General features: G+C 51.9%; 3 protein-coding genes and 2 long non-coding RNA genes across 13 annotated transcripts in view; 3 read left to right on the forward strand and 2 right to left on the reverse strand.

Moving 5' to 3' along the window:
* The first annotated feature begins 6,277 nt into the window (after positions 1-6,277).
* On the forward strand, positions 6,278-11,653 carry LOC132244092 (uncharacterized). The gene is made up of 2 exons (XR_009455691.1): positions 6,278-6,601; positions 11,411-11,653. It is a non-coding gene; the product is annotated as an uncharacterized LOC132244092 (long non-coding RNA).
* On the reverse strand, positions 8,707-13,497 carry LOC132244093 (uncharacterized). The gene is made up of 2 exons (XR_009455692.1): positions 13,307-13,497; positions 8,707-11,989 (listed from the first exon to the last, which is right to left on the reverse strand). It is a non-coding gene; the product is annotated as an uncharacterized LOC132244093 (long non-coding RNA).
* Positions 13,498-25,313: 11,816 nt separating this feature from the next.
* On the reverse strand, positions 25,314-44,270 carry ABCF1 (ATP binding cassette subfamily F member 1). Of its 2 annotated transcripts, none has more exons than XM_019478778.2 (29): positions 44,169-44,270; positions 44,044-44,090; positions 43,800-43,883; positions 43,278-43,404; positions 40,266-40,303; positions 39,640-39,750; positions 38,696-38,758; positions 38,367-38,453; positions 38,037-38,099; positions 37,545-37,628; positions 36,963-37,034; positions 36,449-36,553; positions 35,966-36,067; positions 35,224-35,346; positions 34,520-34,620; positions 34,302-34,387; positions 33,979-34,118; positions 33,560-33,708; positions 32,831-32,914; positions 32,271-32,395; positions 31,244-31,356; positions 30,657-30,828; positions 29,095-29,169; positions 28,761-28,831; positions 28,433-28,465; positions 27,082-27,250; positions 26,654-26,718; positions 26,299-26,371; positions 25,314-25,871 (listed from the first exon to the last, which is right to left on the reverse strand). In XM_019478778.2, exons 1-29 carry the CDS (start codon positions 44,257-44,259, stop codon positions 25,705-25,707), a joined length of 2,820 nt encoding a protein of 939 aa, XP_019334323.1. In that variant the 5' UTR covers positions 44,260-44,270; the 3' UTR covers positions 25,314-25,704. The 2 variants fall into 2 exon arrangements, with proteins under 2 accessions (XP_019334323.1, XP_014457243.1); XM_014601757.3 differs by having other exon boundaries at positions 43,278-43,407.
* Positions 44,271-44,569: 299 nt separating this feature from the next.
* On the forward strand, positions 44,570-55,159 carry GNL1 (G protein nucleolar 1 (putative)). The gene is made up of 12 exons (XM_006275252.4): positions 44,570-44,870; positions 46,083-46,251; positions 47,141-47,277; positions 47,792-47,943; positions 48,166-48,237; positions 48,947-49,145; positions 49,533-49,628; positions 50,240-50,437; positions 51,326-51,504; positions 51,940-52,102; positions 52,302-52,442; positions 54,736-55,159. The coding sequence occupies exons 1-12, from the start codon at positions 44,798-44,800 to the stop codon at positions 55,032-55,034; spliced, it is 1,878 nt and encodes a 625-aa protein (XP_006275314.1). The 5' UTR covers positions 44,570-44,797; the 3' UTR covers positions 55,035-55,159.
* A 10,654-nt stretch (positions 55,160-65,813) lies between these two features.
* The window catches only part of LOC102575249 (butyrophilin subfamily 3 member A3), an 11,939-nt gene continuing 8,536 nt past the window's right edge, over positions 65,814-69,216 (forward strand). For 3 of the 8 annotated variants that reach the window (XR_009455695.1, XR_009455696.1, XR_009455698.1), the window contains exon 1: positions 65,815-66,300. The gene's annotated coding sequence lies outside the window, so the exon portion shown is untranslated. Of the gene's footprint in view, positions 66,301-67,054; positions 67,209-69,216 lie in introns of all 8 variants that reach the window. The other 5 variants (XR_009455697.1, XR_009455694.1, XR_009455693.1 and 2 more) reach the window with 5 other exon arrangements.

The raw sequence follows: 69,216 nt of genomic DNA on the forward strand, positions 1-69,216 counted from the left end.
ACCATTGCTAATCATTGTACAGCCTGCCAAAAAAAGAAAAAAAAATCTGCAGAAACTAGGCCAATGTCTTTACAAATACAAACTTTTAGCACACGTAGAAGCCGAGGTTTCTGTCGAGGACAATTCAGAGGCAGGGGACGTGGTCGTGGGATGGGACGAGGAAAATTTCAGTCCCAAAATAATGACAGTTGTTATTATTGTGCCCAACCAGGACACTGGAAGGCTCAATGTCCTCACCGGTCTGGCCAGCCGGGGATGACATTTAATCAGCCACCACCTCCTCTCACTCAGTTTTCTGTCCTGAACCAAGAAGCCTCCTGTTAGGACAGCCTGAGGAATGATAACATCATCACAGCCCCGCTTGTCTCACTTAATCAAGAGGATCCCTTTGTTTCCTGTTTAATAAGCTGTACTCCTACAAAATGTTTAGTAGATACCGGCGCAAGTCGCTCTACTCTCCGAGCTGAAGAATTTTCTACAACTCCCCTCTCTTCTGCTGTTGTAAACGCTGTAGGAATTTCAAATCAGACAGTTCCTCATCCTGTTTCCCAACCCTTACATGTTTCTCTCGGCTCTGTTTCTGATCAACATGCTTTTTTCCTCAGTCCTTGTTCTCCTGTTAATTTGTTAGGCAGAGATTTGCTTTGTAAACTCGGCTGTACTATTTATTGTTCTCCTAATGGTGTTTATTTGGATGTTCCCTGTGTTAATGAAATGGCTGTACTTGCAACCCTAGCTAGCTCACCTCCTGAGCCTGAGTCCCCTAATCTTTCTGTGTTACAAGAGGAAATCATAAAGGCTGTCCCTCCGTTTCTCTGGTTCCAACATGCTAATGAAGTAAGGCGAATTCATACTGCCCAGCTTGTAAAAATTAGATTAAACCCAGCTAAGCCATTACCTAAAGTTGCTCAATACTCTTTACGCCCAGAAGCTAAAGAAGGGATACGTCCTGTTATAACAGCTCTTTTGAAGCAAGGTATCATTGTCCCTGTGCGGGTCGGGAGCGGTCCAAGGTTCTCGGGGATGCGTGACAGGCTGTGGCCAGCAGCCCTGGCACGTGGGTCGGGGAATGCAGGCCGGCGGGCTAGAATTAGGCACGGACACTTAGCAGTTGATTAAAGATTATTTTACTTACACTGAAGATGGTCGCGGTGCAGGCAGGAAAACTTGCTTGAGTTGCGGTTACAGACAGGAAACAAAACAAAACTCGAACCTGCAGGGCATGAGAGTACGTCGCAAGGGGTTTTCGGCAACGGGAAGATAAACCTGCAGGACTCAAACCCGGACAGAGCTCTGGATACACTCACATGAAGTTTGCTAGGCTCCGTGGAACTTGCGCGCAGGGAAGGGTACATCGAGGGATCAGGCAGCGACGGGGAGAGGCCAGAAGTTGATCAGACCCCTATAGCCTTCTCAAGGTACACGCAGGGTCCGATAGGCTCCTCAGTGCTTAGAGATTTTCATGAGACGTGAAGTTCTCCTCCTCCTGATGGTTGTGGAGTCCTCCAATTTGGGCGGAAACCGTTCAAGCCTCTTATACAGCTAGCAAGCCAATCGCTAGCTGCCACGTGGGAATAATTTAGAACTGGCCAATAGTGGGGAACAAATTTGCATGCGAATGGCGGGAACTCCTTTGCACCGTGCATTTCTCTTTGCAACTAAGAAATGCACCCTGCAAAGAAAGCTCCGAGTGGCGGGAAATAATTTAGCAGTGCCAAAGCACACACAGACAAAATCACACCCTTGGGTTGTGACAGTCCCAACTAAAAGCCCTTGTAATACACCTATTTTTCCTGTAAAGAAACCAGGAAAGAATACCTATCATTTTGTACAAGACCTCTGTGCAGTAAATTCTGCAGTTTTACCTACTTTTCCTGTTGTACCAAATCCAGCCACTATCTTGTCCTGTATTCCTCCTAACGCTTGTTATTTTACTGTTGTTGACTTGTGTTCTGCATTTTTTTTCTATCCCTATACACCCTGATAGCCAATTTCTCTTTGCATTCACCTATCAGGGACTTCAGTATACCTGGACTCAATTGCCTCAATGCTATACTGAATCCCCTTCTCTTTTTCCTCAAATTCTGAAGAAGGATTTAGATGACATCATATTTAAAGAAAATTCTGTGCTTGTGCAGTACGTTGATGATCTGCTCTTAGCATCTACCTCCCTTAAAGCCTGAAAAGCTGATTCTTTAATTCTTCTCACCTCTCTTGCCCTAAAAGGCCATAAGGCTTCTAAAGAAAAGCTACAACTTTGTCTCCCTCGTGTCCATTACTTGAGTCATGATATTTCCGCTGGAGAACAACTGCTTTTTTCTTCCAGGATAGAAGCTATTCTTAAAATCCCTAGACCAACTACTGTGTCCCAAATGCGTACTTTCCTAGGCATGGCTGGCTACTGCTGCCAGTGGATACTTGGCTATGCCTCTATAGTCAAGCCACTGCAAAACCTGACTCTTGTTAATACCCCTGAGCCTTTGGCCTGGACTTCAGAAGCCAAAGCCGCTTTTGCCTCTATTAAACAAGCTCTGTCGCAAGCTCCTGCCCTAGGCCTTCCTGATCATACTAAACCCTTTATTCTTTTTTTTGTCATGAAAAAGACGGATTTGCACTTGCTGTGCACATGGAGACAAGCACCGTCCCATTGTTTGTTATAGCTTTGCTTTTGACTCGGTTGCAGCCAGACTTCCTCCATGTCTTGGTGCTGTAGCTGCAGCTGCTATTACTGTTGAACTGTCCTGTACACGTGTATTAAGTTCTCCCCTTATTGTTGCTGTCCCACACGCTGTAGCAGCCCTTTTACTAAAAGCTAAAACTCAACACCTTTCAAATGCTAGCTTGATGAAGTATGAAATTTTGTTTCTTTCTGCTGGAAATATTACTTTAACTAGATGCCCTGTTTTAAACCCTGCCTCCCTGTTGCCTACTCCTTCAGATGGTGAACACCACGATTGTATTGCTGTTACTGCCCACCTAACAATGCCCTGCACTGATCTATAGGACACCCCCTTGAAAAACCCAAATCTAGTATTTTATGTTGATGGGTCATGTCAAAGAAAATCAAAAGGTTCTCTTGTTGCAGGATATGCAGTATGTCCCCAATATGATGTTATAGAAAGCCATCACTTGCCCAATGTGTATTCAGCTCAAGTTGCTGAGCTTGTGGCCCTTACCAGGGCTTGCACCCTAGCCTCTGGTACCTCTGTTAATATTTGCACTGATTCTCACTATGCCTTTGGTATGGTACACAATTATAGTCAACTTTAAAAGCAAAGAGGCTTCCTCACATCAGGAGGTGCCAAAATTAGCAATAGTCCATATGTGAATGCCTTGTTAAATGCTTTACAGTTACCTTCTGCTGTTGGTATTATTAAACGCCAAACTCACCAGAAACCTTATAATAATGTTACATGTAAAAATGCTCTAGCAGACTCCGCTGCCAAAGCTGTGGCTATTTCCACTCCTCAGGCTACACCTGTGTTTTTGTCTTTCTCAACTAACCAGTCTCCACTGGCAAGTCTTCATGACATTGCCCTACTCCAAGATCAGGCTCCAGAACCAGAAAAATATACGTGGAGACTGGCTGGGTGTTTGTTATACCCTGACCATTTGTGGTGCTCCCCGGATGGCCGCCTGGTTGCCCCAACGGTCCTTCTTCCCTATCTTGCTCGCATACACCACAGCATAGCACGTGAGCAAAGGGGGATGATAGAAGCTGTTAAGCTTGATTGGTTTGCTCCAACTTTTTCATCTGTGGCTCAACAGTACTGTTATACCTGCCCTATTTGTCAAGCCCATAATGTGGGAAAACCTGTAAAAACAAAAAAGGCAGCACATGCCCCACCTTGGGGGCTGTTTGTAAATTTACAAATAGATTTTATTCAAATGCAGAAATGTTGTTCTTATGAATATGTTCTTGTTATTGTATGTATGTTCTGTGGATGGGTAGAAGCCTACCCATGTGTAAAAGCTGATACCACCACTGTGAGCAAAAAGTTGCTCAGAGACTTTATTCCAAGGTTTGGTATTCCTTTATCCATAAACTCCGATAGAGGAACTCATTTTACTGGGCAGGTAATGAAAGAAGTCTGCAAAGTCCTGCAAATCCAGCAGAACTTTCATTGCCCATACCATCCACAGGCCTCAGGCCAAGTAAAATGCCAAAATGGCATTTAAAAAAAATAAACTGGCCAAAATTTGTTCTGAAACTCACTTAAAATGGCCAGATGCACTTCCCATAGCCATTATGAGTATGAGAACTACTATCAATCGAAAGACCAGACTTAGCCCACATGAAATCCTGATGGGAAGACCCATGAGGCTCCCTGCCTCACCACCTGTTGACTCCCACTTTTGTGATATACATTTACTTGATGATACTATTCTAGACTACTGTACGGCACTAATGAAGTGTGTCAAGGCTTTTCATTCACAGGTACAAGCAACTCTCCCCAAGGAACAAGATGAGCCATGCCAATCCATCCTGCCTGGTGACTGGGTTCATATAAAAGTCCATCAATGGAAGTCATCGCTGGAACCCCATTGGAAAGGCCCATTCCAGGTACTCCTGACAACCAACACTGCAATTAAGTGTCAAGGATTCCAACCGTGGATCCATGCTTCACACACTAAGAAAACATCAGCCCCGTTAGACTTAGAGTCTCCTCCAAGGAGTCAACCTTGTAATCAGCCTCCACAGACTGGTAGTGAACCTAGCACCTGCCAACAGGAGAGCTCAAGACCAGTAGTGAGCCAAGCGCCTACTTGCGAAGAGGATTTGCCACAACTGAGCAAAGAGGATTTGCCACTACAGAACAAAGAAAATGTACCCCAATGACACCACTATGCCCTTCAGGAAAGGAAAAAGGCCTTTACCTAGTTCCTGGTTCCTGAGGTGGGGTTGGTTAGTTGTGACTTGAGTACTTCTCAGTCTTTCCTTTTGTATCATCTTATATGAACTTAAAGACTCACCAGCTAAAAGAAACTTTGTAAGTCAGACAGTTGGAATTTCAGTTCTTGGTTCAGCTCCATTTTTAGTTCCTTGGGCTCTACAGTTATTCATGGTCTGTTAATATTGTTGTTATTTTTTTTGGAGTATACCTAGTACTTATGCTAATACGATGCTGCTTAAGTTGTGCCGCTAAGCAAATGCAAAATACTTGTTAACCTCTGTGCAAAGAAACAAAGTGTATAATATGTATGTTAAACTAATGGATGGTGAAGAGACAGAAGAACTAGAAGTTAAAAGGCTCATGGCTATAAATATGTAATATGTTGGGCCAAAAAAGGCCCAAAAGGGGGGAATGTAGAAGTAAATTTAACCAGGCCTCTTACTTGACTAGGAGGAGAGAGAGAGAGAGAGAAAGAGAAGAGAAAAAGATGCTGATGCCGATGCTATGTGTTTCAGAATGTTCTAAGATAAGGAAAAACCTTCATGCCTTGTTTTGTCTGTGTGCAGATGTTAACCTTTTCCTTTCTGCCAAACTAGAAGCTCATAACTGTTCCCAAAACATAGTGTCTTTTTTAATACGTAAACTGCTTGTGTGTGACAAACAAATGATCACATCTTTCTGTTTCTCTCAAGGTTGCTTTGTCTGAACCCTGCATCTTTTCTCACTGTCTAAAGTATAAATATACTTGTAAACTTGTAGAGGTCAGAGTTCCTTTGAGAACTCTCCTTGTGATCACTTGTATAGCTTTAAATAAACCTAGATGGCTCTGCCAATTCTAATACAACCACAACGCGAAGTTTGATTTCTTCCACTCTTGGAAGTGTGGCAGGGGCCGGGATCCTGTCCCTGCCACAATCCCGAGTGAGTAAAAAGGGAAGGAAATGAGTCAGTCTGGAAGGGTTGCAATTAGTATGCACAGCTTTAACTAAAGAGGTACAACAAAAGGAATAAGAGTTAAAGACTGCAAAAGGTGAGAACGAGAAACTATGGCAAGAAGCAGCTGTCTCAAGGCACAAATGAATGCAGTGCCTATGGGACATACTTAAATGACACAAATGGCCACCTTTCCTCAGCTGGCCCGCTGTATATAAAGTGCTTGTACCAATTTTTATTTTTTTTTGCCTCTGTGGAGCTGCCACACTGGAGGACGTAGGAGGCGGCGTGGGCAGAGGGTGTGGCAGGAAGCCGCCTTTGTTTCTCTCCCAAAAACTCTGCTCTGTGACAATTTGATAAGGTTTGGCCCAGCAGAGAGACACATCCTTACCCTATCTCATTGGGTAACCTGAGCTGGATACATTCCTGAGGGAGGGGGAAAACCTGCTCCATTCTGCCTACGTGACTAGTATCACATACCTGGGTGAGGGGCTTCCTCCCTGGTGGGCTAGAGTCTGCCCGGCAACTAGTGATATATTTCAAATTGGTTGGCTGACTACCAACAGGTGCTGGCCTCCATTGGACCAGGTACATGAGGTCACAAGGGCTATATAAGTTAAGGACTGCCCAGGCAGAGAAAGGCAGCAGCCATGAGGGATACTCAGGAAAAAAGAAGAGCTGTACCATCTGAAACTTGCTCTATCTCTCAAAACTCATGATCAAGGAACTGCTTTCCTCCAGAGGGATTCTCCTACAGCCTCTGGATGATACTTGTGAGTAAGCTAACTGAGATCCAACTAGACATATAGCTTGCAGTAACTCAGATGTGTGATCAAAGGCTACCCCAGCCACAGGAGTTTGCTCTATGGGATTTCTCTGATATTACTTTGACCTGTACCCTATTCTAACCCTATCCTCTGTAACCAATGAAGTTCTCCTTTGTGACTGGTGTAGGAGACTTATTGAGGGGTGGGTTTAATTATGCCTAGGAGGCCCCTTGGGTCTGCGGACTAGGGGAGACTATCCTTTTTGGCCCCCAACTTGGGGAAGTGCCCCAAGTTCTTGTATCGGGTCGAGTACCCATAGGACTATTAGGCCTGTGTTTCCCCAAAGACACGGGCCCCAGACAGTCCCTTCTTGGGGTGGTGGCAGCACATATTACCCCCGAACTCAGCAGTGGGGCTCAAAAGGGGAGACCCCCACTTAGGCGCCCCTGGAGAAACATGTGGAGTCCGTAAGGTGGATAGTCATAGTGAGGTGGGAGGCTTAATGCAGGAGCTCCCCCTACTGGCCTGCCACAGAGGGGCTCCCATTTTAACTCAGCTGGCCCTGCCCGCCGCAGCCAATCGGCGCATGTGCAGTTGTGCAAAAGCATTACGAACGGATGGACAGACAAATTAAATGCTTTATTATATTAGAATTCTGATGTACTTGAGAAACCCCCACCTCCTGCTTTTAACATCCCTTGCCAGCTGTAACTCATGTTTTATGCCTTCGCCTTGCTGATCTTATCCCAGTCCACTTGTGTTGGGGATTTGGATCCTTGGTGAAAGACAGCTTGTAACTCCAGTTCATCTCTCTCAATGTTAGTTGGGTAAAAAACTCCTGGGGAAGCCTTATCAGTCCCTCACTCGCTGACCCATCTTTCCAGTGTACTGGAATGGGCTGCAGTTGTACTTCTGGCATTGTGTATGTCTTCCAGGAACAGCCAGGCTTCCTGCATTCCTTTTTCCTCCAGTTCATCTCTCCAGGCAACCTTGCCAACTGCTTCTCATTGCTAGTTAAAATCTGCTTCTCTGATGTTCACTGTCCTCCCTTAGCTCTTCACCTGCCTTAGTTTTCTTTCATATATTTCATAGACTTCTAGAGTTGAAAGGGACCTGGTAGATCATCAGGTCCGACCCCCTGCTCCAAGCAGGAAAGAGCGCTGGGGTTAAGTAATCCCAGCCAGATGCCTGTCTAATCTCCTCTTGAACACCTCCAGGGAAGGGGAAAGCACCACCTCCCTTGGAAGCCCATTCCATATTTTGGCAACCCTTATGATCCTGAACTTGAAGACGGGCATTCTGCACTGGCAGATAAAACTGTGACCACCACGTCATCCTTTTCCCACAGGAACCACAACCACAGACAGCTACAGCCCAGTTGGGACTGGAAGCTGCCGTCTCTAACTCCCAAAACTGTGTTTTGATCACTACATGACTGGGGAGCTGTAAAGAAAACATGGCTACACACAACAGGTCTTGCATCTACAATCTCTTCCTTGGAAGGCAAATGCACTACTACTACTTAAACAGCTATTAAGGTTTTTGCTGTGATTGAGTGATCAGTAGGGTTAGCCAAGACAATTAAATGAAGGCATTTTCAAAGGTTCTGGAAGAGAAAGAGTTAAAATGTGGCCAGATACAAGCCTGTGTCTTGAATGAGGAATCAAACCCTCCCCTGACAAAGACAGTGTAAATATTCACTAAAAGCTAAAATAAGATTATAACTCACATTTGAAAAAAATTGTAAAAGCCCTAATTCCAATTGCCTAAATGGTGCAATGGGCCATTGAAAACAATAAAAAAAAGAAAATGTTCCTTGTCATTCAATATGCAGATAAATACATATACATATTAAAAAACACCTCAAGAACTGCAATGATGTGTGCATTGCCACTGAACATGTTGTGCGGGCCGAGCCCTGATCCCACCTTTGTCGCCATGTGCAGCGGTGATTCCGATCCCATTCTCGCAGCCATGTGCGAGCTGGGGGCGAGCTGGGCCCGTCTTCGTTGCACGCGGGCTGTGGCCGGCAGCCCGGGCACGCGGGGTTGGAGAGAACTGCGGAGCGGTTTGGCACGTGCGAGTTAGAATTAGTTACGGAGGCGTAATGGTTGATTTAAAAGATTGTTTACTTACACCCAAAGATGGTATTGGTGTAGGCTGGACAGGTTTCCAGGCACAGCTCCCGCTTAGATCCTCGCTAGAGGAACACGACAAATCGATTGCTCCCACAGAGTTGTTCAGGCTCCGCGGGTCCGGTTTGGTTGGGTTTGAAAAGTTTCGCCGGAGTTACTTAGGCTCCGCGGGTCCGAAGTTACAGGAAAGGGATACGTCTGGGATTGCGATCGGCGATGGGGAGAGGCGAGAAGTGAAAGCTCCGTAGGTTCGGTTCTATTGCCTCTATTGCCTGCTTAGGGGAGGCACGCTGGGTCCGCGAGGGTCCGCAGTGCTTGGAGATCTTCACACAGAATCTCTCTCGTCCTCCCTCCTCCGGCTTGGGCGGAAAATACCCAAGCCTTATGTACGGCTAGCAAGCCAATCGCTAGCCGCCACGTGTGCCTATATTAGGAATTGGCCAATAATATGGCGCGAATCCGAATACAAATGGCGGGAACTCCTTTGCAGCGTGTATCACTATGATGCAAAAGAAATGCACCCTGCAAAGAAGCTGTAATCTGGTGGGAAATCCCCCGTTGCACCAGAGTTCTCTCTTACAGCAGAGAACTCTACCGTGCAAAGAAAGCGACAAATAGCGGGAAATAATTTAGCGGTGCCAAAGCACACACACAAACAAAAATCACAACTTTGGGTTGTGACACGTGTCAGCATTGTAAACTTGTATATATACGTAATCTTTCACTGGGAACAAAGCAGAGAGTGATCACTTAATATAACATCCACTGTCCATTGCATCGGCCACAAGGATCTAAAATTTTCTTCCCCTCTGTGACCATGAGTCACTTCTGATGGTGAACTTCTTGGCAGGTTTGTGGGTTTTTTTCTTTTGCAGAAACCATAGTGTAATCCAGTGGTCTCCAACCTTTTTATGCAAAAGATCACTTTTTGAATGAACTTTCAACCCAAGATTTACCATGCGTGCCCTCCCCCGCACCTTGCAGGTCAGTCTGTGGAGGAAGGAAGAAGTTGGGGGTCAGGGACCAGGGCTGGGGTGATTGGGGCCCAGGCCAGGTGGTGGGACAGGGGTGTGTGTGTGGGGGGGGGGTGCTCCCACTGCTGTGCACACCTGGGGGGAGGCCTGGGGGGAATGTGCCCTCCTCAATCTGTGCACAGGGTGGAGGAAGCTGCCATTGCGCACTGGGCTATGAACGCCAAGCCTCACTGCAGCTGCCCTGCTAGCAGTGCGACACCACATGCATCCTGCCACTGGGCTGAGCCGTGCCTCCTGCCAGCCCGGCGGTGGACGTGGCGTCGCGTGGCTCCCAGGGCAGCTGCAGCCAGGCTTGGCGCTTAGAGCCTAGCATGCAATGGCAGCTGCCTCCACTTCCACCTCTGACAGTTCATCTCAGTCTGTGGGGGGTAATTGGCACGATTGACTGGTTGGTGACCACTGGTGTAATCAATCCAGTAGCAAAGGTGACTGATAGACTATGAGGCCTCCTTACCATCAATAGAATTAACAGTGTCTTCCTCACTTAAGCCATGGCTTTACCACTATAGCAAAAATTGTCTTGTGTATGTTGTGTTGTTTGTCTTGTTGTGTGGTTCTTTGTTTGGTTGGTTGGTTTGTTTTAAGTTGTCAAATGTTTAAATGCATAGAAAGATCATCAAAGTGTGATAAAAAATCATTGTCAGGACCCCTTTTAAAAATTGAATTTGTTTGTGGATCCCAGACCAGGACACTCCCATCCAGTTTGGACTGGAAAGTTGTTCTAATATTTGAAACCCAGGGCAGCAATTGATATGAAAGTTTCAAGTTATAAATGTCACTTGTTTAGCAAAATGGCATGTATTAAAAGGTAATATGCATGTGTATAGCAAACAACCTAATGAAATGTTTTCAAGGCTATAAAGACAATCTCTTTTGTACTGAAATGCTATTTATAACATTAACATAGCAAAATGTGTGTAAAAAAATTACCCTGACCCATTGTTTTAAAGGAAACAAGTGCCTGCAAAGGTAATACTTTCCTAAACCTGGAATCTCTGTGTTTAAAAGATGGTTAAAAACAAAGCTAAATTTGACCCAACAATGGTGTAATGTTGCTGCATAGCCGCTGTAGATTGAAAGGATGTGAACCACCACTGAAGCATCAAGTACTTAGGTTGGGACAAAGAACAATCAAGCTTAGTTGCGTTATCCCTGTCCAAAGCATCCCACAGAAGTGCTTGTCTAATCTAGTCCTAAAACTACCCTACAGCCCTGTTACCAGACTACAAGGCATATTGCATCCAAACACCAAAAATGCCCTCACCTGCCACAGGGAAAGCAGGGGGATGAGGGTAGTGACAATATCCAGCTGATGTAAGGGTGGTTCAAAGACACTCAAGAGATCCAAAGAAGAGAGCTATGCCCACCCCTCCTGAGGAAAGCCCTCATTGTCCATACCAGTCTGAGCATGGAGTAAAAGCTCTTCCTGAGCCCAAATGTGTGATCAGTCTGACCCTGAATGGAGGGGCAAACCCTCTACCCAGGAACCCACAGGCTTTAATCCCAGCAGGAGCACTGGCACACCTCAGTCAAAAAACGTAGTCTTAGGGGCAGTCCACACCCAATGCTTCTGAGTCCCCATTCGGCACTCTTATTTTGGCCCTTTTAACCTACACTCCCATCCTGGTTTTTTTCCTTTGTTGCAGCACTGTTCATTGTTTGCTGTGTGAACTGCCTGCATGAATTTCTAAGGGAAGATCAAGTCTTGGGATGGGGGCAGCGCAACCCAGGAAGCTTTCCCAGAACGGCCAGCTGAGGGAAGTAACTCCTGCGTAACAGCTCTAGACAGACTGTGAAGCGGTGAAGTCACGTTAACGTGCTCAGCCTTTGGTAACTGTCTGCTTATATTTTGGTAGTCCCAGTAAAGTTGACAGTTTGTATTCTGGCAACCGTAGTTGATGAATTGCTTTGTGCTTAGTAGATGTCTTGTAGTCAATAATTAAGCTTTGGACTGTTCGTTGGACGAGTCGCGGTGGTTAATCAGAGTTCTCCTTGCCCAACACACATAATTCCCCGGCTCTTTGCCCGTAACCAGCTGTGGGAGAGCATGGGCCACAAGAAGGATCCCTCTGGGTGGGGAGCGGCAGCAGTGGGAATGTCAGTGGGAATGTCTGGAAATAATTAGCTGTCATGGCTGCTTTCCCAGCTGCCACTGACTCAATTCGATTGGATGCTTTTTGCTTAGCTGTCCTTTGAAACCAAGGGGCCTCTGCACCTGGGGTGGCCTACGTGCAGGATAATAAAATAAATAAAAGAAAAAAAAGAAAAGAAAAATAGCTATAATAAAATAAAGTAAATTCTAATATAATAAAGGGCTTAATCTGTCTGTCTGTCTGTAATGCTTTTGCCCAACTGCACATGCGCCGATTGGCTGCACAGGCCAGGGGGGCATGGGCGAGGCGGCGGAGTTAAAACAGGATCCCCTCCGCTGCTGCTACCGCCTCCTGCAGCCTCTGGTGCGGTGGCTCCCTCCGCCCCACCTCCACTCATGGCAAAAAAAATTAATTGAGTAGACCACTTTACAAGCAGTGGAACCGGCTGAGAAAAAGTGGGAGCCCCTCCATCATAGTGGGGTCGGACCCAAATGAGGAGTAGAAGAGGGGAGAGGGAGCGGGGTCCGACCCGAACCTGGGCGGGAGGGTGGGGAGGAGTTGGATCCGAAGTGGGGGAGGGGGCAGTGGGGTCAGACCCAAATTGGCAGAGGGAGGGGAGGAGTGGGGTCAGACCCAAAACAGGGGGCAAGGGGGGGAGGGGGTGCAGGGTCAGACCCAAAGTGGGGGGAAGCAGGGTCAGACTTGAAGCAGTGGGGGTGGGAGTTGGGGAACAGGGTTGGATCTGAAGCAAGGAGGGAGTGTGGGAGGGGGCGAATTCAAAGCACTGGGGGGAAGGATGGATCAGGATTGGACCCGAAGCGGTGGGGGTGAAGGAGGTTGGAGCGTGGTTGCACTCAAAGTGGCGGGGGGGAGGGGAGTGTGGAGCAGGGCCAGAACAGGAGCAGGGGGAAGGAGCTGGGGGGGGGGCACAAGGGGCTTCAGCCCCACTAACCCCCCTGTCATTCTTGACAGGCAGTTTTGCTAGTAAAAATATTAAACAGTAAGATAAAAAATATCAAAAACAAAATGAAATAAAATAAAGAATAAAATAAAATAAAATATAATAAAGAATATAAAAGTATAATAATAACAAAATAAACAAGAGAAAGAAAAGACTGGCATGGCACAAGTCAATGTCTACACATGAGCATTAAGAGACTTGTGTGGAGGAGAAAAGACTCCCCGAGACATCATTCCCTACCAAGCCCTAGCAGAGGCTGGTTCTGCATCCCCTGGTCCTTAGCACAATCCTGAGCCTCCAAGGAGGGTCCCGCCTGCACTCACCGGGGATCTCGCTGTTCCTCACTCCCACAACCTGCTTGCAGCCCCCAGCCCTGCAGCCCCCTGTGCTGCCTCCATCCCTGGGACCACGCCCTGCTTCTGCTGCCAGGCTCAGCCTGGACAGCTGCCGAGTGCCCTTAGCCCCAGCCCAGCCAGAGTTGCCCATACCTGCTGGGAGAGCTGGAGCTGCTGGTGCAGAGGAGGCAGGTGCAGCTGGTTCCATGCATGATCCGAGCCGCATCTGGGCACCAGCGACAAGTGGAAGGAGACAGGAGCCCGCTAAGACCCTTCTAGCCTTGCTCTGCTGGATACACACCACTTTCTTCCTGGGGTCTGAAAAACTATGTTGAGTTATACAGAACCCTCCCCCCCCCAAAAAAACAAACAAACAAAAAAACAAAAACCCAACCCCCCCCAAAAAACTAAGTATATCATCACCTATCTTTGCCAAAAAAAACCCCTTCCTGTTTATGATATGTAAAAAGGTTCTGGAAATAGTTCACTAAACTGCAGTTCCCTGACAGAGGAAACGATTTTGGGTCACATCCAAAAGATTTTGCATCCATGTGGGTGGATCGCATTACATTCCCTTTTTCAGTCTGGAATCTTTCTGAAAACCAATTCTGGTGCTTGCTGTTAAGTATAAAGCTCTGCTGCAGTGAGAGAAATACCACTGACAGATTGTGAACTTCTCTCTCCAGGTAATTCAGAGAAACATGGTTCAGAACAAGAAACTTCAGAAAAATGTGAAGCACCATATGCAGTTAAGTCGTCATTCACTCCTTACAACTGCAGTGCCAGATGCTGCATGGTAGAAAGCCTCAGGGCTGCAGTAGGAAGAGTTTAGAGGCCCCAAAGCACTCCTTAGTCATAGGCCTCCTGAAATCTCTTCTACGAGGAGTGAAGTGTGGGAAATGTGTGACTTTTTCTCATTAAGGAAAACAACTAATCCTTGTTGGGGGGGAGAACGTGATTACCTGGGTTCCCTTGCCTTCGGCATGATTAACTCTCCCAGATAGTTTAAGATTTAAAAATGATAAAAAAAATTTCAATTTTAAAAATCTATCCCATAAAATGGGATAATTTTTTTGGAAGAATTCCTGAAAAACTTTTCCATGTTTTCATAGAAAATTTGGGTTGGAAGGGACCTCAGGAGGTCACATCTAGCCCACCCCCCTGCTCAGAACAGGACCAGCCCCAACTAAGTCATCCCAACCAAGGCTTTGTGCATCTGGATCATATAAACCTCCAAGAATGGAAATGCCACCACCTCTCTGGGTAACCTGTTCCAATGCTTCACCACCCTCCTTATGAGGAAGTTTTTCTCAATATCTAACCTAAACCCTTGCTGCAACTTGAGGCCATTTCTCCTTGTTCTGTCACAGTCCAGCTCCGTCCTCTTCGGTACCACCCTGCAGGGAGTTGAAGGCTGCTATTAAATCACTTCTCAGTCTTCCCTTCTGCAGACTAATGCAGTGTCACTTCATCTGAGATAGGAAGGACCCAGGGCTCCTGTCAGAACCAGACTCAGTCCAACAAGTGGCTCCAAGATCAAGTCTGTCCTAGCCCCCAAATATGAATTCATTAGGACCTTTGGTACTAGAGAAGCCAGGGTGACTGGCCTCCTGGGCCCACTGCACCAGGTCAGGTTGGGTTGGGTACTGTGAAGTACCACCTGCTGACATAAGACAGGTCCTGGTGGAAGCAGACAAGGGCAGGTTTACTGCTGAGAATGGGAACTGCCCTAGCTGGGATAGACATGAATCTCAGGGAGCTCCATGCAGGCAGGTTAGGATGAGCAGATCCTCTCCCAACCCAGGGATTTCTGGGAATTGGCATGAGAAAGCACAAACATTCCCACCACGCAGGGAATGAGTATTTCTAACACCTCTAGTGAGTACAGGTAGTGCCACATGTTTGGAAGTTGCCCAGCATTGTACTTACGTGTCCTCCTAAGAAACAAGGGAGCTCAGAAACTACAGACTCACGGTATGCAAAGCTTTAGCAAGAACATTGGAAAGAAAAGTAAGCGAGGACATAGAGGGAAGTAGGACATAGGAGAAGGAAGTTATAGCCTGGCTTGTGAAAAAGCAGACATGCCACACAACAAGCTGACAATTCTTACTTTTGCAGGCAAGAAGGGATTTTTATCTTCCATAAAGCATATGATACGGTGCCATAGAGAAGAGAGTTACTTAACTGGGAGTTACTAGACCTGCAAAGGGAGTAGGAAGCTGTCTAAAAGGGAAATGTTGAAGGGCAGCAACAGAAGGGGAGATACCAGCCTACAGGGAGGTCTTCAGTGGTGTTCCTCAGGGATCGCTCCTGGGGCTGATCTTGTTTCACATGTTTCCTATTGACCATTGCTCAACTGTAGATGAGTGGGGATAAAAATCTGCCAATTAGAAAAGTGAGGAGGCATTTTCCATGAAGGGCAGCATCAACATATCAGACAGAGGGGGCTCCTGGCCTTGGGGATCAAGGTAGTAGTGATGGCATGGGACTCTACAGTGAAAAGTCAAGGTCATCCACCTAGACCCCAAGAACAAGGATTTCTGCAGGAAACTAAGACTTTCCCACCCAAGAAGGACCCATGCTTGTTGATCACACAATAAGTGGTGCTGCTGGAACCATGAAAAGGGCAGTGCCGTGCATTTGGTCACCATTGGAGCTGCCAGGTTGCTGCCTCTTCTGTGGGGGTTTCCAGCTGCAAGGTGCACAGCATTGCCAGCAGCGGTGTTTAAGGCCCTCCAGCCTCATCTGCAATGGAGGTATGTTGGATCTCCCCTGCAGGAACCCGATGGCGGCAGAGGGCAGTGGGGAGCAGTGGCCCCCCTTCACTGCTACACAGCAGAGTTTCCTCTACATCAGCACGGAGGAGACCCAAGTCAGGGACGTGTGGCCTGCCTGGCACTGCAGCTTCCTGTCATCGCTCCTACATAAGAGTCAAGCCCCTCAGGTGAATACAGTTGTACAGCAGGCCTCAAGCAACAGGGTCCCATGCCTCCCCACCCTCAGCCAGGCAGTCATACAGTCCACCGGCTGGATGGGAGCCAGCATCCCAAAAGGGGAGGGACCCAGGTCTCCCCACAACCTGCCGCTTCCTGGGTCCTGGGTCTGATCAGAGCTGGCAGTCCCTAAAGGGGAAAAGCCCCATTCATGTCCTTTTTCCTGACCATGAACCAGCCACTCCCTGTGACTTGGGCTTCCCTGCTACGAGCCAGGCCCAAACCCTAGCCTGACCGTGGGTTACTTAGACCTTGTTGCATGTGCCAATGTCCGCATGTTTTCTCTCCCAGCCTGACCACATGGACGCCCAGTCCCAGCCAGCCAAGCAGAGACAGCTCAACGAGCTCTGAGGAGGGGACTGCTGGATGGTGAGTGGAGTGGAAACTGTGATCTGGGCAAGGGGTCCAGGAAGATCAGGGACAGAAAGGATGATACAGCTCTTCTGGGGAGTGGTGGGTGCTGGGTAGCAATTTAGGAGAGTCCTGCAGAGGCTAAAAATGACACATACTCGGAAGGGAACTCATGGATGGAGATTCCACCTCCCTGGGTAACCTGTTGCAGTGCTTTACCACCCTCCTAGTGAGTAAGTTTTTCCCCAAATCTGACTTAAACTTCCCTTTTTGCAACTTGAGGCCATTGCTCCATGTTCTGTCACCTGCCACCACTGAGGACAGTCCAGCTCCATCCTCTTTGGAACCACCCTGCAGGGAGTTGAAAGCTGCTAATTAAATCTCCCCCCTCCACCCCGGTCTTCTCTTCTGCAGACTGAATATGCCCAGTTTCCTCAGCCTCTCCTCATAAATCATGTGCCCTCAAGCCCCTCACTTTTGTTGCCCTTCGCTGAACTCTTTCCAATTTGTACACATCCTTTTTGTAGCGGGGTGCCCCAAACTGGACACAGGGCTCCAGATGTGGTCTCAGCAGTACCAAATTGGGGAAGAATCTTGGCTGCTCTCTTCCAGGGTCTAGAGAAGATTGAGGGGAGATTTAATAGTAGCTTTCAACTCCCTGAAGGGTGGTTCCAAAGAGGACAGAGCTGGACTGTTCTCCACGATGACAGGCGACAGAATAAGGAGCAACGGTCTCAAGATGCAGCAAGGGAAGCTTAGGTTACATATTAGGAAAAGCTCTCACAAAGAGGGTAGTGAAACACTAGAACAGCTATCCAGAGCAGGGCTGCGAAACGGAATCGTTTTGTTTCGACCAGCATTTCGATGTTTCAACAGAACAGTGTTTTGTTTCAACTTTTGTTTCAAGTCAAAACAGCTGTTCTGTTTTGTTCCGTCGAAACGTTTTCCCGTTTTGCCCATTTCGGCATTTCGCCCATAGGATATAATGGGGAAGGTCAAAACAGGCTATAACTTTGTCATTTCCAGGCAGATTTGGATTAAACTTACAGAAACCATAGCCCCTTCTGAGGGCATGAAGCATGTCAAGTTTAAAGAAGATAGGCACAGGGAATTCGGAGAAACTGCACCCCAAAATCTTGAGACCAAAACTCATGTCACTTGTGTGTGTTAAGCCACAGTAGGGTCAAAACAGCAGGAGTAGCGGCTCCTGGTGTGGCCACAAAGCCTGCCAAATTTCAAGGAGATAAGTGTAGGGGTTTGGGGGGAACTGCACCTCAAGCTGCAGACAAGAAAAACTTGTGACATGGGTGCTTGTGCAACTGTGTCTGCCTGGGGGCACCTGGGGGGAGTGGGGACACACAGATGGACTACTGCAGACCTGGCTGCTAAGCTACTGTGTTACCAGTTACCAATTAATCATGAATCACTCAGGGACCAGCTCAATACACAGTACCTAGCTACTACATAATGACTTTAAAAAGCATGGGTTCACACCTACAAAACCACAGACTAAGGAGAGGAAAGAGTCAATACAGACAATCAACTGCCCCAAGACAGAGACAATCAGTCCTACAAGCACCCATGGCATGAGTTTTGCTTGTCAGCAGCCAGAGGTGCAGGACCCAGAAGCCAGACTCCCCCTGCACTGATCTCCTTGACAGCTGGCAGGATTTGTGGCCTCACGAGGGGCCACCACTCCTGCAGTTTTCACCCCCCCTGCACAACATGAGTTTTGCTTTCAAGAATTTGGGTGCAGTTCCCCCCCGAACCCCAGCACTGATCTTCTTGAAACCTGGCAAACTGCATGATCTCAGCAGAGGTTACCACTCTGTCAAGTTTCATCCAAATCAGACAAAAAACAACAAAGTTATAAATATTTTATTGATTCCCCATTATACCCTATGGCTAGATCTCCCAAGTGGCTCTGAAGTGGTTTGGAGCTTCAGAAAGCCTAACAAAGCCAGCGCTCTGATCCAGACACGCTGCTTCACATGCCAAAGCTTCTCCAGATCCAAAGCACGGTCCGAAGCTTCACACAGCCTTAGCCCTAGAAGAGCCGGGTAGAGCAGGAGAATCACTTCTTTGCAATGGTTTTGCTGGAGACATATCAATTGATGCATGCCAGTGTATTGTTGTCCCTTCTGGCTACAGCATCGCAGTGCCAGCTCATGTTCATACTGTGGCCAATTATTATTCCCAGGTCTTGGTGACAAGTGATGGGGGATCTTCAGTCCTGCTGCCTGATGAGAGGCAACAGTTGCATAAGCACCCATGTCATGAGGTTTGACTTTGAGCAGCTAGGGGTGCAGGGCCCCATAACCCCCCTGCACCGGTCTCCTCGACAGCTGGCAGGCTTTGTGGCTGCAGCAAGGTTTAGCAGCCAGGCCTGCAGTAGGTTCTCCTCCCCCGTGCCCCAAGACGGACATAGTTGCACAAGCACCCATGACATGAGTTTTGTCTGCCAGCAGCCAGAGGTGCAGGGCCCCAGACCCCCCCTGCACTGATCTCAACAGCTGGCAGGTGTCGTGGCCTGAGCAAGGGCCACCATCCCTGCAGTTTTCACCCTGCTGCGCCTTAACACACCCAGTGTCACCCATGTCATGAGTTGGGCTTGTCCGCAGCTTGAGGTGCAATTTCCCCCAAACCCCTGCACTTAGCTCCTTGAAACTTGGCAGGCTTCATGGCCTCAGCAGGGGCTAGCATTCCTGCAATTTTGACCCTGCTGTGGCTTAACACATACACGTGACATGAGTTTTTGCTTTCAGGATTTTGGGGTGCAGTTTCTCTGAACCCCCTGTGCTTTCATAGTAGTTAGGGGTCAGAAGGGACCTGAATAGATCTAGTCTAACCCCCCGTCACTGGTTGGAGCACACGCTGGGATCACACGACCCCAGACAGGTGTTCATTCAACCTCTTTTTGAATTTACCCAAGGTAGGAGCAACGACCACTTCCCTAGGAAGTTGGTTCCAGATCCTAGCTACCCTGACAGTGAAATAGTGCCTCCTGAACTCTAACCTGAACCTATTCTCCAGCAGCTTCTGGCTATTGTTCCTCATCGCCCCAGGTGCTGCTGGGGGGAATAGGGCCCTTCCTATTTGCTGCTGATCTCTCCTAACGAGTTTGTAGGCAGCCACCAAATCCACCAAATCCCCCCTCAGCCTCCGCTTGCTGAGGCTGAACAGGTTCAGGTCCCTCAGCCTTTCCTCATACTGGAGGGGAAGATGAGGGCAGGGGAAGCCATGGACCACCAAACCATGTGGCACCCACAAGGACAGCCCAGCCTGAAGAAGGAGAACATCGGGAACCTGCGAGCCATGGGGCAGCCAGCACTACAGCACAGGTAAGCAATAAGCAGGTAAGCAATAAGGGGCCCTTTGGGAATCGGAGCTGGGGGGCAACAAAGGTGCCAGTCACAGGGCTCAAGTGCCTATATACTAACGCTAGGAGCATGGGGAGCAAGCAGGATGAACTAGCGCTCCTGCTTGCACAAAACACCTACGACTTAGTAGAGCTAACAGAAACCTGGTGGGATTCGTCCCACGACTGGGCGGTACATATTGAGGGTTATAGGCTGTACAGAAAGGACAGGGTAGGGAAGAAAGGGGGAGGGGTTGTGCTCTATGTCAATGAGCAATATACATCGACCCTTATCAAAACGGAATCGGAGGAGGAGAAAGTAGAAGGATTGTGGGTTAGGCTACATGGGGGTCAAGGAGAAAGGGATTTGGTGGTAGGGGTCTGCTACAGACCCCCACACCAAGGGGAAGAGCTAGATTTGGGGTTCCTGAGGCAACTCTCGGAGACCATAAAAACTAGGGAGGCGGTAGTCATGGGAGACCTAAACTACCCAGACATCTGCTGGGAGATGCAGACAGCAAAGTCCCACTGTTCACGCAGGTTCCTATCCTGTGTACAGGACCTCCACCTGACGCAGGAGGTACACGGTCCCACTAGGGGGAATGCCATACTGGATCTGGTATTGGCAACGGGGGATGAACTGGATCTGGTATTGGCAACAGGGGATGACATGGTAGGGGACCTACAGATCGGTGGTCACCTGGGGGACAGTGATCACCTAATAATAGAATTCATCATAAGACGTCAAGTGGGTAAGGTAATTAGTAGGGTGAAAGTGATAGACTTTAGGAAAGCTGACTTCAATGAACTCAGGCGATTAGTCAAGGATGCACTGCAGAGTAGGAGTTTTGAAGAGATGGGAGCCCAGGAAGGGTGGCTGTGCCTTAAGGAAATGATCCTTTGGGCACAGAGGAAGACGATCCCGATGCGGGGAAAAAGAGGGAAAGGGGCCAGGAGGCTTCCTTGGCTGACCAGAGAAATCCAGGGCAGCCTACGGGCGAAAAGGGGAGCATATAAAAAGTGGAAACAGGGAGAGATTACCAAAGAGGAGTATACCTCCTCTGCTCGCATTTGTAGGGAGGCAGTTAGGTGGGCCAAAGCTACCATGGAGCTGAGGATGGCATCCCAGTTAAGGATAACAAAAAATTGTTTTTTAGATATATAGGGAGTAAAAGGAAGGCCCAGGGAGGAATAGGACCACTGCTAAATGGGCAGAAACAATTGGTGACAGATAGGGGGGACAAGGCTGAACTCCTCAACGAGTTCTTTGCCTCAGTGCTCCTAAGCGAGGGGCAAGACAAGTCTCTCACTGGGGTTGTAGAGAGGCAGCAGCAAGGCGACAGACTTTCATGCGTAGACCCTGAGATGGTGCAGGGTCATTTGGAGGAACTGGATGTGTTTAAGTCGGCAGGCCCGGATGAGCTCCATCCGAGGGTACTGAAGGCACGGGCCGACGTCATTGCAGAGCCACTGGCGGGAATATTTGAACCCTCGTGGCGCACGGGCCAAGTCCCGGAGGACTGGAAAAGGGCCAATGTGGTCCCCATTTTCAAGAAGGGGAGGAAGGAGGACCCGGGCAACTGTAGGCCAGTCAGGCTCACCTCCATCCTTCGCAAAGTCTTTGAAAAAATTATCAAGGCTCACATTTGCGAGAGCCCAGCAGGAAAAATTCTGCTGAGGGGAAACCAGCACGGGTTTGTGGCGGGCAGATCGTGCCTGACTAATCTAGTCTCTTTTTATGACCAGGTTACAAAACGCCTGGACGCAGGAGTAGGGGTTGATGTCGTATACTTAGACTTCAGGAAGGCCTTCGATATAGTATCCCACCCCATACTGGTGAACAAGTTAAGAGGCTGTGACTTGGATGACTACACAGTTCGGTGGGTGGCGAATTGGCTAGAGGGTCGCACCCAGAGAGTCGTAGTGGATGAGTCGGTATCGACCTGGAAGGGTGTGGGCAGTGGGGTCCCGCAGGGCTTGGTCCTAGGACTGATACTCTTCAATGTCTTCATCAGAGACTTGGACGAGGGAGTCAAATGTACTCTGTCCAAGTTTGCGGATGACACAAAACTGTGGGGAGAAGTGGACACGCCGGAGGGCAGGGAACAGCTGCAAGCAGACCTGGACAGGTTGGACAAGTGGGCAGAAAACAACAGAATGCAATTCAACAAGGAGAAATGCAAAGTGCTGCACCTAGGGAGGAAAAATGTCCAGCACACCTACAGCCTAGGGAATGACCTGCTGGGTGGCACGGAAGTGGAAAGGGATCTTGGAGTCCTAGTGGACTCCAAGATGAACATGAGTCGGCAGTGTGACGAAGCCATCAGAAAAGCCAATGGCACTTTATCGTGCATCAGCAGATGCATGACGAACAGATCCAAGGAGGTGATACTTCCCCTCTATCGGGTGCTGGTCAGACCGCAGTTGGAGTACTGCGTGCAATTCTGGGCGCCACACTTCAAGAGGGATGTGGATAACCTGGAGAGGGTCCAGAGAAGGGCCACTCGTATAGTTAAGGGCTAGCAGGACAAGCCCTGAGGAGAAACTGGGGCACCTAGACCTCTTCAGCCTCCGCAAGAGAAGGTTGAGAGGCGACCTTGCCTATAAGTTCATCACGGGGGCACAGAAGGGAATTGGTGAGGTTTTACTCACCAATGCACCCCCGGGGGTTACAAGAAACAATGGCCACAAGCTAGCAGAGAGCAGATTTAGACTGGACATTAGGAAGAACTTCTTCACAGTTCGAGTGGCCAAGGTCTGGAACGGGCTCCCAAGGGAGGTGGTGCTCTCCCCTACCCTGGGGGTCTTCAAGAGGAGGTTAGATAGGCATCTAGCTGGGGTCATCTAAACCCAGCACTCTTTCCTGCCTATGCAGGGGGTCGGACTCGATGATCTATTGAGGTCACTTCTGAACCTAGCATCTATGAATCTATTAATCTAGGGCCTGCCCTGTTGCCCTCCAACCAAGCAGGTGGCCCTCATCTGAACCCTCTCAAGGCAGGCCACATCCTTCTTAAAGTGCGGTGCCCAGAACTGGATGCAGTATTCCAGTTGAGGCCGGACCAGTGTCATGTAGAGAGGGAGTATCACCTCTCTGGACTGGCTTGAAATGCATCTTTGGATGCACGACAAGGTGCGGTTGTCTTTGCTGGCTGCAGTCTGGCATTGGCAGCTATGTTCATCTTGGAGTCAATGACTCCAAGATCCCTTTCTGCCTGTGCTCACAAGGGGGGAGCTCCCCAGCTTGTATGTATGCAGTGGATTCCTTCTCCCCAGGTGCAGCACCCTGTATTTATCTACATTGAAGCCCATCCTATTATCATCCATCCACTTCTGTAGTTTGTCTAAATCTAATTGCAGCCTCTCTCTCCCATGGAGCGTGCCTGCCTCTTCCCACATCTTGGTGTCATTGGCAAACCTAGACTACGTGTTTTCCACACCCTCGTCCAAGTCGCTGATGATGTTGAACAGCGTAGGCCCCAGGACTGAGCCCTGGGGGACCCCACTGTTCATATCCCGCCAGGTCAAGTACGACCCGCCCACCGCCACTCTCCGGGTGCGCCCCATCAGCCAATTTCTGACCCATCCAACTGTGTAGGCCTCAATGCCACAGTCACTCAGTTTGTTAATGAGGATGGGGTGAGAGACAGTGTCAAATGCCTTCTTAAAGTCCAGAAAAACTACGTCCAGGGCAACACCATCATCCAAGGATTTAGTTACCTGGTCATAAAAGGCCATCAGGTTGGTCTAGCAGAACCTGCCTTTGATGAACCCATGTTGATTTCCCCTGGGCATGATTTCCCCTGCTGGCCCCTCACAGATATGGTCTTTGGTAATTTTTTCAAAGATTTTCCCCAAGACTGATGTAAGGCTTATGGGCTTATAGTTTCCTAGGTCCTCCTTTCTCCCTTTCTTATCAATGGGGACCACATTAGCTAGTTTCCAATCTCCAGGCACCTGGCCCGTGGACCATGATTGCTTGTGCAGCCAGGCCAGAGGCACAGCAATGACCCCTGCCAACTCCCTCAACACCCGTGAGTGGAGGGCATCAGGGCCCGCAGATTTAAAAACATTCAGCCCTTCCAGAAGATCCCTAACTACATCTGCGTGGACCCGAGGCCTGGCAGTGCTATCCTCAAATTTGCCCCTACCTGTGGTGGGAGAGCTGTCCTGTTCCCTGTCCAAGAAAACAAGGAAAAGAACTGGTCAAAGATTTCGGCTTTCTCGTCTGGCTTAGCCACAAGATTACCATTTGAGTCTAACAGGGGTCCTACATTACCCAGTGCCCACTTCTTGCTCCCAATGTATTTGAAGGACTTTTTGTTGTCCTTAATCCTGGTCGCTAGCCTGAGCACCATCTCTGTCTTGGCCTTCCTAATGGCCCTCCTACACTCACAGGCCAAGGAGTATTCCTCCTTGGCGATAGCCCTTTTCTTCCAGCTGGTGTACGTCTCCCTTTTGGCCCTCAGGCATTCTCGAATGCCTTTGCTGAGCCAGGGGGGTTTTCAGAGCACTCTTCCCCCTTCTTTCTCTCAGAGACTGTTACACTCTGAGCCTGGAGGATCGTCCCTTTAAGGTACAACTATCCCTCATGGATTCCCATATCCTCGACCTTTTGGGCCCTCAGTGCCTCCCCCACTAATCTCCTAAATTCATTGAAGTTGGCCCTTCTGAAGTCAGGGGCTTTAGTCTTGAGATAAGTCCTCAATACCCTGCACTGGATGGTGAATTCCAGCAGACGATGATCACGGTCACCCAGGTGGTTAAGGACCTGCAGTCTCCTCATCAAGTCGTCCCCAGTGGCCAAGACCAGGTCCAGCAAGGCTTCTCCCCTAGTGGGGCTCTGCACCTCCTGGATAAGGTGGAGGTCCTAGCTGTATTTCAGCTAGGAACTGATCTTGAAACTTGACACACATCATGCCCTCAGAAGGGTCTACGATTCCTGCAAGTTTCATCCAAATCTGACCAGAAATAACAAAGTTATAGACTGTTTTGACCTTCCCTATTATAGCCTCCAGGCGCAACTTAGAAACAGCATCGAAACGTTGCGACTTGCCTCATTTTGAGGCTGTTTTGATCATATCCGTTTTGTTTTGATTTTGCTGTTTCGACCTTGAAACAAAACTGGTGGTGAAATTTCGCACAGCCCTAATCCAGAGAGGTTGTGGGATCTTCAACCTTGGACAGTAAGGGCTAGGTAAAGCCTTGGCTGGGATAAGAGTTGAGGATGGACCTGTTCTGAGCAGGGGGTTGGACTAGAATTGACCTCCTGAGGTCCCTTCCAACTCATGTTCTCTGATTCTATGAAGGGACAAGCCATGTCTCATAGGGAAACTCTCTCCAGGCCCGTGTGTCAGCGGTGTCCATCTGTCCAGCACAAACTCACAGATGTCCCTCCTGCTAATAATGTGAAGGCCATACACCTCAACCCCTTCAGAATAAAAGTCATCACAAGCCATTTTTCCTTTATATTTTAATATAATCCTTTTGGGTGGAAGCAGAACAAGGCTTAAGCCATTCTCCAGAGTGGGGAGGGAAGGGGAGGAAGGAACCCAGCAATGGGCCAAAGACAGCCCCAACCCCTGCGTAAAATAGACCATTCCAGTAGAAACCCCTCCCCTCCCATTCATATAAATTAAACTCTCACTCTCCTGAGACAGGAGTGGGTGTAGAAGAGCAGCTCTAAAAATAAACACCTCTTACGTTAGATCTCCCCCTCCTCAAAGGTCCGGCCCCACCCCTGTGGCTGTGGCCCTGCAACAGTCCTTCCGTTGTGGGTGGCTGTGGAGCTGTGGAGGTCTCCGAGAGGGGATGGGCAGGTCCTTGAGCAGCACCTCCCCAGAGCCAAGTCACTCCCGGGGCCGGTTGATGATGACCTCGCCCAAAGCCTCCAGCACCTCCCGCTTGTAGTCCTCGAAATCGCCATCAATTTGGTTGACGGATCGCTCCTCCACCACCCACAGCTGACAGCTGGTCTCTGTGATCAGTCGTGCATCATGGCTGACGATGATGACCGCTGCAAAGTGGAGGAAGGAGGCAAAGCGGAGGAAGGAGGCAAAGCATAAGAGGGGTATTGGCTGGAGCCATTTCCAGACTGGAGAAGAATGGAAAGTCCCCATGGTTTTTCCATCAGCCACTGCTAGGACAGGGCTGGGCCATGAAGGACATGACTGGGACCCAATGGGGACCCTGGCAGGAGGGTACTGCTTCTAGTGAATCAACCCTCCCATGGGACTTATAGGCTCACCTCCAGCCTAGTAACCCTTCTGCTTCCCTGAAGCCCCAGACTGGACCCCCATCCATGCCAGCCTGGACCCACAAGGCCACCCTAGCCCACTATCACCATCTACCCTTGAGTTCGATCCATGGGCCCAGTATCCCCCCAACCCTGTCCTCCTCTTGTCAGGCCAGTGGATCCTTCCCACCTTGATGGTTCTACTCACCTCCTTTGTACTCGTTGATGGCATCACCCAAGGCATCGATTGACTCAATGTCCAGATTATTTGTGGGTTCATCCTGAGAAAATGACAAATCCCAAATAAAACCCAGGAGTCCTGAGACACAGAACCTTCCTCCCTCTACACACACCCACCCTGCATCCCTCAGCTAGAGACAGGACCCAGGCATCTTCACAAACCCTGTCCCTCACTCGGACCTGCTGGACATCACTCCTTTCCAAGACCAGAGCAGGACACAACCTAAGAGCCCCAATTCTCATGCTCACTCTGCTCACCCCCCGCCCTTCTTTCCCAGAGCAGGGAACTAATCAGAACCCCATTCCCATCACCTAAGACTCACCAGGATGAGCACATCGGGTTCCCTGCAGGACAGCTCAGCAAACACTACACGGGCTTTCTGCCCCCCTGCATAGGAAAAGAAAAGGGCCCCGAGACGTGGGGTGAAACAATCCCTTCTCCTTCCCCAAAATGCCATGATCCAACTTCCCATCCAACAGCAGTTCAGTGCCCTTCACTCCCATCCTGGGGAAGGGCAAAGCTACTGGAAGTGCCACCTCCCGCCTCAGCTCTCCCCTGCATGGCCAAACCCACACCCCTCCCAGAAGCACACAGTTCTAGCCCATCCCGGACTTCTACCTCAATGCCAGCCCTCACCTGTGGAGACCCAGACTATCTTTCCCTTTGCCTCAACCCTCACCTCCTGATCAGCTCCCTGTGTAGCTCCTTTGTATTAACTCTGCCCTCTGCCTGGAAGCCCCCGCCCCATACCTGACAATTTGCAGATCTGGATGGTGTGAGCGTGGCTCTCGAGGCCAAAACGCCCCAGGCACTTGCGAGCATCCTGGTAGGGCAGGTTGAAATTGCGCTGCAGGTACTCTGTGGCCGTCTCCTGCATGTTGAGCTGGTCAGCGTACTGCTGGTTGAAGAACCCGACTTTCTGCCAGGAAGGAAGGGGGTGGGTTTCACCACCTGTTGCGACCTGTCCAGGTCTCCCTCCACTGCTCTGCAGGTGCCCCTCACTCTGCCCCACACCCATTCGTTTAGCCATGGGCTCTGAACACCCCTCAACCCTGTAGGGCAGGGGTGGGTAAAATATGGCCCGTTCACTCTGTCCGACTCTACTTGGCCCGTGGGGCACCTACAAAAGTTTAGAAGATTAATATTAATCTGCTCCAGGCTCCCTGTCAAAGCTGACAGGAGCCAGGACAGTAGGACCCAGGGGAAGCGGCATGAGTCAGAAGAAAGCCAGCCCAGCCCTGACCCCCCCACTGGGAAGTCTCTCCCTGCCCAAGCTTTGCCTGCAAGGGCTGCTCCAGCACCACCTGGCCCCTGCTGAATCGCTGGACTTGGGGGAGCAGGGGTGTACTGGTGGTGGGTGGGTGGTTAGCAAAGTACAGTGTGTGCATATAGTCAGCAAAGCACACAGTGTGTGCATATATGTATATATAGTCAGCAAAGCACACAGTGTGTGCGCACGCAATAATGGAGAGGGAGTGTGCGTGTTTGTAGGGTGAGTTCCACAAGCACCCCCCCACCATACACATGCACCCCCCCTTCACACTGCCATACACATAGACCCCCCCACACCCCAGCCACCCTCCCCCTACAAAAGCCCCATACCCACCCAGACCCCACATATCCACACACCCACATGCTCCCTGCCCCCCACACACCTATACCTACCCCCTCATGCCCCCAACACCCTCACAGTATACAGGAGTAAGACTTCATTTAAGCTATTGTGCAATCACCTCTATGCACACTATGCAAACGCATGTAAATCAGGACAAAAGCATTTTTTGAAATCAAATCAATTAATGTTGTAGATGTTTGATCTTTAGAATATAATTTGGTGTTTTTCTGGTTGAGATGGCAAAACCCCTTGCTGAAATGAGTATTTCTGGGGGCAAAGGGAGGGGCTTCTGACGAGAAAGGTCAGGGGTTAGGGGAGGGACTTCTGATCCCAAGATGGCGACCAGGGGGCAGGGCACCTGTAAGGAGGCAGGACTATCCATGTGGCCCTCAACAGCTTGCCAAAACTTGGTAAGCAGCCCTCCACCCAAAATAACTGCCTGCCCCTGCTGCAGGAGCTCCACATTACCATCCAGTCATCACTTACTAGTCTGTGGTTTTTCCTCATCTCCCCTTTCGTCTGGAAGGTAAAGAAAACAAGGATTAGAGCCTGTGAGGTACCCCTCTGCCCTGACAAGTTCACAGGCTATTCAATAGTATGGCAGGCAGATGGCTCAGACAGCACTGAAATGCAGTTGCTGGTAGGGTAGCTTCATGACAGGTAGTGAGAGGCTGCCTAGGACCACTTTGCCTACTGTTGCTATGCAGCTGCCACTGGGGTCATGAGTAGCCCCACAGCCACTCCAGATAGAAAGCGAGAGGCAAGCATCACTCATAGGCGAGTCTAACCAGGGCCCTGGGGTTGGTAGCCTTACCGGTGTGAGCTTGCCCGTCAGCAGCAGCAGCAGCGTACTCTTCCCAACACCATTGGGACCCACGATACAGACTGAGACCAAGCGAGAGGGAGAGAGACGCAGTTACAAAGAGAGCCCAGCAGGGTACAGTGCTATTATAGGGTCTCCAGCAACCTGGGTAGAAGCTGGTGGTTTAAGATGACAGGGGCTTTTCCCCAAGGCTGTACACGCCCCATTACTGCTGGGGCTGCACTTGAGTCTGTTTGTTACTGTTGGGTCCCCAAGACTCTCCTGGCTGGGTACCAGCATAGGGCCTCCCTCCCTGGGACTGCACGTGCCATAACAGGTCACTCACTTCTGGACTCCATGTCGATTCCAAAATCCAGGTTCTTGAAGAGTGGCTTCTGCCCCTCATAGGTAAAGTCAACACCTGCAAGGGAAGGGGCAATGAAAAGAAATCAGCCCATCTGTTATAACCCAGCAGCTCATTGATAACAGGGCCAAGGGAAACCCGGACTCCTCAATGCCTTGTGTCCCCAGGCGGTAAGAAGGGATCAATCACCTGACCCTGATGTGGCTCTTTGGGATAGCTGGTCAAAGGGATGCAGCAGTTGCAGGCAAGAATGGAAGGGAAAGCCTTCATCTAATTATGGTTGTGGGATTGGGAAGGAAACCAAGCTAGAAGGGTTGTGGCCAGGACGCCAGGGTTTATGTCCCCCATTCCACCTTGTGTGAAGTGTCACAACCAAATTAATCAGTGCCCATGTCACTTGCAAGAGATACCATTCAGACCATCATCTGATCAACTAAGGGTTAAAACAAAATCCTGGCGGAGAGCTGTATATAACTTATGCCCACGTCACGAATGAGAAACGAAACTTAAGACTGGTCAGGGTAAAAGGGGATAGCCCTGCCATAAATCCCTGCAATAAAACCCGAAGGGAGTACTATAGATAATTGGTCAGCTAAAATAAAAAGTGAGGGAAAACTGTATAGAATTGGTCAAAAAACAAGCATAGATACCTCACACGTAACATACTAAAAACCTAACCCACTACCTTATAACCTGATAGTAACCTGAGAACACAAAGAACTGCTGCTTGCCAGGAAATTAAAGATTCCACTTAGCAGTTCATCATTGGATATCTCTAAGAAACACCTCTGTCTATAAATAGTTTAGCAACTTCCGCCCAAGCCGGAGAAACTCTGGGAGACCTCTGCAGGAATCTCTAAGGAAAAACCTAAGATCATCATCAAAGTAAATTAACAGTCTAATCAGCTGTCAATAGCTTCCCGTCAGCGTAAATATTGACATATCAAAGCCCTGTAGGCACGATAGCTCGTTCCCGGCGCCACGTCTGTCATCGTTAGCTGTAACCCGAAACTGTACGCTTGATCGTAATCGTTATATCGTTAGCTGCAACCTGAAACCATACGCTTAATTATAATCGCTATAACCGGAAAAACTGCAACGGAACAAAGGCTCAGCCTGAGTTGCGCGTCACTATCTAAGCGATGTAAGTCAACAAATTCCTATAACCAACACGTGTCTGTGCCTGGTTAATCCCACCCCATCCATCACTACCCGCCTGTCAGGTGAAAGTTTTACTGCTCCGGTGGGAGGGGTCAGCAAGCGGCTGCTCTGATCTCCGACATGAAGCATCAGGGATTGTTAACAACTGTCAAGGCTTTAGTGGTAGTAGCAGCCACAGGTGGCACAGGGCCTCGTACAGGCAGGCTGAGGCCTGCTCCCTGCTCTGAGGCTGAGAAAGAACAATCTCTACTGAACCCCCAGCTGCTCCCTGCAGCACAGTACCCACTAGCGCTGCTCTGGGACAAGGAGCCCAGCACATCTGGAAGGGAGAGGGCCCTCTGCATGCCCCTGCAGCACAGCACTTCCCAGTGCCCAGGGCCTACCATGCAAGCCCAGGATGGGGGGGCTGAGCGGTGGCGGGTTGGGGAAGGTGAATTTCACTGTGTACTCCCGGGGCCTCTTCAGCAGCTCAGGGGCCTCATTGGACTCCTCATCCAAGTTCTTCTTGCGGCACTTCTGCTGCTTTCGGGTCAAAGCCTCTTTTGTCTGTTTTTCCTGGAGACAAACAGTGCCATTAGCTAACCTAGTGCTGAGGCCTACCCCTCTGGGGCCTGGCCTGGGAAGGGGACACCAGCTGGGCAGGCAATCTCCCCAGCTTCAGCCCACCCCAGCTTGGAATAAGTGTTTCCACTGTGGCCCTCATGACCCCCACCATGCCCTGCTATTGTGACACCCAGTTGTGATTTGGTGAGGTACCTCTCCCCGAGCAACATTTCCTGCAGGCCAGTCACAGTTTATTGCTATGGGGAAATCTGATAGCAAAAGTCCCCACCACTGTAAGCCAGCCTGTCCCCACTAACTGGGGACCAGCTTAGAGCCACCATCTCCAGAGGGAAGAGGTCTCATGTTACGTACCTGCTCCCCTGGGCCACACAGAGGCCCTGGAGTCAGTCTGGATCTCAGGACTTACCGCCTGTTTTGTGGACTTTCCACCGGCCTTAAGGTCTTTAAGCTTCTTTTCCTGCTTCTCATACTGTTTGAGCAGCTCCTTCTGTTTCTGCTGGTACATTTTCTTGAAGGTCACTGTCAGAGATGGGGACAGTAAGGACTCTGAGCTGGGTCTCAGGGGACCTGGAGTCGATTCCCACCTCTACCACCAGTTCCCTGTGTGCAAGCTGAGGAAAGGACACATCCACCTCTTCCCAACCCTCCTATGTGGAAGACCAATCTGTCAGGATATGTTCCATTGTGGGGATATGCAGTTAGGCCCAGTTGAAAGTTACTTCATAAAAAACAGGCTTGTACAGGGAAAAGTGGGTTTCCAATCAAGCCACATTTTGAGCTAAAAGCATCTGCTTGAGAAGGGAGGGGGGGCAGGGACCTTGATTTTGTAGCGCTGCTCAGAAAGCACCCATTTTTCCCCTAACAAAACAGGATTCCCTGGTCAGGCTAGTGCATCAAATTGATACAGAGCAGCAATGAGTCCTCACAACGCATCATAAAAGATGCAACGTGTTAGGGGACTCTGTGTTACAAGATCCTCCAAAGGGCGTGTCCCATGATGCACTGAGATACCCAAGATGCACTATAGCAGCTCAGTGTGAAGTCTGCACACTGGGAAATATAGTTGGATGAGAAGAAAAAACAACCAAAAAACCACAAAATAAAATGTGGGAGCATGAACTTCCTGCACTACGATATCACAAGAACCAATCTCTCAATACTACTCAGCTGCTCATTAAGAAGGGAGGACAAGGGAAAATGGCCAGGAAACCTGGCCTACAGAGTAGATGGGGGGGCTAACAGTGCAAATCATCTGACCTACATCTCCCATGAAGAACCACAGCTGTACAGTACTCACATTCGTTACCATTAGAGGAAGACAGACAGACCTGGGTCTTGGAGGCACAGAGGCTTTGACAATATATGTGCTAGATGTGTCACCACCCACTCCACCCCACACACACACACACACACACACACACACACACACTTACTGTAGTTGCCCCGGTAGTAGAAGAGCTTCTGAGTGTCCAGGTGAATGATGTCTGTGCAGACATCATCCAGGAAGCCCTGGTCGTGGGAGACAATGAGGAGGGTTTTCTTCCATGTCTGCAGGTAGCTGTGTGGGTGGAAAGGGGACGAGAGTCACTGTCAGACAGATGGATGGATCCCAGGCTCAGAGGAACCTCTTCCACCCCCATGGCTCAGCGGCACTGTGGGGATGGCCATGACTGCACTCAAGACCTGCGAGTGGGGGCGGCACAGTAGGCTTCTCACCCACTCTTCCCCCTTCCCACTGAGCCTGCCTGAAGCCCATGGGATACCCTCAGCCCTTCTCAGAAAGGAAAGCTACCTCTGTCACAGCTTATAACCACTCTAGGGCATTCTCAGCCCCATACCAACAGCCACAAGACCCTACTCACACACCCCAACCCAGCTGAGAATGAACCTCCCCCTCATTCCACTGGGCCCACTGATAAATAAGGGGACACCTTCCCACCTCCAGCCCAGGGCGGACAGCCTCTGATCCCAGCCAGGGGGGCTGGAGACTCACTTGTTGAGCCAGATAACAGCATTGAGGTCCAAGTGGTTCGTGGGCTCATCAAGCATCAGAAGAGTTGGCTCCATAAACAAGGCCCTGAAAGGGATATGAAGGACAGGTGAATGGCACTTTTGTAAGTAGTACCCTGGGCAAGAAGAACAGCCTTTCCCATCTATGGGAGCTGGTGACAGGGGTGATCACTCTGGCCTGGGGGTAACAAGATTGTCAGGTCTTAGTGTAGCTCCCCACTGGGCCAAGGGAAGATGGCTAGCAAACCTGGCCGACGGAGTACATGGGGGGGGCTAACAGTGCAAATCATCTGACCTACATCTCCCATGAACAACCACAGCTGTACAGTACTCACATTCGTTACCATTAGAGTCTGCTTCCTGCACTCAGTGGCACTATTTGCCTCCTCCGTTGGCAGCCTCGCAAACAAGGCTGCAGGGCACACAGGCCTCAGAGCCACCAGCAGAGGATTCCAAATACACTGAGGGAACACAGCTGAAGTGCTGGGGAGTTCCTCATGACCACATCCCCAGGCTGTGGGACAGACCTGTGCTCAGACATCCACCCCCTCTCTTGTTCTTGGAAGTGCTGAGAGCTGGGAGGGGTGGGGATGGAACAGGATCTGGGTCTACCTCCCACCCCCACCCCAGCTGGTGCACCCATATAAAAGTTATCTCCCTGCAGGCCATTGCACAGGGAAGGAAGGGGCTCAGAGCTATGTTATACCCTCACCTGGCCAGAGACACCCTCATGCGCCAGCCACCCGAGAACTTCTTGGTCTGCCGGTTCTGCATCTCAGGGTTGAAACCCAAACCAGCCAAGATGCGCCGGGCCTTGGCCTCTGCTGCAGCTGCCCCCATGGCCCGGAGTTCCTCGTAGACCTGGGGAGGGGGAGATGCGGGCACTAAGGATGCGAGTCTAACAAGGACAGGGAGTCCACCGCCCTGTACTGCAAGCACCAGCACTACTTGCCTCATTTCCCTTCCACTGCCAGAGCCTGACCCTGCTTCCCAGCGCCTCAACTCCCTCTTGCCAATACACCCATAACATATTGGCAACCTTCACACCCAGCAGCGATCACTCAGCTTCCATCACCCCCAGGTGTGACATCTCAGAGCAGTGTCTCTGCTTCTCCACGGCCCTCCCTGTACCTTCTCCAGCCGCTCAGCCACACTGTCATCCCCCTTCTCCAGCAGAGCCTGCAGCTTTTTCTCCTCTTCCAGCAGCTTCAGCCGTTTAGTGTCAGCTTTCAGCACAGCCTGGACCGCAGGGGTCTCATCCGCTACCACCTCTGGGGAGAGGAGCTGTGGGTGAGGGGAAGGCTTCCCCCTCTAAGCAGTAGACCCTTCTCTAGTCCCCATGCAGGTGGAAGGGAGCCAGAAGTCCCAACACCCAGCCCTGCTAGTAGACCCCACTCTCTCTTGGACCTGAGATGGACCCCAGGCATACTAATGCCCCTCCTGCCTCCCTTTACCTTGCTCACAGAGCAGCACATCAATGTTGGGTGGGATACTCAGGGCCCGGTTTGCAATGTGCTTCAGCAGGGTGGTTTTGCCTTTCCTGCAATGAGGGAGGGGCAAAAAAATAAAAACCCCATGGACAAAAGCAAAGGGAAACCACCAGCCCCTTGTCACAGCTCCAGCCCTGTCCCCTGCAGTGCCACACCCCCTGCTGAGCTCTCCATATACCTACCCGTTGGGTCCCACGAGGCCATACCGGCGCCCGGCCACGATGTACAGATCCGCATTGACAAAGAGCTCTTTGCCATGAGCCGAGATGCTGAACTTCTCCAGCTGCAATGATGGGATTACTGATACTGCTGCCATCAGAATAAAATGCTCTGGCTCCCCCACCCCAAACGAGCTACATGGAAGATCTACCCTCTCCCCCTGCTCCCCACCATTACAGCTCCCATGGGAGGATCCATTCTGCACGCAGACTTTAACTGCAAGACCCACTTCTGCCAGCGGGTACACTCCACTCAGGTTCTGTGGCCAGCTTTCTCCCACCCAAACTGCCCTCCCTTGGTACACCCCCACTTTCTGTATCAGACAAGACTCCACACAGCTCTGCAACCCACTCAAATGGTACCACTGTCCCTGCTTCCCCCTGGCCCAGTCCAGCCCAGGCTGGGATGGTTAGTTACATTCCACCTCACTGTCAACACCCATGTGGGACTACCAAACCCTTCTCTCCCAATTGAAACTGTCACATGCTACTGGGAAATGAAAATTTAAGCGTGGGAGGCAAGAATGGCTAGAATATTCCAGGTGAACGAGACACTAACTGTTCACATGCAGCTTCTTGATATGAGAAAAATTGAAGGTGGAGTAAGGGGAAATGAGCAGGCGAGGGGGGAGACTACGAGGGTATTCCAAGGCTGGGGTGGTCTTTACCTTGATATCAGAGGCATTTTCCAGCATGGCCTGACGTGAGGACATCTCTGCCTGCGACACTGAGAAGTCGTTTTCTGCCGCATTTGCTGCTTTCAGGGTTGCCACTTGGCGCTCATACTCCAGCTATGGGGAGACAAGGGTAAGACCTCAGCTGGAGGCACATACCCCCACACCCCAGCTGAAGGACCCCGCACATGGCCCTTGTGCTCTGCAGCCTTGTCACATTAGGATGTTCTTCCCCAGCCCTGGGGCCACCTACCCTAATACAAGGGAATGGGGTCCATTCCCAACCTTTCTTCCTGCCTGCTGTCTTCCCGTAGCCAATCCGACCTGGCCAGGGTTGGATTATCCTTCCTCACCACCTGGTTCATATGGGAACCCCCTGCACCACGCGGACTCTCACAGAACCCACCGACCTAGTCTGTCTGGGCTGCCAGTCATATCTTGACCAGCTAAGTGCACAAGCACCAAAAGGGGAACCTCTGGGGCCATGATGTGCCAAGCAGAGGCACAGGTGGGGGGGGGGGGGGGGAGGAGTGTGAAGTTGGGAAGGTGATGACCTAATTCCCCACAAAATGGATCCACCCCAGCTGTCAGTCTCCATCCCACCCAAAAGCACACTCGCATGATGCTTCAGGAGGTGCCAGCAGGGCCTGTGCAGAGCCATTCTGTTGGAGGAACTGAGGCTCAAACACAGAACAGAGCCCTGCTGCTCCCAGGGCACCTCCCTTCTGGATCTCACCTGTTTCTTGAGCTTTTTCTTCTCCTTCTTGCTGAGGTGAGCATAAGGGTCATCCTCCTTCTTCTCCCCCTCTTCCTCCTCCTCCTCCTCCTCTTCCGAATGCTGCACAGCCAAGGAAAAGCTAGTTGTCATCATCACCTTCCACCAAGAACCAAGGACAGAAACCAGGAGCCCTGACTCTCAAACCTGCTTTGGTCTTACTCTAGACCCAACTCCCTTCCCAGTCAGCGGTAGAACTAGGACCATGGGCTCCCAATTCCAGGAAAATGACAGGTTAAAATCCCAATTCAGCCCCACAGTTGGGGGACAGAGGGGAGTTGGATGTCAATAGCTGTTGAGGTCTCAGCCTCATTGTGCCAGTGCCTGGATCCTGGAACATGGGCTGAGAACCCAACAATTTGCCTTTCATATACACCATCATATTAAGTGGCTTGAATGGAGCGCACTCTCCCATCCATGCCCTGGGGAGAAGGGAAGTCTTACAGGCTGGCTGCCTCGCTTGGACTTCCCCTTGTCCTTTTTCGGCTCCTCATCATCATCCTCCATTTCCTCCTCTTCCTCCTCATCTTCAAGAGCAGCAAATTTATTCTGGGACAAGAGAAGTCAGATCAGATGAAAGTGATTCTTCTGGCAACAGGCAGGCATTCCCCAACACATGCTGAAATGCATCAACCTCGGGGGTGGGCCAACCAGGTTACAAATTGCACCGTGATGCCACACAGCAGGTTAGATTGGGAAGTGTAGGGAAGCTGCACATGGAAAATCCTGCAGCTAGTAGGTGCTGCCAAAGGGGGACAGCTGGAGACACCCTCTTGCCTCTCCCAAGCTGGGGTTTGCCCAGGACACCATGGTTAATACATCAAGTTTTGTGAATGACACCAAAGACTTCCCTTCCCTGGCCTCCCAATACACCATGATGGGCTTAGCACTGACCATAAGGGGAGAGTACCCACAGCTGAGTGCCCTTTGCCAACAGGAGCCCCACATCAACCCTCACCTGGACTGGCTGGTTCTTCTTCCCTTTCGGCTTCTTTGCAGTGTTGCTCACCTCTGTCTGTTTAGTTACCATCTGGAAAGGAGAAGATGGAAGAGCATAAAGCATGTGAGGAACCAGCAGTCCCATCACCTCTCCTGCTTGAAAAGGTCAGTATATATCCCACTGAGCCACATCATCCTGCACTCCCTGCTCCCCTTCCTGCCATGCCAAATCTATCTTATGGGACTGAATCCCCTGCAGAAACCAAACCAAGCCCCACAATGCGAGCAGCCTGTTGTATCACTTTGCCTAATGGAAGCAGAACCCACCAGGTCCCAACTCTCAGTCCCTGGAGAGCAGCAGAGTGAATTTGCACATCACTCCTGGCCTGCAGGGACCTCCCTGTGAGGGGCAGAATGGAGTCAGACTCAGAGACCTCTTCAGCCATCAGACACCTGCTGAGATTGCTAGGTCCTGAGAAACAGAGAGCAGACTCTCCAGCTCATCTCACATGTGGACTGTCAAAATATAGGGTTTAAATAGAGCCCAATCCCCCTCACCCCAGGCACACACACAGCCACACCCCAGGGAGTAAGTTCTTACAGGCTGACTGCCTTGCTTGGGCTTCTCCTCATATTCTGCCATCTCCTCCTCTTCCTCGTCATCTTCGAGAGCAGCAAATTTATTCTGGGGCAGAAAAGGCAGCAGCTCAGATACATTTAATTCCTTCTGCAATGAGCAGGGATATCTTGTTGATCAATGAGATGTAGCTATCTGGGTGAGGTAGCAGGCTCTGTGATGCCATGGCAGGCTGGGCTGGGTGGGAAGCACCGGGAAATCTGACTTCAGGCCAATATCACAAAGCAGGGGCAGTAGGGGAGGGAGCATAGGGCTATGGTTTGGCCAAGACACTGGGGTTCCCATGCCCAGTTCTGGGAACCATGCCAAAGACTTCATCCCTATGTCTCCCTCAATGAATACATGAGAGAGATGCCCCCAGCTCCACAATGCACCAGGATGGGTTCAGCAGTGACTATGAGGGGAGAACACTCCTGCTCCCCTCCTCCCATAACAGTGGCCCTGAGTGCCCCTCACCTGGACAGGCTGGTTCTTTTTTCCTTTCTTCCCAGCATTGCCTAATTCTGTCTTTGTCACTGTCTAGAAAAGAAGAGATGGAAGAGTGTGAAGAGTGTGAAGGAGCCTAGGGATCCCATCTCCCTTCGCTCTTCTCTGCTCTGGCCTCGTGTCCAACCTGCTGTTTCTGGTGTATCCGTTTAGACCAGCGAGGCCAAGTCTGGACTCCTCCTCTGCCAAGCCCCATCATGGCCTGCTGAACCATCTGGCACAGACTCTGGGAGCCCCAGCCCCCAGTTCCCTTGATGCAGGGGTCTCCACTGCAACACACCTCACCAGCCCAACACTCACCGTGCCAGCCTTGTCTTCCGGTTTGGACTCTTCTTCACTCTCCTCCTCCTCACTCTGGGCCAGAACAGCAAAGGCTGTGCTTTTCCCCTGAGCCCAAACACAGGAATAGGTGGGAATTAGGAACCTCGGCTTAGGATTAAATCCCCCAGCCTCAGCCAAGGACAAGAGTGAAGGTTTTGGGTGCCCTCTAGTGCTGCAGTGAAGCATTAGGGTCAGCACCATCAGTGAGGTGTGGGTGCCCCCTAGCAAGCACACTGCCAACCTTCACTGCACTAGGGCACAGCTTTCACAACAGGAATCCCTGTGGTCTGGGGAATGGCAAGGCCTACCTGCTGCTTTCCTTTGTTTCTCTCATTTTTACTTCTTTTATTCTTACTGTCTTTGTCCTCTTGCTGAAAAAAAAAAATGCAAAGCAAATCTCACCCTGATGAAACAGCATCAACTACCCTGCACAAGCTGGGACTCGCATCACGCTGCTCCCAACCACTGCACTGCAGTCAGCAGAAACCAAACCACCCATTATGTACCTAGCTGGCTGGGCTAGGGCCCAGGTGTCCTGACTCCTAACCTAGTAGACTCTACGTTTGGAAACAGAACCCAGGAGTCCCAACTCCCACTGCTCTTCCTTCCCACAGTGTAGTGAGCCCCATTTCCTGCCACCCCAGAATGACAGCAACGTGGAGGCTGACTTTGTTTCCCCTTTGGCTTGTCAACCCTTGTCACAGCTTCTTTCCTGCTTTTTTCTCCTCTTCATGATAAGAGGCAGCCTGGAAGAGGAGGGGAAGGGCATGAAAGGTCAATCATCCATTTCAGCCATTGCCTTCCTACACAGAGGAAGATCATCCCTTTGCTCCAGACTCCAGCATTCAAGCCAGGCCTGGTACAGAGAACTCCCAGATCAGGGAGGTCGCATTCCAGGCTGCTTGAGAAGATGACTCTCCACCTGCCTTCTCTCCAGCTGGACAGGACAAGAGAATCCTGACTGTCCCACCCTACTCTAGCCTGTTAGACCTTGCTCTCCTTGACGAGGGTAGGGATAGAGCCCAGGATTCCCAACTCCCAACTTCCCTTACCCAGTTCAAACCCACCAGCCGTAACTCTTCTCCCAGAGCTAAAAGCAGAACCCAGAGTCCTGACTTTCAGCCCACTGGGTCCATCTCCTCTCAGTGCTGAAGACATAACCTAGGAGTCTTAACTCCCAGATGCGCTTCCCCTCTGTAATCACTAGGGCCCTGCTCCCCGCTCACACTAGGTTGTGTCTGAAGAAGCTAACCTTGTTGATTTGGTTCTTGTCAAGTTTGGCTGGTTTTGGCACCTCCTCCTCCTCCTCCTCTTCTTCCTCTTCACTCTGCTCCTGGCTCAGGGCTGCAAATACATTTCCTCCCTGCAAACAGCAAAGCTAAAGCCTCTAGCCATGGTCCAACACACTTCCATGTCCTGTGCTGCCCTCTGGTAACAAAATCATCCACTGACACCCAGGGTATGAAAGACACCCCACTGAGGCTCACCCCACTTTGGCTAGAACTGTATCTCATTCATAAAATCATACAGAAGTAGGACTGGACGGGACATCTAGAAGTCATTTAGTCCAACACCCTGCTTGCAGCAGGATCATCCCTGTCCAAACCATCCCATACAAATCCTTGTCTAACCTAAAACTACATAATCTACTCCACCAGACAGGAACAAGGCACGTTGACCAAAAACACCAGGAACCTGCTACAGAAAACAGGGGGATGAGGGTTGTCGGCAAGTGTCCTACTGCTGCAAGCGTTGGTAAAATGCACTCCAGAAATCCACAGGAGAGGGTCACTCTACCTGTCCAACCCCCCTCACACTCTGTGCATTTGTAATCATAGCTGTCCCTAAACCCAGGGGTCCCTCCAGGCCAGGACTCACCTTCTTCTTCTTGCTGCCTTTGCTGACAGGGGCAACCACTGCAAAGCGAAACAGCAACATTTCAGAAAACAATGCAAGAAGACACCATCCTCTCATCATGGGCATTTGCAGGGCACTGGAACCATAGAGCTCTCAATCTTCCTGTGGCCAGAGGGGATTGGAGGGAGCAGGCAGAGGCAGAATGGGTAAGGCTTGTACCCTTGGGAGTTGCTGCAGGGGGAAGCATCAGCAGGCCCAGCAGCAAAGGGATTAAAATGCAGCAGCCCACAAGTCAACAGATTCTCTACTGCACCTGTGCTGCAGCTCAGCCCCATTGCCCCAGCAACAAAGACAGCAGCTTCTGTAAGGTGGGGGATGCATTAAAGCTCCTAGCTGCTGGCCTTACTGATACCTTTTCCCCCACAGCAGCAAGACTCTCTCCCAAGCAATGCAAGGCTGATGAGGCCAGGGCTAATGGCAGGGGTGGAGACGACACAAGCCACCAGCTGCAAGTTATGCCAGCCCCCTGCAACATGACCAGAGCCTCAGGCTGGCCATGACTTCCCCCTCTGCCCCTTCCCAAAAACCACCCTTGCTGTCCCTTGACAGCAAGGGACAAGCATGGATTCAGCAACATTGTAGGGCAGTGTCCTTTTGAGTCCATCTGGCACTGCCTTAACATCAGCACACAAAGCACAGGCTTTGGAACACAGGCCTGTCTCCCTTCCCGGGAGAGAATCCTAATTCTTTGGCTACTGACTAAGTCTCAATCATGTCTGTTCTCCTTCTCCCTAACAAATCTTGAATTCTTGGCTGCCCAGTGGCTTCTTTGGCCATGGGAGAAAGAGAGAGGCTGGGTCCCTCAAAATGACTGTGGGTGCCAATGCCGCACTGATAGCAATGTCTAGAAGAGGAAATAACATGGGCTTTTCCAGCACATCAGTGCCTGGTCTCCTCAGGATCCCATCTCTCACCTGTGCTACCATACGTGTTAAACAGTGTAATGCAAACAGATGGAGAGAAAACTATGGCAAGGGACAGGTGGAAGGGAAGGGAAGGGAAGGGAAGGGAAGGGAAGGGAAGGGAAGGGAAGGGAAGGGAAGGGAAGGGAAGGGGCAGAAGTGCCAGGGAAGGACACAGTGTGTAAAAGAATTTCATTTACCGGTTATATTCACTGGTCATTACCAACTTTGTTTCATATAACATAAAATGCTCATATCCCAACCCAAAAATCACTAACAGATGTGCAGAATAATATAAGACACCCCTCTCAACAGTTAAGCTTAGTCAGAATTAGAGATATAACATGCATCCCCAATAAAAAATAATTTAGAGTGCAAGCGTAATGCACTTTAGGTCTCCACTAGAACTGGCAGAAAACAAAATCCAACTTTCATGAAAAATGCCCAAGTTCTGCATGTTCCAAATGAAACTCTCTCTCTTTTGGAAATGTAACGTATTCAAAATTTTAACTGAATTTGTTTTTTGTAAAGTTTTATTGACCAAATTGCTGGCTTCCAGTAAGCCAACTGGTTTGAGGTTGGTGACAACATCGTACAAAAAAGGATTGAGAAAAAGCATAACTCTTTGGTGTGGAAAAAAAGTCAGTAAGTCAACAACAACTCAGGAATAGTTTCACAGTAAAAAAGAGGCTCTGCTTAACTTAATAATAAAGCAGTCTACTACCTTTGAGCAATTCTAGATTAAAATTCTGAAAATCATCTAAATGATTTATGAGCCAAAATCCCATTTCAAATTGAACTCTGCCGGCAGCAGAAGAATTGATGCTCAGTCATGTTCAGACCCCTTTATGGCTTTGGCTCTGTCCAGTCTTTAAAATGAACGCAGCTGTTTCCTTGAGAATCCCCCCATGCAAGGAGCCTCCGCTGCTAGTGGAAGGGTCCTGCACCAGCATGGGGACAGTGTAGGCATTAAGGCTGATCTCTCCTCTCCATGGACCATAGAGAGGCCAGTGCTAGTTACAAGAGCCCAAGCCCAACCTGAAACAAATCATCATAAACTCCGAGTAACGCTCTAGCTCACCCCCATTGCCCAAGCAACAAAGGCAGCAGCTGCAGTAAGGGGGATGCATTAAGGCCCCTGGCTGGCTGTACTGACACATTTCCCCAGAGCAGCGGTATCTCCCGAAGAGTACAAGGCTGATAAGATCATGACTAATGGGGGCGTGGGGCAGGCTAGGGACACAAGCCACCAGCTGTGAGCAACTCCTGACCCCAGCAACATAACCAAAGCCTCTGACTTCCCCACCCTGTCTGATATGCCAATTCCATCTGGTGACAGCAAGGGACAAACAAACATGGATTCATCAACATTATATGGCAGTGTACTTTTAAGTTTATCTGGCACTGCCTTAATGTTAGCACCCAAAACATGCGCCCTAGTCACCCACCCCTAGTTATGTTACTAGGGTGGTGAAGTGGGGTGGGTGGTGAAGTGGGGTAGGGGGTAGCGATGACTTCCTGGTGGGGACTCTCCGGCACCCTGCTGAAGCACCCAGGTCAGTTTTCTCTGCTCCTAATGGTAGAAGAGAAACAGCCAGGGCAAGGGGAGATAACTGCCTTGTACAAAGACCCCAGCCTCACAAGGCAACTTACAGGAGGGGCTGTGACAGATCCCTCCAGAGGCTTCCTGGCAGGATGCAACATGATCACGATGCTGTTTGTGCCTCAGGGACCATGTCATAGCTTCTGTCAAAAGCCACCACCCAGGATCAAGTGTCACCCATCGTATAACCCTCTGCAAGCAAGAGCTACCCCTAAGGCCAAATATGTGAAAGGGATACAAGCTGTTTGGGCAATTTACAGGGGCTGCAGAAACCCAAGATCCTCACCTCCAGCTCCCCACTGACCACAACCTCCAGAGCCTACTTCCCTCGTGCAGGACCCAAGATTTCTGACCTTCAAATCCCACCCAGCCCCCAACTCTGCTCTGCTGTAACCCATTTCGTCCCACGCTCCCCTGGATCTGGGGAGAGGACCCAGGAATCCTGCCTCCGAGCCTCCTCCAGCTCACCTTCCTCATCCTCGTCACTGGCCTGAGCCGACAACTTCTTCAGCTTCTCGATCAGCAGGTTGTCCTCCACATCCTCCTCCTCTTTTTTCTTCTTGTCTTTCTTCTTATCTCGCTTCTTTTTCTGTTGCTGCTGTTGGAGCGAGGAACACGGCTGAGGCAAGAGAGGCCACATCTGCACCCACTGCCCCGAGACCTCTCCAGGGGTGCAGGTGGTTAAGCCAGGGCGCCCCTTCCCTCGCCGGCGGGAGACTTCTCGCAGGACACGCAACGAACCCCCAGCAAGCACCAAGAGCAGAGCTTCCCAACCCACAGATTGCAACCCAAAGGGGGTCACAATAATATAGGAGCATCACGAGCAAATTTGAAAAACAGACTCTTCTTTAGAGGGAAAAAAATGCAGGACACGATGGGTTTTCCCTTCCGGGCCCCCAGTGCGTTAGGACTGGCTGGCAACGTTTACAAACGGGTCCTGGTCCAAGAGAGGCAGAGAACCGCTGCCCCAGATGCCCCTCGGCGGCTCACCTGCTGTTGCTGCTGCTCCTTCTCTTTCACAGCGACCTGCTGCTCGCTGACCTGCTTCTCCTCCTCCGCCAGCTCCTCGAAGAACTGGGGCAAGCAGGACACGTTTGTTAGAGACCTCCCAGCCCGCCCCTCCCGCAGCGCCCACCCTCCGCCCTGTGCCACGGGGCGAGGGGGGCGGGGCGGTGCCGGGCGCCAGCTGCAGCGTCAGCGCTCAGGAGCCGGCCCAGCCCCGCTGCGGCCTTACCGATTTCTTCGCCTTTTTGTCCTTTTTGCCTTTCTTCACCGCTTTGTCTGCAATGGGAGCAGCGCGTCAGCCCCGGGCAGCGCCCCCCGCCCCGACCGCCCGCCCGGCCTGGGGCACTCACTCACCGGCGGGCTCCCCCGCGGGCCGCCCCGGCTCGTCAGCGTCCCCGACCCACTCCTCGCGCGGCGGCACCGCCGCCCGGCCCCCCCGCGGCATGGCCACCGCGAGCTCACGTGCACCCCGCGCCCGGCCGGAAGCGCTGGCCGGAAGTGCCGCGGAAGCCCCGCCCCGGATCCACAAAGCTGGCGCGGAGCAGTGGAGTTGGCGCCTCCCGGTTAGACAAGCCCAGCGGGGTGCGGAGTGGGAGGGGTGGGTCGAAGTCCTCCAGGAAGTCGGAGGGTGCCGGGAGCAGGCTGACACCACCCCCTTCCCCCTCGGTCCCTTGTGCAATGGGACGGCCCGTCCCCCCCCCCACCCCAGGCGGAATGGTCCGGCTCCCTGACAGGGTTCTTCCCCGATGGTTTCTTTCACTCTTCCATCTTCTCATTGGACGCGGGTCATTGTCCTCTCGCTTAGTGGTTTCTCCCAAGAGCTCGTTGGTATATTCCGCCTCCCCCGTTTCCTGGCGACCCGGTGGTTTCGCCCGGCTCCGCCCCCGCGCTCCCCGCGCCGGACTACGCCGCTGCCGCGCGCTCTGCCCCGCTCCCACCCCCTTCCCCGCGGCGCGGCGGGAGGACGGCGGCCGGCTCGGGACATGCCCCGTAAGAGGCCGTTCAGCGCCAAGCAGAAGAAGAAGCAGCTACAGGACAAGAGGGACCGGAAACGGGGTGAGGGGGCTGCTGGGCCCGGCTTCCCTCCTCCCCCTCTCCCCCAAACATCTGGGCCGGCCCCCCCCCAACATCTGGGCTTGGCTCCCCCTTTCCCAACTGCCCCGCTCCCCCAACATGTGGGCCAGATTGCCCCCCCAACAGCTGAGTTGCTGCCCCGCCCACAACAGCTGGGTTGGCTTCCCCCCAACATCTGGGTTCCTGCCCTGCCCCCCAACATCTGGGCCTGGCCTGGTGCTGGTCCTGCCAGGAGACTGGCTGCTCTCCTGGGCCCTTTGCTTGTTTCCAGGCCCAAGCATCCTCACCAAAGCATTGGACTGTTAAAGGTGCCTGGAGCGGTTGTTGATGCTTGTGCCTGGGGGCACCAGGAGGCGGCCGGCGGCCGGGAGTGGGGAGTCGGGGGCTCTGCAGGGAGCTGATCCCAGGGCCCCAGTGTGGCCCCAGGCAGGGCTCCCGCTGCCTGGCTGTGTGGCTGTGTCGTGTCGCCCCGTGTGGATCAGACCCGCCGGTCCTGCCCGAGCAAATCCTAGGGCTGTTGTACTGGGATTATACACAGTGGCTCTCCAGGGCTGGGTCTGGCTCTGCTTGTCCCCATCCCTGATCCAGTCTAACCACCCGGCATTCCTCGGCCACTGCCTGCAGCAGAGATCACCAGCTGGTCTAAAGAAACGTGGACTGGGAAGGGCTGATAAAGGGGCCCCACCTATGTCAGGCTAATCCCTCAACCTCTATTCAACCCCTAAATGCCCCTGAAGTGCTGAGACAATCGGCTCTCTCAAAAATTCCTGCTAGTAGTAGTCACCCGTTCAGTTCCAGCTCCTGCTCCGACTCCTACGGGCTCGCCTGCTCTAACCCACACAATCCCCTTCCCCTCCCAAAGCTGGGATTGAACCCAGGAATCCTGACACCTGTCCTTGTTTGCCCCTCCCCCTTGCCATCCGGCTGTCCTCTCTGCTACTATGAAGGTGAATGTCTGGGAGAATAGCCTCTTTCCAGGGAGGAGGGGCAGGATGCTGTGGATATGTGATATGGCTGGCAGCAAAGCAGCTCTCTGCAGCCTTGATGCAGCATTGTGGGTCCTACTCAGTCTCTCTGCAGTGCCCAGGTCTGTGTACTGCAGAGGCTTGTCACAGTCCAGTGGAACAGGAGCTGGCTTGGAGCTGGTGTCCCGTAGGAGAGAGGGCACTGACTGTCCCTTCTCAATGTCACCAGGTCTCCACGATGGCGTGAGGTCCAGCTCGAATAGCCGGAGTGGCAGCCATGACCGGCATGATGATCACACGGACACATCGGACAGCGAGTCTCTGTCCCTGCAGGTCCGCAGGATCAACCAGCAGCCCCAGGTCCGCAAGCCGGGGGAGCGAGGCTATGACCCCAACAGGTAACTTGGGGCCTGGTGGACCAGGGCCCCAGCCTTGAGGTTCAGAAGGATGTGACCTGCTCGAGGTCACGCAGGGAGAATGGGAAGAAGTGGGGCTTAAGCCCAGGACTCCTCAGCCCCAGCCTTCCCCCTGGCTTACTAGACATCACTCCCTTCCTAGAGCTGAGAAGAAAACCCAGTAGTTCTGGTTCCCAGCCCCCACCCTATTGCTAATCTTGGTAGGTTCAATAGGACGCATGTGATTGAGGTTGGCTCAGGTCTGTCCCCTTCCAAGACCGTGATGGATCTGCTGTTGGATAGTGGGGTGTGATTTCCTCTGCTTCTCTGCCTGTCTGAAGGGCTGAAGGGCATTGGAAGAAGCTCCATCCTCCTTGGCTAAGGCAAAGCCTCTAGACAGGGGGGGTCTGCGCATCCCTGACTGAGCTTGGATCACTTGGCAGTTTGTACCGGCCATGGAGTGGGCTCTGGCCAGCTGGGGAGAGGGCTCCCATTTGGAGTGGGGTTGGATTGGCTCCATTCACAATCCACAAGCGGTGCCTCTTCTATTCCTTGCCCCTTGAGCTATGTTTTTCTTCTTGTTTGAGCAGGGTCAGAGCTGGGACCAACTCCATGAGGAGGACCCTCAAGCTGCCTTTCCTGGCCCCCTCCCCCTAGTCAGCCAGTTCCTCTGTTCATCCATAAGTAAAACCAATTAGCTGAGGGACCCTTCTCAGATTTGCAGCCAAAGTCAGCCTAGATTTGGATCCAGAAGGGAGACTTGGATTGAGATAGGGGCTGAGCTTGAAAGCTTCGGCAGGGGAAATAACCATATCTGCTTGGGGTTTCCCAGTCTCCTCATGCCCTATTGGTTTCTTTTCCTGCCCCCACCCCCTCTCCCGCTCCCAATCAGGTACCGCATACACTTTGAGCGAGAGAGTCGTGAGGAGGTAGAACGGCGGAAGAAGGTGGCACAGGAAAAGATCCTGGAGCCCGTCCCCGAGGCTAGCCTGGAGTTGGACATCGAGGACATCTACAAATCTGGTTCTGGTGAGCAAAGGCCCAGGGCACTGCGTGGAGGATCGGGATGTTGTCTGGAGGGGCAGGAACTACTGGGACTCTGCTAAATCACCCCTTATCAGACAGATCTTGTGGCTGGTCTGTGCCACAGCCTGCTTTCTCCTGGTGGCCTCTGCTGCTTTCCAAAGAAATGAATCTCAGCTGCTTCGATCCATCCTGCTGAGATGTGGCCAGCTCTAGAGTGAAATGTGTCCCAGCAGGGAACTTTGCAGGAGTTGGATTCCTTGTTCCTCTTGGAAGCTGCCGTTCCCCAGTGGCTGCTGCTTCAAGTTCAACTCCCTGCTAAGCTTTCCAAGTAGCATTTCCCAGGGGAGGAGCTTTGTTGCTTGAAGCTAGTCTGAGATCCAGGGAGATAGCTGCTCTCTGGATCTCCCTGCTGCAGGAAATTAGTGGGACCATGGGGATCACTTTGTACTTATGTCTTCCGCTCTCCATCTCTTTTCTCTTCTCATTCCTTTTTTCTTGCCTGTCTCCTCTCCCACAGTACTAGATTTCCCCAAGCGCCCCCCCTGGAACTACCAAATGACCAAGGAGCAGCTCCTGGCACGGGAGGAGAAGTGTTTCCGGGATTATCTGGAGGGAATTTACAGCACCTACCAGCCCAGCCAGCTCAGCTACTTTGAGCACAACCTGGAGGTGAGGGGATGCAGGGCCCAGTCTGTCCCCAAGTGAGGGGAGGCTGGATTGGCTTATGTGGGTTGAGAAAGGGATACAAGGACCTTGGCCTTCCAGGGGGTGGGATTACAGGTTCTGATCTGATACCAGGTCAGGAGGAGGGGGGCAAATTGACTGCATTAGGGAATGGGAGTGGGAATTGAGCATTCTTGTGTTTTTTCACAATGCAATTTTCTCTTGCAGACATGGCGCCAGCTGTGGCGGGTACTGGAGATGTCAGACATTGTCCTCCTTATCACGGACATCCGGCATCCAGTAAGGGGTCCCTTTCCTCCTTTGTGTGGAGGGCAGAGGAGCCATCCTCAGATATAGTTTGGGAGCAGGGGGTAGTTGTAGGGGGCCAAGGCCACAGAGGCAGCCTAGAAGGCGGAGCAGAGAAGCCCTGGCCCGGGACAGCCTGCGTGAGATCTAGGGGCGGGGGCCAGGACTTCTGGGTTTCCTCCCCAGTTCTGGGAAGGAAATGAAGAGCCCCATAGCAATTTGATGTCTTCCTTGCTCTTGCTCCTATCTGTTGGTCAGCATCCCTGCTGAGCTCAGTTTTCTTCCTGTGAGTCCAGGCGGGAGGGACGATGTTGGCAGGGGTTCAGCTGAGATCCATCTGCATGTGCCAAGGGTCCCTGTGCCCTCCTTTCACTGCCTTACCATAGAGCACCTACCTGAACATAGCACAGCAGCTGCCATCCCAGCTGCTTCTTGGGTGTGAGGAAACATGGATGGGAATTGGGATTTCCGCTGAGCCCACCACTAGAAGCCTTCCCTGCCCCTATGTGCTGGGAGGGTTCCCACAAGATGCCTTCTGTCAGGGATGCAATGATGAGGGAAGGAAAGAAATCATTTTTGGTTATTGACTGCAACGTAACCTGGAAAACACTACTTTTGGTTTAGGCCCCTTCTCGTCCCCACTCTGCTCCCCAAGCGGGAATCCTTCCCGCCTGCTCTAACACTCTCATCTCTCTCCCACCAGGTCATTAACTTCTCCCCTGTGCTGTATAATTTTGTGACCAAGGAGATGAAGAAGCACCTGATCCTGGTGCTGAACAAGATTGACCTGGCACCACCAGCACTGGTGGTAGCCTGGAAGCACTACTTCACGGCCTGTTTCCCTGAGGTGCACGTGGTCTGCTTCACCTCCTACCCCCAACATGACCAGGACCCAAGCGCTGGTAATGCTTCCCCTGTTGAGGGGCCAGCTCTCACCCAGCCCTAGGTGGGGAAGGTGGGGGATTGACTTAAGTGGGAGGAGGAGGGACTACAGGACTAAGGTGGTTCCTGCATAGTTCCAGGTCAGTGGGGTGGGAGGTAGGGCCTGGACCTCATCTGCTTCAGGGGCAGGTTCTTTAAGGGCCTCCATGCAGGCCCAGAGGTGGGAGCTGGATGTTTTGAAGGGACATCACAACATGTTACTACTGAGCTGCATGAAAACTGGAACCCAGGAGTTCTGGCTGCCACTGCCACCCCCTGCTCTGACCAGTTAGACCCCATTTTTCCCCTCTGAGCTGGGAATAGAGCCCAGATGTCTTGATCCTGGCTTCTTCCTTTGTATCTACCAGTGTTTAAGAAGCGGCGAAAACGGCGAAAAGCCTGGAGCACTGCCATGGGACCAGCACAGCTGCTGTCAGCCTGTGAGACTATCACTGCTGGGAAAGGTAACACCACACCACCCCCCCCCCCACGTGCACGCATACGTGCGCACACACTTTTCCTCTCCACTCTCAGCTTGGGTGCCATGGGGGACCATTTATGTTCCAGAGTGTTAGAGCACTTCCTGGGTTGTAGACACCAGGATAGTTTTTTCTGGTACTGAAATGTAGTTCTTGGGGCATGGAGCACAGCACAATAATGCTACAGAGGGAAGCAGTTTGGTGACACCTGAGCTATTAAAACTTGGAATGGGGAATGAATGCAATGTTTATAAAGCCTACCTATAAAGAAGATTACATGAAGAGGAAACTGAATTGGAATTTGCTTAAGACATCACAGTGATTCACCTGCAATTCCAACTCATGCCCTACACCACTTTTTAATACACTTTGAGGAACAATATTGACTTGGGAAGAAAGACCCTTAGTGAGCCTCCCCTGGTGTCCCTCTGGCCCCTGGTGCCTCGTTGGGGTTTCTGGAGAGTGCCCCATACTGTATGGTTTCCCACCCAGAGTCTGATTGAATCCAGGCCTGATTAGTTTTCCCACCTCTGCTTGCAGCCGTATGGCATGTGCTTCTGATTCATCAGGTGTCTCTACTTCTTTTGGCTCTCTAGTGGACCTGAGTAGCTGGAAGGAGAAGATTGAACGGGATGCAGCGAGTGCCTGCCTGCCTGCAGAGGACTCCGATGAAGAAGAGGAGGAGGATGAGGGGGCAGCTGTGGTAGTGGAGCACCAGACTGACGTGGCCATGGAGGCTGGGGCCCCTTGTGAGGAACTATACAAAGATGGTGTCCTGACTGTGGGCTGTGTTGGTAAGAGTTGGTGTGGAGGGGGAAAGGTCTGAACCCTTAATGTATTGCCTGGTAGGCTGAGGGCAGTGCTAGGAATTTGTGATAGCAGGTGTTGGGCTGATTTGGAGTACAGAGGGAAGGTTGGGAAGAAGAGGCCTCTGGTTTGAGAGGTAAAGGAGGGAGCAGGATCTAAAAGAGGGCTTAGGGGGCAGGTGTCTGAGCAAGCTGCTGGGACATGGTTTGCGGGGGTCCATGTTGTAGTGAGGCAGAGCTCAGCTTGGGGAGTGGAGAGGTATGGACAGGTTGCCTGGGCTTCAGTTGCCAGGTATGAAATGGGGGTTGGAGAAAAAGGCATCTGAACAGTCAGGTTGGAGGGGATGTGTTGCTGGAATGGAATTTGGGGGCTCTGTGTGGAGGGGGTGTCTGGACAGCCAGGGTGGAAGAAATGACTGCTTGTTATAGGTCACAGTACAGTGGGGCCTGGTGGGTCAAGGACAAAGTGTTGTCTGGGCTGCATTGAAGTTGGGGAGGTAGAGAAGAAAATTCCTGTATGTTTGGTTGCGTCTGAGCAAAGGAGTGACGGGTGGGCAGGGGGACTAAGCTGAGCTTTGGGGCAAAGGAGGCCAGCTGGTGATTTGGGGAATGTCTGGCCAGATATTGGGTAGGTTAGGGTCTGGGGTGACCGAGACACCTGGGCAAGGTCTTAGCAGTTGCTGGGGGAGTCCACGTAGAGGATAACAGCAGGGTCTGGTCAGCAGGAGGCTTTGAGGAAATGGGGTGTGAGAAGGCAGGACGGTCTGTGGTGGGAGGAATTGGAGGGCAGGGCTTATGGAAAGGGTAAGTTTCAGGTGAGGGGATGTGGGGTCTTGGGGTTGCCCAGGGTTTCTGACTTGCCCCCTCCTCTCACAGGTTTCCCCAACGTGGGGAAGTCTTCACTGATGAACGGGCTGGTGGGGCGCAAGGTGGTGAGTGTGTCACGGACGCCCGGGCACACCAAGTACTTTCAGACCTACTTCCTCACCCCCACTGTGCGGCTTTGTGACTGCCCTGGCCTTATCTTCCCCTCCCTGGTGGACAGGCAGCTTCAGGTACTGCCCCACAAGTGGTGGGGGAAGGGAAGGAGGCCTAGCAGGTTAGAGTGGCCCTAGCAGCCTGGACTCCTGGGTTCAGTGCCCAACCCTGGAGATGATAGAGGGGTCTGTGGATTGGAGCATAGGGTGCTGGGAGCCTAGTGTCTATCATTTGCACTGATGGGGGTGGGGCCTAATGAGTTTAAGTTAGTTGTGTGCGAGGGGACTAGGAGTCGGGACTTCAGGCCCATTTTTCTCTCTACCTCAGTTTCCCTTGTAACTCTATTACAGGTATAATAGTCCCCACAGCAAGGGGATTACTAGTATGAGTCGTGCCTCATGGTGTTATCTGTCCTGGCGGGTACTGGCATAACAGTACCTAGTTGATGGGTACTGGCATAACATCCAGGCTTCCTGCCATAGTTGACCATTGCTACCCCTTTCTTGCTGCAGATCCTCTCTGGCATCTACCCCATCTCCCAAATCCAGGACCCTTACACTGCAGTAGGTTACCTGGCTGCCCGCATCCCCATCCAGACCCTGCTTAAACTGCGTCACCCGGATGCTGAGGGTAATCAACTTAAGACCCAGTGGTGTGCATGGGACATCTGTGAAGGTAAAACAATCTGCATGGGTGTGGTGGTGGCATGAGGGGGCACTGTGCTGCAGGCAGTGAGGAGCCCTTTTCCCTTGCGGTCTGTGCTGGCAACATTGACAGGGTGCAGCGCTGGGGAGGGGGATGAGGCAGCAGAAGAATGGGGTGGGGGACACGCAACTTGCTGGGAACTCTGACCTCCTTCTTGTATTCTTCCCAGCCTGGGCTGAGAAGCGTGGCTACAAGACAGCCAAGGCAGCACGTAATGACGTGTACCGAGCTGCCAACAGCATCCTGCGTCTGGCAGCAGATGGACGTCTCTGCCTCTGCCTGCGGCCCCCAGGCTACTCCACTCAGAAAGGTAGGAGACCACCAGAGTGATGCAGGGGGGAAAGGGATATCACTCCCATGGCACTGTGGGAATTTATCCAGCATTCCTCTATGATAGGGTCAGCAACGTTATCTAGCTCCACCCCCCTGCTCAAAGCAGAACCATCTCCAGTTAGATCATCCCAGCCAAGGCTTTGTTTGGCTGGGTCTTAAAAACCCCCAAGGACGAAGACTTCAAAACCTCTCTGGGTAGCCTGTTCCAGTGCTTTACTAACCCAGCTTGGGTCTGGCATGAGTGGGTAGTAGGATCAGGCCTCCTCCACTTTTCCTGGCTGCAGCTATCTCCAATGAAGCCTGTGGCCAGAGCTCCCCAGGCACCTGGTTGTGGCATGGCATGGACAGAGTCCTCCACTGCTGACTGCAACCAAAGCCACTCTGTGAGTGGATCCACAGGCTCCATGAGCTAGTGCTGCCCACAGGCCCCAGGTTGCTGACCCCTGCTCTTTAACGATGGACAGGGGAAAGGACATTGATGTAGTGCCAAGTTGCCTTTGAGCCAAAGGGAGGGGCTTTTGAGGAATCAGTCTGTGGCAGGTCAACAGAACATTGCATACCTCCAATGGCACTGTGGGTTTAGAGAGTAACTTCTATTAGATATTCTTTCCATTACAGTGGCTAATTTTAAAATGCTTCCCTCTTCTCGTCTGTGAAGAGCATTTAATTTGCAAGCATTTAATTTATTGCATACAAGAGAGGCTTTTTCTTCCTATGGTGGTTGTTTTCAGTACATTTTGTTTGCATTAGACTGATGTCCTAAACACAGTTCAGTGGCTAGTTGTTTGTGTTACCAGCTAATGTTGTGCCTGCTGGGTTTTAGTGAGGATGCAGGTACTAGTCATAACCAGAATACCAGGTACCAGGCAGAATAGGAACCCAGGGCTAGAACAGGGAAGTCCAGCGAGTTGGGAGGGCCTCGGGTCCCCAAACACTCACGCACACGCACGCACACACACGCGCACACACACACACCAGGCTGCCTGCTATGCTGTGTAGTCCATCCACCTGCAACGCTGCTCACCCTGGCATGTGCAACCCCCCCCCCCCCTTTTGCCCTGCTGTGCTGTGTCATGTGCTTCCCCCTCCCCACTCCACTGCATGCGCTTTCCCCCAACACTCCTTCCCTGCACTGTGCGGCATTGCCATTGTTGCGCCATGTGTGGTCCATGGGTTTCCCCAAGTCCTCCAGCCACAGGTTTCCTCCACTCTGAGCTGTAGCACTCCAGCCCTCCTGGTCTCCAGTGGTAGCAGTTGCAGAGTGATGGAGGGAACGGCATCTGGACTGGGACCTGGGGGTCACTGGGCCAGATTTGGCCTGTGGGCACCCAGTTAGACAGCCCTGGACTAGAAGATGAAGCCAGACACATTCATATAAAAAGTCACAAAAATGTAACAGTGAAGATGATTGACCATTGGAAGAAACTCCCATGGAAAGGAGCAGATTCTGTGTTCTCTGCTGAATTTATGCATCGGGCTGAGAATAGAATCCAGGAGTCCTGACTTTGTGATGCTATTGGTGTGGATATAATTATACAACTAATCTTTGCTTATGTTCCACCAGTTTACAGTTGTTTGTAGCTGGATTCCATTACCAGGTTGAGAGAGGCTCTTGTAAATTAGAACAGAGGTCAGGCTTCCTGGGTTTTATTTTCACTTCTGGGAAGCTAGCAGTCAGAGCTGATCATGCTGCTGTCTGATAATTAGTATATATTTTTTATAATTTATAATTATAATAATAATAGTAGGATTATCATTTTAAACTCCCTAATGAATGAATTAAAATGATTTTAATAGCATTAAAGATTGTTAATACTGTAACAAACATACATGGGATTTATGCAGAGAGAGAAGCTACATGTAAATTCAGTTTCTGTTAATGAGCAGAAATTACATGTACATTATGAGGAGTATAGTCTCTACTCAGCATGAAGCTAATAACATACATTCTTTTTTGTAGGAGGAGCAATAGCACTCCTTTGTAACTAAAGAGTAACAAATGCATCTAGCAGTACAATTATGTACAGTATTTAAATCCTATTAGAAAGAGCACACAGGTTGTAATTTATTATTTTCACTGCATCACAAAACTTGCATTCCCACTGGCGGATGGGACTGGGTATGCGTGGTTTAGGTGGTGTGGAGTGCTGCGGCTGAGAGTCTGGACTCTCTGGGGTTCTGTTGCCAGCTCCAGAAGGGGAGTGGAGTCCCCAGTGAGTTAGAGCAGCGGGTCTGGGAGCCAGGAGGCCCATCTCTGTCTGTCCCCACAGCCACCTGGGAGCAGCACCCTGAAACAGCAGAGATCAGTGCCCTGCAGAAGGCACATCACAGCAATGGCCAACACAGCTCTGGTGAGGAAGAGGAGGAGGAAGAGGAGATCTCCAGCTCTGGGGAAGAGGAGGATGAGGAGAAGGACCGGGATGCTGATGAAGAGGAAGAGGAGGAGGATCCAGCTGTCCCCAGTGGAGTTGGGACCAGCACCCCAGGCCAGCCTCAGCCCAGGAAGGTGCCTAAGGCAAAATTCGCCTCCAGAAATGCCTTTGCTTTGTTGGGAGAGGATGAGTGTTAGTGGCTCTCCCTAATGCTGGACACATTGAGAAATGGGGAGGAGGCTGGGCCCAGCCCCAGCCCCACAGTCATTCCCGTGTTATATAGCCACTGTGTATATGAATAAAGGTGACATTTATTTCCAGACCCTGCCTCCCTTGCTGGCTGGGATGTAGCAGCCTTCTCCCTGGTCCTCGGGTCATCCCAGCCCAGTGTCCCATGCTGCAGCAGACCTCTCTGGAGGAGACTGTTGGTCTTGCCTAGCTCAGAATTTCTGCTGTTCTGGCAGGACTCGCCCAGCCTGATGTCCTGCCTCCCTGGATGAGTAGTCCAGTACTCTGCCCCTGCTCATGGCTGCTGAGGACACAGAACTCCATGAGCATTGATGAGCAGGTACTTGTCTGTGCACTTGTCCATCCCCACGTGCTGGCACTAGGATGTTGCTCATGGAGAGTGGGGCTGGGAGACCTGGGGAACTGTCTTTTCCTGCTGACCATCACAACCCATGGCTTCTCCACTGCAAAGGTTAGTGGGTTGAAAAAGGGTTCCACACAGGCAAATTGGCTGCCTCTAGGCCTGTCCTTGTGCTCTCCTAGGTTGTGTCTATTGGATTACAGGGGCAGAACTTGAGGTTTATTTTGACAGTCAGAGAACTGCTCAGTTGTGGGGCAGATGGTATAATCCATTCTACCTCATCTCAACCAGTGTTAGTACTGGGCTGTTGGCAGGCCATGTCTCTTCAGGGCTGCTAAGTGTGAGGCTGCTTTTAGCCACATGAAGGAGATTTAATGTAGTATGACCAACAGCTTGCAGAACTAACAGGCACACTTGAAACACCTGCCTTAAGTATAAATGGGGATTTGGCAAGAGGCAAGGATTGTTTGGGTTCATCTTTCATTGGACTAGCTGCATGGTTGGCATAAAGTTAGACAAGCTAGGGTGGAGTGTCGTCTTCCTCCCACAGCAAAGTACCATGTGCGTTTGATCCACAGCTGCAGGAACGTGGTGGCTTTCAGTGCTAGTCCTTCTAAGCAATACTGGCTGGGCCCTTTGCCCCCGGTTGTCACTGCAGTTTGCCTTTCCAGCCGGGGTAAACTGCACTTAGATGCAAGTCCTTCAAGGTGTCAGGCCTCTCCAGGTATCTTACACATGTAAGTGAGCAAAATACTAGAAAAACCCCAGGGCAAAAATCAGGTTATTGCTCAAGTAAGCAGCTTTTTGGTCAGTGTATTGGGCTGTAGGGGCCACCTAGTGGCCCTGAAAAGCCGGTGAAGGTACCAGCTGCTGGCCTGTGAGAAAATGTCAACCGCTTCTCAGCTAGTTCAATAATCAGTGTCCTATTTAGGAAGGACTGGTACTGAGCACCCATGTACGCAGTTCACATGCCAAATGTCTCTGCCTACCAATGCCACAGCCCTCTGGTTGCTTTGGGGAATGACTGGTGCCTGCTAAAACAGGATCAATGATGATGATACCACCAATGCCAGTCCTTAATATACTATGCTGAAAAGGGGGTTTCCTGGAAATGGAGGTCACAGTGTTTCTAAGTGATGGAAACACCTCATAGGCTCATAGAGAAGTAGGGCTGGAAGGGACCTCCAGAGGTCGTCTAGTCCAGCCCTGTCCCTGAGGTAGGATCATCCCTAGCCAAACTATTCCATACAACCCTATTCTAAACTCTACATAAGACTACCATCAACCCTGACACAACATAGGCCTAGCACCCTAACCTGCTACAAGAGGGTTATGCGTATGGTTAGAGGTATGGAAAACAGGCCATATGATGAGAGGCTGTGAGACATGGGTCTGTTCAGCCTGGAGAAGAGAAGGCTCAGAGGACTTGGAGGCAGCCTATCAATATATAAAGGGTGCATATCAGGGACTGGGAGAACATCTGTTCACCAGGGCTCCCCAGGGGAAGACTAGGGTTAACGGTCATAAATTGCTACAAGAGCACTTAAGATTAGACATAAGGAAAAACTTTACAACTCAAGTGTCCCGGGTCTGGAATAGACCACCCCGCCCCCTCCAGAGTGGTTCAATCACTCTGGATATTTAAAAAAAAACCCCCTAGATGCTCACCTTGCTGAGGTCATCTGACCCTAGCAGTCATTCCTGCCTAAGTGCAAGGCACTGGACCTGATGATCTCAAGAGGTCCCTCCCAGCCCCTAACATCTATTAATCTATTAATAAAGCTGGGGAACCATGGCAGGCAATGTCCTGCTTCTGTAAAATGTTGTCAATATTTGCTTAAGAAGTCCCAGGTAATGCCCCCTCCCCCCACCCCCCTGGTACAGGGGAAAGCAAACCCCCATAGTTGATACCAATCTGACCATGGGGTAGAGTTCTTGACTGACCCCAAATACAGTGATCGGTCTGATGCTGAGTGGAGGGCAAGACCCTCTAGCCATGAACCTCTGGCTTTGCTCCTAGCAGGAGAATTGACACATACCAGATGAAGTCCCCAACCTTAGCTATAGCTAACATCTAATGCCTCTGGGAGGCTTAAAAACACCCTGACACATATAGCAGCAAAAAGGGAGGGAGGGTAGGGAGCAACCAGCAAGCCCAGAAGCATGGGGAAATACCCATGGTTTTCATAGATTCATAAATGTTAGGGTCGGAAGGGACCTCAATAGATCATCAAGTCCGACCCCCTGCATAAGCAGGAAAGAGTGCTGGGTCTAGATGACCCCAGCTAGATACTCGTCTAACCTCCTCTTGAAGACCCCCAGGGTAGGGGAGAGCACCACCTCCCTTGGGAGCCCGTTCCAGTCCTTGGCCACTCGAACTGTGAAGAAGTTCTTCCTAAGGTCCAGTCTAAATCTGCTCTCTGCTAGCTTGTGGCCATTGTTTCTTGGTAGAGAATAGTAGTAGAATGGTAGAGCATAGCTACACCTAGATTCTCCGTGACCAGCAGCTGTGCAACCTTTTGAATACCTGCAGTGATGGAGAGTCCACAACTCCCTTAGGCAGCTATTCCACTGCCTCACTGTTCTCACAGCAGAGTTTTTTCAGACACCCAAGCTAAATTTACTTTGCTGCGACTTCAAGCCATTGGTCCACCTTATTAGCACCGAAACCTGCCTTAATGTCACCACTGGCCCCAGCATGCCCAGTTCTCAGGGGCCCTTTTATTTCAGATTTGGGGTCCCAGGATTGCTGAATGACAACTTCCTGTGGAAATAACACCCAGTGCTTCTGCATGCAGGGTCACCCCAGGGGCTGAGCTCCAGGAAAATCCACATGAAAGACAAGCCCTGGCTTTGTGTCAGGCCTGTTTCAGCTGCTTTACAGGACTCAGCACTATTTGTTCTTAGAGCATCACGCACCCCTCTAAAACCCTTAGCAAGTGAAAAATTCCAGAGGGTCATGTCCATAACCCGCAGTTGCACAGTGGACACTAGTGTTCATCGGTAGAAACTCACAAATGAAAACCACTAATGAGCCCTTAGCCTCCAGATTGGGGCACTTGGCAGCAGCATTGCCCCAGCCCTGCCCTGGCAGAGAGAAGTAGGGGCAGCTTCTGCTGGGCAGAGTTGGAGCTGGAGAGATGAGGCCAGGGCAGAAAGTAAGGGGCTAGGGGAGCAGAGGGTAGAGAGCCAGGTACAGGCACAAGGAGCAGGTATCGCTCCCAGGCCCTACAGCACTCCTCACCCCATCATCTTAGCAGACCGGGGGATACCAAACCAGTCCACTTTCGATCTGCCCACACCAGCTCTACACACTCCTGCTCTACACTGTCCATCATCCCATCCTCACATCCCATCCTGACAAGACAAGGGCGAGGGTCCCTAGTGGACAAGTCTGTATTCCGCCTTGATCCTGTGAACCACCAGAGACCTCAGCTGGCAGCTACTCCATGCAGCTGTGCCATGGGTGTGTATCTAGTCTGGTTCATGGACACCCCCAATACGTGCCTCTTTTGAGAGCAGACAGAGACCCTGGCACACGTGCACCTGGAGTGTGCCAGGCTGCAGCCCCTGCACCACCTCCTCCAGAACCTCTTTTTCAGGTGCTGGCTGCACTATCCCCTTGCCTGTTCATTTAGGCACTCCCTGTCCAAGTCCTGGGACTTCCTGGTCAACCTCCTCCTGGCCCTGGCCAAGGTGGTGGTGTATCTTTCCAGGAAGGAGGCTCTGGCCAGGGGGGCCCCAGGGGACTGTGGGGCCACTGTCCTTTCACTTGTAAGATCCTGTCTGTGGGCAGAGTATCACTGAGCAGTGTCCACTGGATCCCTGGAATCATTTGAGGACCAGGGCACTGTCCAGTAGGCCTGTGCAAGTAGGCAGCCTTTCAATCTGGCTTCAGATCCGGCTGCTTCGGATGCCAGCGATCCAATCCAGAGCTCCAGACCGGGTTCCCACCTTAATCTGGCTGAAGTGGCTCCAAAGCTTCAGAACCGCATCAGCGATCCGGCAACAGGGAACAATGGGGAATCAATGAAATATCTACAACTGTGTTGTTTTTTGTCTGATTTGGATTAAACTTGCAGGGATGGTAGCCTCGGCTGACAGCATGAGGCCTGCCAAGTTTCAAGAAGATCGGTGCAGGGGCTTGGGGGAAATTGCACCTCAAGCTACGGACAAGCAAAACTCATGACATGGGTGACACGGTGTGTGTTAAGGTGCAGCAGGGTGACAGCTGCAGGGATGGTGTCCCCTGCTATGGCCACGAAGCCTGCCAGCTGTCAAGGAGATTGGTGCGGGGCTTCTGGGACCCCGCACCCTTAGCTGCTGACAGGCAAACCTGGTGACATGGGTGCTTGTGCAACTGACTGTTTCTGACTTGGGACAGTTGATTGTCTGTATTGATTCTTTCCTGTCCTTAGTCTGTGGTTTTGTAGGTGTTAATTGGTGCTAATTAACTGGTTGCATTAGCTAGCAACTGTGTATTGAGCTGGTCCCTGAGAGAATCATGATTGATTGGTAACTGATAACACAGTAGTTTAGCAGCCAGGCCTGCAGTAGTCCCCCCCTCCCACACCTTGCCCAAAGACAGACACAGTCAGTCCCACAAGCACCCATGTCACGAGTTTTGCCTGTCAGCAGCCAGAGCTGCAGTTCCCCAGAACCCCCTGCACCGTTCTCCTTGACAACTGGCAGGCTTTGTGGCCTCAGCAGGGGCTAGCAGACCTGCAGCTTTCACCCTGCTGCACCTTAACACACCCAGTGTCACCCATGTCAGGAGTTTTGCTTGTCCACAGCTTGAGGTGCAGTTTCCCCCAAACCCCTGTACTTAGCTCCTTGAAACTTGGCAGGCTTCATGGCCTGATCAGGGGCCACCACCCCTGCAGTTTTCAGCCCGCTGCACCTTAACACACACAGGGTCATCTATGTCACGAGTTTTGCCTGTGAACAGCTTGAGGTGCAGTTCCCCACAAACGCCTGAACTGACATTCTTGAAACTTGGCAGAGTTTGTGGCCTCAGCGGGGGCTACCACTCCTGCAGTTTTCACCCCCCTGTGTTGTAACACAGACATGACACAAGTTTTCTTTCAAGAATTTCAGGTGCAGTTCCCCCTGAACCCCTGCACTGATCTTCTTGAAACTTGGCAGGGTTCATGCTCTCAGCAGAGGCTACCACCCCTGCAAACTTCATTCAAATCAGACCATAAACAACAAAGTTATAGACATGTCATTGGTGCCCCATTATACCCTATGGCTGGAGCTCCAAAGCGGCTCCGAAGCTTTGTTGAAGCGCTTCAGCATCTCCAAACCACTTTGGGAAGCCTAACAAAGCCAGCACTTCGATCCGGACATGCTGCTTTGGATTCCAAAGCATCTGAAGCTTCTCTGGATCCAAAGCATGGTCTGAAGCCTCGCACAGCCCTACTGTCCAGTGTGCTCTGCTTGGTGTCACCCTGTGGCACACTAGTTTTAAACCTCTAAGCCTTGCTCCCATCCCTGTTTTGTCTTTCATTGCCCCAAGCATTCTGTTATTGCCTGTGTAGTGACCTCCTTTTCTAAGCAAGGCTTATAATATTCCCTTGTGGGCACGGGCCCAGGTCCCTCTGCATCAAATAGGCCTGCCTGTTCCCACAATACAAATGACCTGCTCCTTCCTGCTGCTGAATGCTAGCACTTCAGCTTCCTGAAGAAGCCCCCAAACCAGCCCTGAGCCAGAGAAATTTCCTACCCCAAAGCCAAGCTTGAGGGATCTTGAAACCACTCCTTGACACTTGCCCTGGGCTTCAAAACTGCAGGAACAATTAATAAAGCAGAATGAAGCCTACACTCTGGCAGTGTTACGCCCAAAACCTTATGCCCAAAACCTTCCCAGCAGTGTGGGACATAAGAAACCACCTGGCCAATTTAGACCTCTTACCTTCTCTTGACTTGGGGAGACCTGGCTGCTCCCAACACTCAAACAGCCTAATCCTTCCTGCTCCTGAACACCAGCACTTCAGCTTCTTACAGAAGTCCCAAACCCAGCTCCAGGAGGGAGCCCCCCTCCCAACTCAAAGCCAAAGCCCTGCTTGAGGAGCCCCCAAACCCTTCCCAGACCCGAGCTCTATGTTCTCCGGCTGCAGGAAATGCACAAGGCAGAATGAAGCCTACGCCCCGATGTACTGGCAGCCCCTCTCAAAAACCTTCTCAATGCTGTGTTAAAGAAGGGGGATGTTTCAGGGTGTGTTGATGCTTGGGGGTGGTTGGGCTCCCTTTAAGCTAAGTTAAAAGCACAGATAGGTCAGACTGAGGACAGGGGTCGGCCAGGTAGATGTTTATGTCCCACAGCTACAGGGAGGCTGTTTGGAGGGAAATTTCACTGGGTGCATCTACACATGCAATTGCTGCTAGATGGGTTTACTAGTAGACCCACCCTGGGCAGGCATCTACACATGCACAGATTTCAGAGCAGATTTGCTCCTGGTGGGAGGAGCCTGGAGAGGGCTCCCACCCTGCTCTGTCCCCCTGCGGCATCCAGAGGCAGTGCTAGGCACAGACGCACTCAGGTGCAGCTGGGGAGCTTTCCTCGAAGCTCCCCCCAACCCCAGACTTCTCCTCAGCTCTGCTGCCTGCTCCCAGCTGGGCCCGCCCAGGCCTGCTGGCAGTGCCCAGTCTCCCGCATTGCTTCCCTGCTCCACGCGCCGAGCTCCCTCAGCCGGCACAGCCACGGCAGGCTCCAGCTCCCCCACACTGCTCTCTGCTCCCCACAGGGAGCCCTTTCCTCCAGCTCTGCCCAGGCCAGGCTGCCCTCCCTGCCTTGGGGCAGATTTACACTGCCCCTGGCTGCCCCTTCTTTTGAGCCAAAGGCACCTCAGCAAGCCTTTATCTAAGGAGCTGCAGCTGCCCATTCTCTGGGCTCTGCTGCTTTCTATCCCCACAGCCCAGCCCTGCTCTCAGTCCCAGGGCTCGGCCACTGTCACAGAGACACAGACTCAAGTGCTTCCCTTTGTGGCTATCCCCACATACTCAGTGTCCCTCCAGGCCTCAGCCTTGCTCCAGCCCCTGACCTCAGCACCTTACCCCAGCCTACTCTGTTGTGCATCGGGGCTCCCTGACTACTGCCCTTCAGCCTGACCTGGACCACGAGCACAGATAGCATCTGGGATTAGACACATGACTCTGACTGCCTGGTTTGGGCCCCTTTGGCGCAGCCCCAGTGGCAGATCTGCGCCCCCATGGGTTCGGGTACTCGGCGACCCCATGCGTCACAAGACTGCTTGCACCTCTCTCCTCGCACAGCATCCCAGAGCATGCAGCCACCCTGCTGCGGGGGCCGTGCTGAGGTCTAGGACCCCGAGCAGGGCTGGGGCAGGCAGGGGTCTCAGTGCAGCTGGAAATCAGCTACGACTTCTCTCCTAGCCTCATGCTGCCTGTCCCAGGGAGGAGGCTGCCCAGGCCCTCGAGGCTGGAAGGACCCAGTGGTTTGTGAGAGCTGAGCGGGTCTGAGCTCAAAAGGGCCAGGACTTGGGATGCTCTGGGGTGTGATGAGGCTGTGGGAGAGCCAGGAGGGCACTGGGGGCAGGTCCCTGCGGGCCACGAGGGGTGAGGGCTGTTACCCATGATCCTCTGGCACCAGAGGTTAAAGAATGAGAAACGGGAGCTGGCGACCTGCCTTTTGCTGCAGGAAGGGTTGGAGAGGCTGGGCTGGGTGTGGAGAGGGGGTGACACAGGCAGGGTAGGTGCCATTGTGTGGACAGACAGACCCACCCACACAGGGGAGGTGGAAATCCCAGTGATGACAACTTGGGGAATGAAAGCAAAGTCCCAGGTGCAGGAGCCCAGGGAGTAGCCAGAAGGAATGGGGCAAAGTCTAGGGAAAAAAACGGGGACTGCCAGGGTTGTAGGGACATGGAAGCCAAAAATTATCGTTTGGAGACGGTCTCTAAAGGGGGCTGTTGTGAAGCTGAGAGCTGGGCTGCAGGCGAAGCCGCTCTCCCCGACTGTCAATACAAGGCTGTTCCTTCCCGACTCTGCGGCTGTCCCGATCCCACAAGAAGGGTCCGTGGGGTGGGAAGCGCGCAGTGAAGGAGCAGCGGTCATCATGTTGCTGTTCAGTCTTGCGCTGTAAGCAGTGCAGGGAAGGAAAGAAAGGCCCATCCATGCACAGCAGCGCAGGACAATGCAGATCTGCGGTCACAGCTCCAGCCATAGGAGAGTCCCTGGGCTGCCTAAGGGGGACCAGGAAAATAAACTGGGTGTGAGCAGCCTCCGCCTGGTCTGCTTCTGGCAGGGAAAATGGGGAGAATGGGAAATGCTTGAACAGAGATTTGAACGGTATTGAGGGGCTAGCAGGGCAGAGATCAAACCCAGCAGTGGGAAGTCATCTGTATTTCTACAAGCTGTTGGGCAGGAGGCTCTGGAGCTTTGAAATTGAAATGAAATGTGAAAAATCAGATTCAATGGAGAGGAGAGCTGGCTTATTTTTCTTTCTTTTTTTCATTTACATCTTCCCCACCCACTGCCCCCATGGAAAACTGAACACGCTCAAGTAAAACTGAGATTTTGGCAGTTCTCAGCCCCAAAGAATAGTCCTGACAACCCTGAGTCACCCACCCTGGCAATCTTCTAAAGGCGTCTTGACGCCCATCTTGCTTGGGTCATCTGGCTCCAGCGGTCTTTCCTGCCCAATGCAGGGGGACTGGGCCTAATGATCTGGAAGGTACCTTCCAGCCCCTAAATACTATGAAACTATGAAAAGCTCTTGGCTGACAGCAGGTGCAAGGAGAAATGCTGGGTAGTCTGTTAATGGGTACTGGCTTCAAATACTTTCCCTTTTCTTTTCATTGGAGATGTGCCCAGCTGCCTCTCCACAAAGGGTTACCAGATCCCCTGCAATCCAAGAGCTGGAACTTTACCCCGGGGGGCCTACCAACTCAGCAACAAATGGACTAATTTCGCAGGAAGGAAACGGCCCAGGGTGAGCCCAGCCCTGAGCTCAGGGAAGTGAAATTAGCCCCGTGCCCTCCTGTCTCACAGCCATGGCCGCGGCGAGCGCTGTACAAAGCCTCCGGGAAGAGGCGACCTGCTCCGTCTGCCTGGAGTTGTTCAGGGACCCGGTGATGATCATGGGCTGTGGGCACAACTTCTGCCGAGCCTGCATCACCCAGTGCTGGGAGGGGGCTGAGATGGATGTCACCTGCCCCCAATGCAGACAGACCTTTGCCCAGAGGCTCCTGGGCCCAAACAGGCAGCTGGGCAACTTAGTTGAACTAGTCAAGGGCCTGAGTGTGGGGTCAGCGGGGGGAGCCGGGGGCAAGATGGTGTGCGAGCAGCATGGGGAGGCTCTGAAGCTCTTCTTCAAGGTCCTGGTCCTTCAAGGACCAGGTCCTGATGTGTGTGATCTGCCGGGAGTCCCGGGCGCACCGAGCTCACCCCACGGCTCCCATCCAGGAGGCTGCACAGCAGTGCAAGGTATGGGCATGCGGGCCCAGTCCAGCTGTGCAGCTGTGGGGGATGTACAACTCCCTTTTGGTGCTGGGTCTTTCTCCCCCACAGCCACTGCACAATGGCATCACTGCACACAGAGGCTGTTTTGTTGTAGCCTCTGTGCAAGCCATCCTGCTGGGGGGAGGCGAGAAGGACCAGAATGCCCTTGTCATCAGATCCTTCTTTTGAAACCAGATGGAGCAGGAAAGCCGCTCCCCTGGCCCTGGACACGCAAAGCAACTGAACCTCCTCCAACACCACTGCGGCAGCAATAACCCACACTTGTATGTGAAGGGCTGTGTCTTGAAACCAGGGGGTGTCCGGCACTGGTTTCCCTTCAGTAGTTACAACCCTCACTGGGAACTGCCTGGGGTCTCCTTGGGGACAGGGGGATTGTAGCGCGTGGACAGACTCTGTTCCCCTCGGACAGAGCCCACGTGGCATGCTCTGGAGGGCAGGCCCTGCTCACGGGATCTGCCACGAGCAGCCACTTCCCCCAGCCGATGCTCCCGGCGCGTTGCACAAGTCTCAGTAATGCGCATTGCATTGGTGCCGGGGGCTTCAGGGCTAATGCTGGGTCCAGAGGGGACGTGGTGGCACTGCCCCAGTCCAGGGAGCACGGCCAGAACCTTCTTTTGTATCTGAGCACCTCCTTCCCCTGTCTCTGTCCAGGCCTGGCTACAAAATGCCATGCTGTGCTGGTCCTGCATCTCAATCTTCCATCCCCCCCACTCTCCCCGCATCACCTATGAGGCATCTCACTGTAGCTGTAGCTGTAGCTGTAGCTGTAGCTGTACTGCTGGGCTGTGATACTTCAGGACTGGTGTCTCACCTCTGAGTTTCTTCATTTCAGTGCCCAGAGACCTAATCTCTGTCTTGTCCGGCCCAGCTGCCTAAGACTGGCTGGCACTCTGCACTGTCGACTACGGTGGATTCAAGGCCGTGTTATTTTCTGTTCAGTGCATGTCCCTGACAGTCTGCACTTCCCACTGGTTGCAGTGTTGCCTTGTGGCACCTCCCTAGGACCGGCTCCATTTTTCTATGTGCTCTTCCTGCTGGGCAGGAGCTGGCTCCACAATCCAGCTGGAAACTGGCTGCTTGCTGCTCCAGCTGTGTTCAGCGCACACTATTCGGTGCTGCGTCCAGGCAATGGGTGAGCTGTACTGGGAGCTGCTGGTCCAGCCTGAGCACATGGGCTTTCCTGGTTTTGCACTTACAGAGCACCCTCAAGCAGCCCTCTTGGTTATGGTGCGGGGAAGAGACTCCAGCTTCTCCCCTCCAAGAAAAACTGACCCAAGGAATTTTTCTTACCTCAGCAACAAATTCAGACTCAGCTGCAGCTGCTAAGGGGAGAGAGGGAGGGACTTGAAGCACTGCGAGGGAATGAAAGTCAGAAACACCAGGAATACCAGGTGGGTGCTGCTGGGGTCCAGCTGACTTGGGGGAGGAAGGAAGGGACGTCTCCTGCTCTGCATGTTTGGTGGGACAGTGACCGTGGCATTTTGTGACCATGTGTTGCAGTGTGGTGTGGCAGGTGCACGCAGCCAGGCCTTGCAAACCCACAGTGATGAGCAGGAATCTGGGTTTTCTGTTTGCAGTGAGAAAACGTGGATATCTCATTTAAAGGGGAACACCATGGCAAATGGCAGGTTTCCCCTTGCAGGCTAGCAGAGTTGCAGCCTGCTTGGGGTTGGGGGGTGGGAGGAGGACAGTCACGGGCAGGGGGAACCATGTGCATGCGCTCATGGGCAGACATGCTTGGTAGCCAGGCAGCGTGGTGGAGAGCAGCTGCCCCAGCTCCCTGTGGGTAAGTCTATGGGGGGTATAGGCAATGCGGGGAGAGTGGGGGGGGACGAAGATTGAGGTGGCAGCAGCAGTTCTCGCCGAGCCCCCAGACTGAGGGAGGAAGTGGGGCAGGGTTCGCTGCTGGGGCTGAGAGCGCTGCCAAGCTAGGGTGGTGTATGGGACCTGGGGCCAGGGCAGTAATGTAAAACTGCAGGGCCCCGAGGATGGAAGTACGGGTGGCTTGGTGGGATGGTGCAGGGGCTAGCAGGGGAGGTGGCTCCCCAATGTTGCACGCACTTCTGGGGTGGGATCTGGCACCATAGGCGATGCACTGCAGGGGCACATGGGCGCATATGCTCCTCCATATTTCTGTGCCCACAGTGTTGCACAGGACTGAAGCTGGCCAGATGGGCATGGGCAGAAGCCACCTTAATGTCCCAGCAGGCAGAACCTGGCTTTGGAGGGCCCCCCAACTCCACCTCCCCACCAGGGTACAACCAGAGCCCAGCGTGCAAGCAGCTCACAGTGGGAGGAGGTGAGGACAGTGCAGCCTACCACAGCTCTGTTACTCCTTGTGCTGCTGGCAATACAGGAGCATTGGCGGGGGCACCGAGTCTCACCGCTCCACTCTGCCTTCCCATGCTGGGTCCTGCCTGCTGGGTCATGGAGGCGGATCCTGCCCATGCTAGTGTGGCCAGGCTGCAGCCCCGTGACCTGCCGTGGGTGCATAAACTTGGGGGAGGGCATATGCCCCACCCCATTCCCCCTCTTATGTCCCACTGGGAACAGGGAGCTGTGGAGTGAGGGGCTACAGATCGGGAGTGAGTGGCATCCGCAGGGGCAGGGGGCTGCAGGTCGGGATTGAGAGGTCCTGTCAGAGCTGGGGGATGTCCGTGGCTTATGAGTCAGGAGCATGAGGATATCAGGGCTGCTCAGCACCAGGGGAGGCTGGTCCTGCATCCTTGTCAGTGAAGTGGGCAGGGGGTCTCTGGTTTTCTATGATTAAAAAAACAAACTTAAATCCAAAAATATATAGGTATTTAGAAATATATAGGTGTTTAGAAATTATTTTATTATAATGATTAAGGTAATGGTAGTCTTCCAAATTGCTTTAAAATTGTAAACATATCAATAAAAAATTGTGTTCAGTTGATAACTCTCTATATATAGAGAGGATTGGAAGGGAGTCACAATGCATAGGGGGTACATGTGCACCCCCTGAGAGCGCTGGTGCACCTCCTCACAGCCAGCACTCCCTGCTTAGGCAATGGGCAGGGAGGGCAGGCGGGAGCATTGGTGTCCCGCCTGCAAGCGCCAGCCGGGGAGTGGGAACACTGGATGAAGTGCCACGGCCACTTCCGGGAACACCATGGTTGTTTTCCTGGTCGGCAGTCAGTCATGGGAGGGTCCCCCTCCCCCTAGTCGGTGAGATTGGCTGCAGGCGCCTCCATTTTTCTGAGCAAGGACCGGGACTTTTCCCCCACCGGTATTCAGGATGGACTCAGGGGAGACTTGGCCAGGCCTAGGGTGGACCGAGTTAGGGAACTTCTGGAGGGGCTCGACATGTTCAAATCAGCAGGTGCAGATGCTCTCCACCCCAGGGTGCTGAGGGAATTGGCAGGGGTCATTGAGGGGCCCCTGGCACAGCTTTACGAGCACTCGTGGTGCTCTGGCCAGGTGCCAGAAGACTGGAAGGCCAATGTGGTCCCCATTTTCAAAAAAGGGAGGAGGGAGGACCCAGGCAACTATAGACCCGTTAGTCTTACCTCGGTCCTGGGGAAGCTCTTTGAGAAGATTATCCAGGAGCACATCTGCGAGGGACCAGCAGTGGGAGGATGCTCAAGGGCAAACCAGCATGGGTTTGTTAAGGACAGGTCCTGTCAGACCAACCTGATTGCCTTCTACGATCAGGTCACAAAATCATTGGACACGAGTGTCACGGTGGATGTAGTCTTTCTGGACTTCAGGAAGGACTTTGACACTGTCTCCCACCCCATTCTCATTAAAAAGTGAGGTGGACTGTGCCATTGATGCCTACACAGTCAAATGGGTCACAAATTGGCTAGGGGGCCACACCCAGAGAGTGGTGGTGGATGGGTCATGTTTGACTGGAGGGATGTGGGCAGTGGAGTCCCCCAGGGCTTGGTCCTCCGGCCCGCACTGTTCAATTTCTTTATTACTGACTTGGATGAGGGGGTGAAAAGCACCCTGTTTAAATTCACTGATGACACCAAGATTTGGGGTGAGGTGGGCACGCTAGAAGGGAGGGACAGGATACAAGTGGACCTGGACAGGTTACAGGGGTGGGCGAATGTGTATAGGATGGGATTCAACACTGACAAGTGCAGGGTGCTGCACTTAGGCAGTAGGAAGCAGCAGCATACCTATTGGCGGGGAACTCCCTTCTCAAAAGCACAGAGGCAGAAAGGGATCTTGGAGTCTTTATCGATTCTAAAATGAACATGGGCTGCCAATGTGAGGACGTGGTCAGCAAGGCTAACAGCACCTTGTCATGCATCCACAGATGCATCAGGAGCAGGTCC

Source organism: Alligator mississippiensis, chromosome 11 (genome assembly GCF_030867095.1).
Source record: "Alligator mississippiensis isolate rAllMis1 chromosome 11, rAllMis1, whole genome shotgun sequence".
NCBI lineage: Eukaryota > Metazoa > Chordata > Crocodylia > Alligatoridae > Alligator > Alligator mississippiensis.

Bases quoted from the DNA above. Each gene is read 5' to 3' on its own strand.
- ABCF1 (XM_014601757.3), bottom strand. From the start codon at position 44,259: ATGCCGCGGGGGGGCCGGGCGGCGGTGCCGCCGCGCGAGGAGTGGGTC. The intron at 35,347-35,965 runs GTGAGATCCAGA...GTCTCCCCATAG, and splicing joins AGAAAAAGCTCAAGAAACAG to CTGGAGTATGAGCGCCAAGT. The intron at 25,872-26,298 runs GTGAGTAGAACC...TCCACTTTGCAG, and splicing joins CATCAACGAGTACAAAGGAG to CGGTCATCATCGTCAGCCAT.
- GNL1 (XM_006275252.4), top strand. From the start codon at position 44,798: ATGCCCCGTAAGAGGCCGTTCAGCGCCAAGCAGAAGAAGAAGCAGCTA. The intron at 49,146-49,532 runs GTAATGCTTCCC...TGTATCTACCAG, and splicing joins TGACCAGGACCCAAGCGCTG to TGTTTAAGAAGCGGCGAAAA. The intron at 49,629-50,239 runs GTAACACCACAC...TTGGCTCTCTAG, and splicing joins GACTATCACTGCTGGGAAAG to TGGACCTGAGTAGCTGGAAG.